The sequence below is a fragment of the Achroia grisella genome, unplaced genomic scaffold (genome assembly GCF_030625045.1).
Source record: "Achroia grisella isolate CSIRO2021 unplaced genomic scaffold, CSIRO_AGI_Agris_v1 utg971, whole genome shotgun sequence".
NCBI lineage: Eukaryota > Metazoa > Arthropoda > Insecta > Lepidoptera > Pyralidae > Achroia > Achroia grisella.
In genome coordinates, this window is record NW_026713077.1 from 1,390,968 (window position 1) to 1,463,056 (window position 72,089).

At 36.1% G+C, this 72,089-nt stretch overlaps 6 protein-coding genes across 6 annotated transcripts in view; 3 read left to right on the plus strand and 3 right to left on the minus strand.

Moving 5' to 3' along the window:
• Positions 1–6,523: 6,523 nt before the first annotated feature.
• LOC131854230 (ADP-ribosylation factor-like protein 6) lies at positions 6,524–12,167 on the minus strand. The gene is made up of 5 exons (XM_059205363.1): positions 11,815–12,167; positions 10,842–11,036; positions 9,870–9,998; positions 9,152–9,280; positions 6,524–7,253 (listed from the first exon to the last, which is right to left on the minus strand). Exons 2-5 carry the CDS (start codon positions 11,017–11,019, stop codon positions 7,123–7,125), a joined length of 567 nt encoding a protein of 188 aa, XP_059061346.1. The 5' UTR covers positions 11,020–11,036; positions 11,815–12,167; the 3' UTR covers positions 6,524–7,122.
• A 6,015-nt stretch (positions 12,168–18,182) lies between these two features.
• Positions 18,183–28,759, plus strand: LOC131854183 (chondroitin sulfate synthase 2). Its single transcript, XM_059205313.1, is given in 10 exon segments — positions 18,183–18,588; positions 20,939–21,304; positions 21,743–21,894; positions 22,436–22,576; positions 23,607–23,758; positions 24,729–25,191; positions 26,607–26,915; positions 27,649–27,828; positions 27,831–27,933; positions 28,468–28,759. Coding segments are annotated over 10 exon segments (2,403 nt in total). The 5' UTR covers positions 18,183–18,329; the 3' UTR covers positions 28,746–28,759.
• A 948-nt stretch (positions 28,760–29,707) lies between these two features.
• Positions 29,708–38,812, plus strand: LOC131854206 (influenza virus NS1A-binding protein homolog B-like). The gene is made up of 5 exons (XM_059205336.1): positions 29,708–30,159; positions 35,521–36,044; positions 36,123–36,281; positions 36,831–38,164; positions 38,701–38,812. The coding sequence occupies exons 1-5, from the start codon at positions 30,126–30,128 to the stop codon at positions 38,810–38,812; spliced, it is 2,163 nt and encodes a 720-aa protein (XP_059061319.1). The 5' UTR covers positions 29,708–30,125.
• An 8,528-nt stretch (positions 38,813–47,340) lies between these two features.
• On the plus strand, positions 47,341–54,944 carry LOC131854234 (cytochrome P450 6B5-like). The gene is made up of 3 exons (XM_059205365.1): positions 47,341–48,750; positions 51,107–52,109; positions 54,669–54,944. Exons 1-3 carry the CDS (start codon positions 47,392–47,394, stop codon positions 54,851–54,853), a joined length of 2,547 nt encoding a protein of 848 aa, XP_059061348.1. The 5' UTR covers positions 47,341–47,391; the 3' UTR covers positions 54,854–54,944.
• Positions 54,945–59,498: 4,554 nt separating this feature from the next.
• LOC131854178 (probable enoyl-CoA hydratase) lies at positions 59,499–67,141 on the minus strand. Its single transcript, XM_059205308.1, has 6 exons — positions 66,973–67,141; positions 65,085–65,317; positions 64,368–64,518; positions 63,578–63,727; positions 61,704–61,901; positions 59,499–60,289 (listed from the first exon to the last, which is right to left on the minus strand). The coding sequence occupies exons 1-6, from the start codon at positions 67,094–67,096 to the stop codon at positions 60,165–60,167; spliced, it is 981 nt and encodes a 326-aa protein (XP_059061291.1). The 5' UTR covers positions 67,097–67,141; the 3' UTR covers positions 59,499–60,164.
• Positions 67,142–67,298: 157 nt separating this feature from the next.
• LOC131854207 (uncharacterized) overlaps positions 67,299–72,089 on the minus strand; it is a 5,447-nt gene continuing 656 nt past the window's right edge. The window contains exons 2-5 of the mRNA XM_059205337.1: positions 71,520–71,651; positions 70,745–70,849; positions 69,764–69,920; positions 67,299–67,330 (exon numbers count right to left, since the gene is read on the minus strand). Coding sequence (XP_059061320.1) covers positions 67,299–67,330; positions 69,764–69,920; positions 70,745–70,849; positions 71,520–71,651 — 426 coding nt within the window. The remainder of the gene's footprint in view (positions 67,331–69,763; positions 69,921–70,744; positions 70,850–71,519; positions 71,652–72,089) is intronic.

Below are 72,089 nucleotides of genomic sequence, written 5' to 3' on the forward strand. Positions count from 1 at the left end.
CCGAAATTAAAGAAACCTTCTTAACAATTTTTTAACTAATTCAGATAAAAATTAGTTACTTCTAACTATGTTAGACAATTTTATTTTAGAAAATTTGTTTACTTAGTAAATATTATCGCCAATTTCGCGCCGGTTTTACTATTATGTGAGTTGATTACATAATGTTCAGTCATGTTAAAGTATACGAGTGTGTAGCCCAACGCTGTGAAATGCTAATCCGCTCAGTTACTGCGGAAGGTGGAACAAAATGGATCACATGGTAGAAACACGATGAATGGTAGCTAGACCATACGACCTGAGTATAGATTCAGCTAGATATTTTTTTATATCATACTTGTCCCGGCTTCGCTCGGGCTTACATGTATTATATATACATATAAATAAAATTGGAGTGTCTGTTTGTAATATTGAAAAAACCTATATAAATACGGTAAATAACCCAATATAACATTTTTTATAATTTTTGTCTGTCAGTCTGTTTGTTCCGGCTAATCTCTCAAATGGATGGACCGATTTTGACGGTACTTTTTTTGTCAGGTAGCTGATGTAATAAGGAGTAACTTAGGCTACTTTTATTTTAGAATAATAAAGTTAAATTCCACGCGGACGAAGTCGCGTGTACAGCTAGTTTATTTTATACTATGTAATGATGCTTATGGAATATCTGAAGATAAGTGATTACTGCTGCGTATGAGCACACGCAACACCAGCGGAATTGCAGGTAAGTTTTTTATATATAATAAAATGCAATGTACCTACCCGCCTTTGCTAACAGTATACGCTGGCGGGGCACCAGTGTGACGAGTGGACGATAAGATACGCATGAGGTCAGGTCAGTTACCACATAGTGATCACATCACTTGGTTTCCAGGGGGAACCGTGTGGAGTCCGACCTGATATAGTACATTGGAGCCTTAGTTCCCATTACTAACAATTGCCTTCTCCCCATTACAGGTGAGTTTCTCATATTTAGGAGGGTTAAACTGTTTTCTTGAAGGTTGGATAGTACAAAGCTGCGAGAACAAATTATTCTATAGAGGAATTGGAGGAATGAGGAGGACGAGGAAATGTTCTTATGTTTATACACATTTGTACACGATTTATTATATCTTTCTTATCTTACACTATACTAGCGATTCGATCCGGCTTCTCATTTGCACTTACACAGACTGTTAATCGCGGACAATATACATTTGTATAGGTAAAATAATTATTAAAAACCTTTTAGTATTTATTGTTCTAGCCTATAGGACTATTCAAAATATATTATTACTATTCAGTACCAATTTACATTGTGTTTGAAATTATAGAAAAGAACGCAACCTGCCTTTCAAAAGTTTCCGATTGAGTATTGTTTTTAATTTGATGGGCAAAGAGTTAAAAAGCCTCACTGTTTGTAAATCTTCACCGTGCTTCACCATATTAAGGGTTGGTTTTATAATGTCAGGGTAGTCCATTCTGCGAGTACTTTCCCGTATGTCTCGGTTTAAAAGTGCTTATGTTAAGGTTATTTGAATTTAAAATATTTCTTGATGATTCTAATGGTCTAAATAAACAGTATATTGTATAAAAACAGTTACAAACCTGTATACCGGACGGGCTCGTGTAATCCGAAATGTATCACAAACCAACACAACATTAGAATTCATCACTATGAGCACACAATCCTCGGAATTATGTGGACCCGTAACGCACTAGCATGTTAATTGTCGCGGATCGCGAGCTCCGTACGTAACTTGGAGTGAGGTGAGGGCGCAGCGTGACGCCACAAGTTCACCCCTCGAGGGTCGGATGCGGACTGGCGGCGTGAACCACTACGTCGTGGTTCCTGAAAATAAAGTGTCCATCGAAGTCCTTGAATATTCCGGGAATGCCGGAAATTTCCCAAATGAACTTGAAAATTACCAGATTTGTTATCTATTTCAGAAATTTATATAAACAAATTCATTTGATATCTCAAAACAATTCACACAACGTCATCTAGTCCCAAGTTAAGCAGAGCTTGTGTTTTCTTTGTAAATACTTACATATGCAAACATACAAACTTACGATAGTTTGTATCTTTCCATAGGTAAGTATATTGTACATTGTACTCATGAATACAAATGTTCCGTGCGGGGAATCGCACACGCGACCATCGGAAGTAAGGCGGTGTGCTAAACTACATTACCACCGTGGTCGTCGTTGATTATGTGTGATACAAAATAATTTTGTTATTTCTGACTATATATCATCTATATTAAGGACCTGTGTTGAAAAAGTCTTACATTTTCATGTATTTTTGCCGCCAAGTAGTTTGCCTTTTAAGGTGAGTATCACAGGCATGACATGATGACGTGATGTCCATGCTGTTGTACATGTATGTATATAGGCCACAGTTACCACTTACCATCAGATGTAACCACTAGCTTATTTGCTATTCTAGTGATACTAATATACAGGAAGCTAAAACTTTGTACCCCTTTCTACGAATATTGCACAACAGAGGAGTATGAAATATTGCCTACTTATAGTAAAAGTAGAAGAGTGAAGAATGCTAATCATCATCATCAACATCATCATCGCAGCCTGGAAGACGTCCACTGCTGGACATAGACCTCCCCCAAAGATCTCCACGACGATTGGTCCTGAAGAATGCTAATAGTTTTTCTTAATATTATGCATAAAACATACAATAAATCAAACATTACACTCTACCATTATATTACACAACTGACAATAAAACATCAATGTCAAATAATGTCAATATGTTAATTGTCAAATCAGCAAATCGAGGTTTATTTCTGTACTAGTGTACCACATTGTGGAATCACCTTCCAGCAATGGTATTTCCGAACCGATTCGATATTGAAACCTTCAAGAAAAGAGCTTATTCCTTTTTAAAATGCCGACAACGTACTTGCAATTCCCCTGCTGTTGCGGGTGCTCATAGGCGGCCAATATATTTATAAAAAAAAAAAAAAAAAAACTAGGTAAGTTAATTAATAATTTTTCAATCCCAATATATTTATATATTTAAAAAAATCTGTAAAACAAATAAAATCAATATAAAAAAAATACTCAATTCCGAATGAGTGATAAATAAAAAAATGTGACCATTCCAAAATTTTTATCTTTTATTTGAATAAATATTATTTCTATTTATAAATAAAAATACCGAAGCTTCCAATCTCCCTCAAGAGGTACCCGAGGTGAATACAATGTCCCGGCCGACCACCCCACCACAAATGTGACTTTATGTTTTAATAACTGGCCGTGGTTTCACCTGCGTGACTCTTATAGCCTGTGTGTTATTCTGGTATATAAGCTATATAATATTATGGTAAATTAAGTTTAATTATATGTACATTTTATTTGCTCTTTTTTTTCGTTTGTTGTTTATATTGTATTTTTTACATTGCACTGAATAAAATATTTTTCTTTCTTTCTTTCAGATTCATTACAATCCAGTAGTTTTTGTGTGAAAATGTAACAAACGCTCATCTATCTACACTAACAAACTTCTGCATTTACAATATTAGTAACATTTTCGGGCAACTTTATAATAAACTTGCTAACATATAAAATAACTAGCCACTCGCCCGGCTTCGCACGGGTATCTATTATATATATATATCTATTATATATATAAACCTTCCTCTAGAATCACTCTATATATTAAAAAAACCACTTCAAAATTGCATTACGTAGTTTTAAAGATTTAAGCATACATAAGGACAGATAGCGACAGCGAATTAATTTTATATAGCCGTTCCCGCGACTTCGTCCGCGTGGAATATTATTTCATTGATTTTAAATAAAATTAGCCTAAGTTACTCCTTATTACATCAGCTACCTGCCAAAAAAAGTCCGTCAATTCAGAGATTATCTTACAAACAGACTCTAATTTTATTTATATGTATAGATGTATAGACTATGTATATGGTCAGTATTACGACCGACCATGCGCTAATACCCGTTAAATAATTTAGGCTATACGCTATGCTAAATATCTGAAACATATTTGAATAATTTTTTACAATAAATCGGCTACAAATTTATATAAAATCGCTAAATCATATTTCAAAAACACAACAATACATATATATATATATATATAATGGTAATGCTGATGATGATAACAAAAATAATTATTTCTGTGGTTACGACAATATTACACTCCTGTCACTTTACAATAAGCTGGGCCGTATTTTTTTATTTTTTATTTATAATTCTTTATTGGACCTTAAAAAAATAAAAAAAAACGTACGTTTGATTGCAAGCATAAAAAAATACACTACTTCCTTGATCCAGTAGTCATCTTTCATGATGGTGGACAGCGATCTATGTCGACCATGACTGTTTCAAGGCACTCGACCTTTTTAATGAAGATTCCTATTTTTAACGAAATTGTGAAACGCTCGCAGTCCGGGCCGTGGTTGGCGACTCCATAGTTTTTGTCTGTTTTATGATCAGCCTGTGTAAGATAAAGATAAAACTTTATTCATTTCCTTCTTTGATAGCTAATTCGCGTTGAACTGTGAGCTGGCGGAACAAATAAAAAGAGGCCGTACAAAGTCAACTTACTTAACTGTTATTACTATAGTCACATTATCAATAAGTGTTTATCAGTACTTATTTTTGTTATTTCTTTACAAAAAATGTCAAATCTGTCAGTCCGTATGTTGCTGTTCGTTTATGAAAACATCTGGATAATTGCGTTAAAATTTTCACGAAATAATATATTTTAAAAGTTAATATAATGTAGATCAGCATATAGGTTCAATAAACTTGAATAAATACCGCCCAATAACCCATTTTGTAAAAATATTCTTAATAATGTGAAAATGCCAAAGAGTGGAACCCATTTCCAGATTCCGTGTTTCCGGAGAAATACCAACCGCGGATTCTAAGTCTGTGGTGAATAGATTTTTTCTGGGTAAGCTCGCTATATCCTAGGTCTCGCCATCATTTCCCACCAAATAAAGTAAGACAGGAAGACAATTTTTTTTAAATTACTTTTTATGCTCTATGTACCGCATATACATTCTTATGCTTTTGGTGAATCGCTGAATTTGAAATTACAAACAGACATTTCAATTTCATTTATTTGTATAAGTAATACTCAAAGTATAAATAAAATACAGCAATATAAATCAATTCTATACTTATATTTATATATGACATGTTGATTTTGTTTTAAACTATTTTCAACATCGTTTCCAACAATATTAATATACAATATTTACCGTGATTGTCATTTTTATGAGCTTCTGATATTATGTGGTTGTAAATCGGACAGAGTTACTTCCACATTTCTAATGTTAATAAAAATCAAATAAATACAGAAGGTTCAAATAATATACAGCAATATAAATCGACATTCCCAGGTTTCCTTTATCGTCCACTTATTTTGTTTTAAACTATTTTCAACATCATTTACAACAATATTAATATATTTACCATGATTGTCATTTTTATGAGCTCGGACATTACGTGGTTGTGAGAAACATTCTGGTCACGAGTCGCTACTGAAATATCAACTCGTATAATGTAATACAGTCACCTTATTATTATATGTACATATATAACAGTAAATATATTTTGAATCTGTAAGTATTGTTGTACAGTATATATCTCAATAGTATATTATGTATTTATTACAAATATATCTTATATATAAAATGCTCGCGTCACAGTGTTTGTAACAAAACTCCTCGGAAGCGACTTGACGGATTCTTATGAAATTTTGTATATATATTTAGCAGGTCTTAGAATAGCACGTGAATTATTTTTCATGCTCCTAATTGATAAGGGTGGTCCATGATTTGCCATAAAAATACAACTCTAAATTTTCCTTCTTCCGTCCCTATGTTTTAATTGCGATATTAGTACTTTAATAATTAGTAGAGAGTAGATCTCAGCGATCGTAAGTGGTAGCCGCTGCCTATATACGTAAACAGCACTACGTACATCACGTATCACGTAACGCGAGCGATATCACAATACATGAAATACATAAAAAAATAATATCCTTCATTTTAATAATACGTCTTTGATAGTATTTGTATTACGTATACTGGCAATATATGTATTATCATTAAAAATACACTATTTACTTAAGGGCTGGTCAATCGTGTTTAGCACTAGTGGTATTAGCGATATTACAGACTAGCTGTTCCCGTCTTAGTCCGCGTGGAATTTAACTTTATTTTTCTAAAATAAAAGTAGCCTAAGTTACTCCTTATTACATCAGCTACCTACCATAAAAAGTCCCGTCAAAATCGGTGCTGCCATTTCAGAGATTAACTGGAACAAACAGCCAGACAGACAAAAATTTTAAAAAATGTTTTTTGGTGTATGTGTGTTATTTATATTCATATATATGTAGTAAAAACGGTTATTTCAATATTACAAACAGACACTCCAATTTTATTTATTGTATAGATGAATATATAATAGTGTATTATATTCTGTCTACTTAATTATATTGCTCAATATCAAATTACACTTTGTTACTCAAATAACCATTTATTTACATACATATTTAAACTTATTAGTATGTATTCATACAAAATCTAAATTACCAACATTTATTTCAAACAGCAACATGCAAGTTTCTTAATCCTTCTTGTTATGAGTCTGCGTTTAGAATGAATGGTTGAATAAAAATATAACTATTCAAAAGTGCTCACATAAAGTTTATTTGAATAAAGATTATTTCTATTACTATTAGTCTACCGCCGAGTTCAGTCTCTAGACTCAATTGTGAAGAACTGAAGAAACTTGCTCAAGAAATTTGATAATAACAAACTCGTTCTTCTTGTTATGAGCCTGCATCTGGGTGATCGAGCAAATGAGTCAAACTTGTGTCGCGAATGGAATACAACACACAGTGGTGAATATATGATTCTTTTATATATAGTATTTTATTGTATAATATTAATCTAATGTCTAATGTCAATGTTCATAGTTGCAGTCCGGTCTGAAAAGTTAGATTTAGTAACCTAACATTTGAACTGCTTTACCGGGCGCTCGTGCTATTATCGTAAGTGTGTAGTTTACGGTAAGGCTATATAAAATAATCTTTTAAAATTGTTTTTGATCCATCGCAGTCAGCTTGTACTGGTGGTGACGTTGGTATCAGTGCGGGACATGCAGGTCCCGTATCTGTCTGGCGAGCCACGCCACGCCGTCCGGCAGACCGGCGCCGGACAGCGCGCTGGATGCACAGATGTGCCACGGCTTGTCGGTTATCCGCTCCAATCCCAATGCTGTAACATAAAACGAATAAAAAAATACTAACGCGCTCGGTGGTGTAGCAGTTTAGCAGGCCGGCCTAATTCCGACGGTCACGGATTCGTTTCCTGGCACCGCGCATTTTTTTATTTCAGAGGACGAATCATCTGAAGATTAGTGTCTGATTAGTCTGTTTTCCAATGACAAACTTGTTCACGGTACCCTGATAGAAAATGGCACACACGGTCTCAAACTAATAAAAAATATTTATTCATTCAGCCTCGTATGTACGTATATTTTATATAACTGCCCCACGTGAAAGAACGTGTCAATTTAAGACACCAAACCCACCCTTTACAAAACACGGAACTTTCTTTCACGATCAGGAGCGCTCGCGATTCAGCGCGGGAAAGCCAGCGCGCGCAAATGTGGGAGATTGCATTTACTATTTTTTTGTGTTCACTCTTTCGCGTGTAATTAGGCGTATGTAACATTTTGTTTTACTTTGTTTTAAAATGTTATTTTTTGTTTTATCTCCATAGTTGGATGTCCGCCATTTTGCAATGTTAATTATTTATTATAAAAATACGACAAAGCTCAAACGATTAAAGGACACGGAAATGTGATCTCTGGCGGCGAGGCACTTTCTCATTCTCTTTGTCTACGTTTTCATACACACTCTTTCTTGATAGAATGAAAGAATTTCATGAAAGAGCGTACGTAAATGCAGCTCTAAGGAACAGTGTTCGTTCTGAACATTCTATGGAGACTTAAAACAAATAAACATCAAGGGAGAGTCAGCGAATTACATCATATTTGCTAACCATTTATTTCAAAGTTAATGTGCACCGCGGATGTATCTAGTAATTACCGTATCACTCTCCAGAGGCGCCGTGAAACCATTTCTAACTAAGGTATAACTACTACAGCCTGTAAACTCAGGTGAACTTAATTTGCAGCGCCATCGGGCACTGACTTTATTAACGAAGTTATTATTAGTTTTTGCAATTAAGTAGTAAAACTTTGAATATAATATTTTAAAAAGTGCTAATGGAAACCATTTGCGTTTGAAATGCTTTTTCGTCTCGAATATTTTAATATAGAATTTCATATATAGTACACTGTTGCATAGGAGCCAACAGAATATAAGCGCTGCATTTTTAAGCTGAGTTGATTGCTTGTTACGGCGCATACCCTCGGTTCTTCGAATTATTTACTTTTTAGTTTCTCTGATTGGTTGTCTATAAAAACTATACTTTTTGAAATAATTAATTATCATTGCGGCGGTTTTTGCGCCGGCTATTGATTAAACTGACATCTAACTATGGAGCAAAGACATAATTATAGTGATATTTATAATATATAAATCTCAAAAGTAACTTTGGAAAATAAAACCCGTGCAATATAAATAAAAATTTTAAAAGAAAGTAAAATTACATGAAATACTTTCTTCTTCACGATTGCGCTGTCTTTCGCGAACTAAAAGCAGCTATTAGTATAAAACCACAATTCCACAGTCTTACTAATATTATAATCGTGAAAAATTACAAGTTTGGATGGAACGATGGATATTTGTTACTTTTTCACGACAAAACTACTGAATGGATTTTAAGGAAACTTTACAAGAGAATAACACAACCTATAAATGTCATTTTTTTTACTACTCTTATGCGTTGGTAGGTGCTAGCATTTATACCTTCACCGGACTATAAGGGGCGAGTGCAGATGGCACTCCAAACCTACGGAAGGACTTATGGAGCAGCTGAAGGCTAACCCCTACCTGACGGATGCGACTTCAGTCTGATGGCACCGCTAGGGTTTCGAACCTCGGCTCAGGCCGTCGTAATTTCGATCCCCGTTTGAATTGCACAAGGTATAGATAGGAGGGGAAATGTCAGCTAGTGTTAAATAAAACGTAATACAAAGCCTGTACCGGAGGCGACCTGCGTGGGCGCGAGTGCGTGTGTTGCATCGCACTTGTTGGCGAATACGAGCAAAGGGACCCGCCGTCCGAACACATCCGGGTGAGACAGCATCAGCTCCAACTCCTCGCGGGCCACCACTGCAATCATACACCACCACCACTGTTTTAGCTCATACTTACCGTCCACGGCTGGGAATTTCACGTCAGGCAGATAGCAAACAAGGTTATAATAAATACAAATCGTAGTCGCTTACATGTTTCCTTTTGAATATTATGCGACATCACGTTATCATACCAGATCCAAGTTTTTTTAATATTTTTCATGACCCTATGTGTTGGCCTCAAAAAAATCATATTTATATATACACTATTTATGTTGTCACAGTGATAGTTGACATACATCTCCAAAACGGCTTAGCCGATTTTGATAAAATTGTATATGTAAACGCAATAGGTCTGAAAAAAGGTTGTAATATAGGTATTTATATAAATATAAGTGACAAGGATAGCCCACCATATTTTTTTTTATTTTAGGAGAAAATTTAAACCCTAAATTTTAACCCTTCTATCATCAACCACTATTTTATTAACAGCGATATTAGTACTTTAATTTATAAAGCTAAATAACGTTTGCAGGTTCACCTAGTCTCTATATGCTATTGCTCTTATAAACTTTCTTGTAGGAATGCAGCGTGTTGGTGTGTCTGTAATGTGAAAGATCACTAACCGAGCCGTAGGTGGTCGGCGGCGTCGACGACGTATATGAAAGCGTGCGCGCGGCGGTAGTGGCGCTCCCAAAGCGCGCGGTGCCGCGCTGCTCCCGACACGTCCCACGCGCTGAACGACACCCCCCCGCCTGGACAACAACATGCCCCCCACACGTACTGTTAGTAGGACAAAGGCCCACTGCTGGACCAGCTGACGTGGTACATTATATCAAAAGTAATTGAAATGGCAAACAAGCTAATGACTCATCTAATGGTAAATAGTAACCCATTAGCTTATCATCAATCTGCAGATTTTACCAAGAAGAAGAGGAAACGCCACTACACATCATATACGGTTGCAGTCCACTTATGTATAAACGAAATATCTACTTTGAAAGTATACACTATATCCTAAGATATAGGAGATAAACATCATTTCTTGTCCCTCACGGGTCTAGGTAGCGAACTCTGAATAATGGCGAGACAATAAATCTATACAGGTCGCAGTGTTACAGGTAGCACCTGACAATAGCCCAAATCTCCCAGACAAGATGTAGTCCCAAGCTAAGCAGAACATATGTTATTGGTAAGAGACAAGTTATAGAAATACTTATTTTTTTGTAAATACATGCAAAATATATTTAAAATGGCGAGGATTGTTAGTAATGTAGACTAATAACCCCATGTTGACAATGTACCATGTCAGGTTGATCTCTAAGTGATTCCTCCTGGAAACATCGATAGAAATATATCTTATTTTATTTTCTTCACTTCACCTCATACTTATGTTATGATCCTCCACTGGTGCCCCGCCAGCGTAAACCATTAGCGCAGACGGATGCACCGTTCCATTATCATAATCATAAGAAATATATTAGGAATACACCCAGACCTACACAAACTATCATACTCATGAATACAAATGAAACATACGAGATCATTGGAGAGAAGGTAATACACAAAAATACCCGATTATTATCAATAGGTATTACTTTGGAAGTGGTCCTGTTGCTGGCCGACGGTGGGCGCGAGGTGCTGCGCTCGCTGCTCCGGTGGCCGCAGGGTGTTGAGGAGCGTGCTCTTGCCGCTGTTGTCCAGCCCCAGCACCAGAACAGTCACCTCCGTCTTACCGCGACCCAGCCATGTCGACAGCTTGTCTAATAAGCCCATACTGATGCTGAATGAACCTGAAACAAACACATTCTGAAATTAAAAGAAATGAAACAATTTTATCGCCTCTATGCTGGCGGGGCAATAGTAGAAGATGATATTGTCGATATTGTACGGTATTATTATAATAACTACTATAATAACTAACTACTATATATAACTTTATTTTTCTAAAATAAAAGTAGCCTAAGTTACTTTTTATTACATCTGTTACCTGCCAATAAAAAAACGATTATTTCAATATTACAAACAGATACTCCAATTTTATTTATATGTATAGATACAAGCACACCCGTGCGAAGCCGGGGTGGGTAGCTGGTTAATTATAATGTAGGTACAAATCTTTTAAAGTCGCCATCTGTAAATATTCTTACAATATTCCCTTTCCTTTCCCTCAGATTTCTCTTTATTTGTGCTGCTGCAAATGAATACACGTACCTACAGTGGCCGCTAGTTATTTTGTTATCATAAAGTTACCAACCGTCCTGTTTACCCAGGACATAAGTATCCTGGGAAGTCCTGAATAATTATTTGGCTTTGGGTTTTTAAAATATACGCGCCTCTTAATTACTGATTTTCAACCGTATATATTATCTAATACTTTTTATTAAAAACCTCATTAAATTAATTACTTGAATTTTGCTACATATTAATTGTAACACTATTACTGCGTTCTGTTTTTAAACTGGTTAGTCCTGGTTTTTTTAACTTTTAATCCTGGTTGTCATCACCACTGTTAATTTGAAATTACAAACATTATATTATAAAAGCAATACATTATTAAAATAAACTAACCTTATCTTCTGAGTATGTCTGAATACCCCAAGTGGGGGAAAACTCGGCACATCCCGACCTCGTGATCACAACAAACACGTTCAATTGAAGGAAACCTCAAGAATATATCAATTTGCGATACAAATATAATAAACGTCGATACGTGCCGCGATGTTGAAAATAAATCGTATTGATGTTGTCCCCGCGTTGTCATGGCAACGGCCACGTAACAATACGCGACCTACGTCGACTCGCGTCAGACAAAAATGTCGACTAATGCTGCAGGTGTTTTTTTTTTTGTCACTTAGGGGAATAAAAAATTAATCACAACCTATTCTCAGATCTACTGAGTATCCATATTAAATTTCATCAAAATTGACTAAGCGCTTCGGATAAGCACAATAACTAACACTGTGACAAGAGAATTTTATATATTAAATTTTTGCCCAGCGAAAAACCATAGAGCCCACAACATAGTGTAATTTTCAAAGTTTCATGAACTAACCCTATGTAAGAAAAAATTAAATGAAAAATTTGGCTTCTATTGATCGAAATTTCAGATCTACCAGATAATATTTTACCCACCATGCATTTTGGGTTATCTTTTTAATCATTTTGAATGTATGTAAATATATTGTGAATTCCATTAGGTAGTTTATAGTGTCGCGAGATTGTAGACTGTCGATTAATTGTGAACCATGCAATAATAAATTTTATTAGTACGTTATGTATTAATTTTCGATATTTGTTCTGGGTCTATAAATAAAGAACGATTACCAACAAGCTTTAAGTGCGCGACATTTTCGATTTCTCACACGATACAAACATTTGTATTCATTTGTATTATTGTCTGTATCGGTCGTTGTGATAAATGTATATCATATATGTATGTATTTACAAAAAAATCTTATTATTTATATGAATTGTCTAGTATAACCATAATACAAGCTCTGCTTGCATTAGGACTAGTGAGCACTAATAAGCTAATTTTACCTAAATGCCGTCTGCACAAAGTAAGTAATTCATTCTATGGTAATTGCGTAAGATTTTATAATAAACTGCCATAATCTGCACTAAATCTGACAGAGAGGCAATTCAAATCTTATATTAAACAATTTTTGTGTAAGAAAGCCTATTACAGGATAGACGAATTCATAGACGACAACATATCAAGTAAATAATTAGTTTAATAGCATACAACGTTATAATTTGTTTATCTCATTGCTTTCTTGATTCAATTATTTTATGTAGAAATATGAAAGCGTAACGGTTTTTGTATTGATTGCCGCATGCATTCTCATGTGAAATGTGAATACTATAACCATCAGATGGCAATTGTGTGTAGCTATGACGTGGTCTGGTGTTTTGAGTAGTCATGCTCACTAAAATGTCCAGACTTGTGGCGGCGTAGTGGGCCGGGTCATTGGGCTCCCTAAAATATGGTCGAGCGCAATGGCGGCTGGCTCATCCGTCATACTCGTGAACGGGTGCAGCTTGTGTGGACTGGTCTGCTCTAATCACTGACTTATTTTCTCTTATTAATTGTTTAACCAGTTGTTGTATATTGAATGTTTTTTCCATTGTATTATTTCATTGAATTAGTGCTAATCGATGGTTTGTATTCACACACTGAAACTTAAATTTGTAAATAAGAATAAATTATTTAAAAGAGCAACACACAAGTTTCTTGCTTGTTCTTCTTGTGATGAGACAGTATTCCGAATGAGCGGTAGATTTAAAAAAAAATGTTATGACTATTCAAAAGTGCTTCAATGTAAGTTTATTTGAATAAATGATTTTCTATTCTATTCTATTCTACTATGGCGCTGTGTAAATTTTTCAGAGATATTATTATTATTATTGTACGAATTAATCAAAATTTATCCACGCAGCTTTCTTTGCGCTATTTAGAAATATAATTATCAAAACTTGCTTCACCTGGTAACGTAATCATATTACTTAGGTGTAACTGGGAGTTTTCGTGCGTAGTGTATTAATACAATTAGATCTGTATCTGTACACACACAGAATAATACTAGGGACATTGTCTGGTCGATCTCCACGCGGCTCACCCTGGAAACCATCGTTGTTACTTCCTGGTGAATTTCCCACGAAGGGATAATTGACTTGACCTCATGTCACGTGACGTGATCATCATGCATTGGTGTTCCGCCAGTGTAAACTGTTAGCGCAGACGAAAGCAAAATTCCATTATTAGTCATAAAAAAAATTGCCACAATGGGCAGATGACCTAACCTTATGCATATCTTATCACCATCCACATGTGCCCCGCCAGCGCATACAGTTAGCGCAAACGAGTGCACAATGTCAAGTGTGGAATGAAATTTAGTTATATACCTTTTTGTTACTTAAACGCCATATAATAATATATAAAAAAAATCTCACAATTGAAATAATGTCAAAATTCAAAATTTAAATTATGGAGAGGCGCATGGATCTCTAGATTGATTTCTACTCATATACCTGTCCATCTAAAGTGACAGTGCAGACATGTGTTAACGTTTTTAGAGAGCACTCTAAAAACGTTAATGCATCGCCCTCGCATAAATAAAACGATCCTCAATTTATCAGAACCGTACAAGAAAGGATGAAGCGCGTGCGGTGTAATACTTTCCTTTCCGTATTCTTGAACAAATAGAGTCCCTTTCGGGTCGATATAGATACAACAGTGATCTACAAAAAATAGAAAATTCGTAATCGTACTACATCGTGGTCTGTGATGCTTCCATTGTGCTCTATTTGAACGACAGAGTTGGTCTTAGAAAACCCATGATAGTAGTGATGAACTATTTCACCCAAAAGTAAATCATTTTTACAATCAGACGATGTCCAGTATATAAGTTAAATAGCAGGAACAAACAGATAGACAAATAATGTTTTTTCTTTATTTGAATTTAAATATTACAAACATACATATACTTCAATTTTATGTAATTTTATATATATTATAGATTAAAGATAAATTTATAATTAGGCAGTGTAACATTTCATAAAAACAGTTGAAAGTCTCATAATTTTTATCTGGTGTAACCAAAATTTTAACTGATTGGTTAAAAATTTTGCAGGTGTCTTACATGTCGTTAGCTCGCGTCCCAGGGTCTTTTGTATCTTCAATTTTTTGTACAAATATCAGTAGTTACGTAGATATAAAAACATTGGTAAAGTTGATTTCTTTGTCGTTTCAGAACAGGAAAAGATATAAGGTAAGATTTTGTTGGTTACAATTCATGACTGCTTCCTTTATGTAAACATTAGAATATATTTACGTAATCGGTGGTGTGTAAACGTGACAAGCAAGTGTAACACTCGTGGCCCTCCGTGTAACGACTCGTTACACTCGTTACTAACGAGCAACTAATGTACCTATCAATATCAAAATATCTTTATTGATAGTCTATTTTATGTAGGTCTATTATAGACTCTCTTGGTATCTCAAATATACCGTCAGTTCGTAGTGCTTTCGAGCTTAGAAAAACTGAGAAGAAACTAAATTCTTATTTTCTCTTAGTCAAATGAGTTTTTACAAGTTTACAAAAATACTGATTCATTTTAAATTCAAATTTGAGAGAATTGTGTGACCACCAACATAAGTTATTGCAATTCTGTCAAAAGAAAGTGCAATCAGTGTTCGTAGCCCGAAAAGACATTTTTTTTATACTACGACCACTAGGTATATACGGCCCATCTGTTGGTGAACGGTTACCATAGCCAAAGGACGCCTAAATCACCAGGGTTTTTTTTTATGATAATGGAATTGTGCACCCGGCTGCACTAATGGTTTACGCTGGCGGGGCACCAGTGGAAGATGATAAGATGAACATGAGGTCAGGTCAGTTAGCCCATCGTGACAAGCTCACCAGGAATTTGTCATGATGGTTTCCAGGGGGAACCGCGTGGCGGTCAACCTGACGGATTGTTAGTAATGTGACACTAACAATCCCCTTTCCCACCCGAATCACCAGGGGTGTCACGTGCGAGTTATAGACTCTAAACCCTACTACTCTTTCTTCATGTGAAAGAAAGAGACAAACAATCCTTCATTGTTAGGTTTGTCACTAAATCCGCAGCCTAAGTTTTGTTCATGTTACCTACTTTTATAATTACTTACTTACTTATTTTAAAATTGAAATATGTGAGACTGCAAGTTAAATTCCCAAGAATATTTTTACAAACTTACAGAATGTATCTATGTAAGTATTAATGTTTGATATTTTGTTTTTATTTCATCTCATTTGTCTATACATCTTAGAGAGTAAGTAAATAATGATTTTGTAATAATCTAATAACAATACATACCCGTACCTAGCTACCGCAATGTTTAAAATTCAGCTAGCGTGTACGTACCTACATGAATGTTGAATTCACCGAATATGAAATATATGTGTTTGTTTTGTTTTTTACCATAACATTACGTAGAGTTTTATTTTGCCGCGCGGCATCATGTCGCAACGTGACGTCTGTACTCGACACAAAATATATTTAATTCTACTTCCTTAAACAAAATCAAAGTTTGTGAAGATATACGATATCTGTTACTGATCTGGATTAAATTAAATAGATTCCATTTACTACTCACGACTCGTACTGTGCTATAACTTGCTATGTATGCTTATTAATATCTTTGTGGGTTGCCGCAAGTTACATGTAATAAAATTTATATAGTACTAGCTGTACCCGCGACTTCGTCCGCGTGGAGTTTAAGAAAAAAGATAATTAGAGAATTTTTCAAAAAGAAAAGTAGCGTAAGTTACTTCTTATTATATCAGCTATCTGCCAATAAAAGTACCCGTTAAAATCGGTCCAGTTATTTCAGAGATTAGCTGGAACAAAAAGACAGACAGACAAAAATTATACATGTTATTTTGTTGTATGTACGATACATTTATATTCATATGCATGTAGTAAAAAAGCGGTTATTTCAATATTACAAACAGACACTCCAATTTTATTTATATGTTTAAATAACTAACTCTGCTTAGCTACCCTCTCGTATACTGATTCTGTAATATTTTGACAATAGTCCAGCTATAATCCGCTAAACTTATTATTTTATTATTATAATTAAAACTGGATGGATATTTGTTATTTTTTCACGCAAAAACTATTGAACGGATTTAAATGTAACTTTACAGTAATATCGATTACCTAGACATCAGAATAACACATAATCTAAAAATTTCATACGGGTGACACCGCAGGCACAGCTTGTATAAAAATATTCCAATAGCCTTCATATCAATTTTACATATTTACGATGTCCTGTTGGAAGCGTATCCCATGTTCATAAAAAGCCACACAATTATCAAAAGAAAAAGTCAATGAAATGAAAGTAAATGAAAATGTAACACATGTATTTTCCAGAATATGTTGGACCCAAATTTTTAAATCATACCATTTTCTAAATATTTCTATTGCACTAGAATAGTCGTAGAATACTTACTCGTGTCAAGAAGTGCTACTTTATCTTTGGTCCATTCTAAATTCATTACATAACCTTTTAATTAGGCTGGTGTTACCCAGTCGGAATAACGATGATGTTCTGTGTACTTTGTGTTAAGAAATTGACAACCGTGATTCCATACTACAACATTTTAAAATCGGATAATGTACTATGTAGCAAAAACAATTAGCCGATGGTAGGTTTGAATAGACTATGGCATTCTTCTCTTTTTTTTAACATAACGTGAGTTGTCCGGAGAAAATAACAATCAGTTGTACGATTCTTGCTGTTGCTACAAAACTACTTACTGCAAAACGACATTATTATTTTTTACCATTCATACAGTTTCTTAAATATATCATATAGCATAAGAATTTCAGAAGTGGACTTGTGAAATACTACGTTTATCATGGTGTTTAATGTTTTTGTTAAAATAGTCACATTAGGCTTTTTTATTGTAGGCGCTGCAGAATACCTTTACTTACTAAATACGAAGTCGCCACAAATGTAAATAAAATTGGCGGGAATAAAATTATATTCAATATATTTATATTCATTTTGCTTTAAATATACATTTGGTAATACTAAACATAACATTAAAATACATTTAATTAAAGACAATAATACTAACCGAGTCAGTTACTACATTGTAATAATGAAAGAAAAAATAGAATTAGATAGCAGACCTTAAAAATATATTTTTATTTTACCATAAGCAGTATAGTTACATAAGTAGAAATTAGTTAAAAACATTTCGAATACTTTCAGTGGTAGACCAATATAATTTATTGCTAAAATGATCATGCCAGGACTGAGCAAATAATCACTCCGCTCAATTCTAAAGGTGTAAAGATTGACTGCAACTGTCAATCAAGTTGTCAGATATCAATGTCAAGTGTTAAAGTTTGATTCATAAGTTTCATTTATAGTTCATTTATCTATCTGAACTTTGAAATTATTATTACTATATAAAAACTAACAGAAATAAATTCAATCTAAATTAAATAACAATGGATATTTATTAGAGTTTCATATCCACAATCTTTTCCGTCGCCTGTCCAATTATTTTGTAACAATGTTTTCTCGCTACGTGGTCACGCAAGTGAAGCACAATTCGTTCTTCCTGGTGGGCTTGGTGCTTGGATTGTTGGTGGCGTTGGTGGCCGTGCCGTTTGAGGACGATGTGTCCGCTTGCGTGGACGTGCCTGCGAGCGTTGGCGCTGCCGATGAATTCGAACCACATCGCGAGGAGAAGCCCTTGGGCTCCGCGGGACAGACGGCCGGCCGTAGCGTGCAGCGACCCAGATATTACAGCACCGAGCTTGGCATGAAAGGTAGTATGCCTTATTATCTTTGCAATTGACAGACACTATTAAACCTTCACAATTGCCATCTTATCTATGCTAGTTAGTAAGTAGATTTAGATAATAGAATTTTAATATTAAATAACTTAATTATAGAAATCGTAATAATTATAATTAACAAGTAAAGAGTAGATAATTAATTGATGGCTATTATGATGTTTAATTTAATATTATAAAATAATTAACAGAATCACACTACAAATAATTATAACTGACATGAGAACCCATCCCACCTCATACCCATCCCAAAGTTTGCATTACCATTATGCTTATAGGGTTTCCATATAGAATTACCAGTGAAATTCTTTGAAATTTAGATATTATCCAATAAATATACTATATTGCCATCTGTGAAATTAATTTCTCTGACATTAAAAGCTCTGTACATATAACATCAAATAATATAAAAAAAGTTTATGTGACATAACAGCATGCCACTTTTATCCTCAGAAATGACAATGCACAACAGGGTGTGATGCAATGTCTAGAGCTACATTCTCTGCCCTCCAGTAATTTTTTCTATATAGGTCTGGGCGGCTGTATTATATTAACTTTATTTTTCTATAATAAAAGTAGCCAAAGTTACTTCTTATTACATCAGCTACCTGTCAGGCTATTGGTCCAGCCATTTCAGAGATTAGCCGGAACAAACAGACAGACCAAAATTGTAAAAAATGACTTTTTGGTGTATGTACTATATTTATATTGATATGATTGTAGTAAAAAATGGTTATTTCAATATTACAAACAGACACTCCAATATTATTTATATGTATAGATGTATTCAAGTATCTATATCACTAACCCATAGTAGAAACTCTAAAAAACTAAGTAAATGGTACTATATAAGTCTGTTTGAATATTTCTGATTTATTATTATGTAACTATGTTTTAGTGATTATGATATATATCTCTAACCTACATTATACCAATTTTTATAAAAATTTTACATGTATACTTTGTTAGTTTGATATTAGGTTTTTTATGCTATGGCATTTGAATACATACAATCATAATTATCACTGTTCAATGTTCAACCCCTATATTTTAATAGGGGTGTTACGGAAGGACTGTATTAAGGCTGGTTAAAAATGAGACACATTCCTAGGTGAGGTAAAATAAGTGTAATCAGCTCGCTAGCAAAAATATAAAGACAGAATATGGCATAAGAAAATAAATTGAATATAAAAACAGAATGTCAAAATGTAAAATTCAAATATATATAAAAAACATAAAAACTATCAAAAAGGTTGCCATCGGCAACAAGGAGTATTAATTTATATGGCAAAACAATGCGGGGTCAGCTAGAATAAGTAATATATATAGTATATTTATATGTATGATTCATAACTATTATCACAAGAATGCCTGTGTATTGCTGTGACCTAAATATGCATTCAGTTCACAATTGAAGAAACAATGAACTACTAATTATATATTTATTCTTATTAACATTCAATGTACTATTAATTTATTTTATTTAAACTTTAGTTTGAGTTTTTGTGTAATATAGAAATAGAAATAATCTTTATTCAAATAAACTTAATATAAGCACTTTTGAATTGTCAAATTTTTGTTTCTACCACTCATTCTGAATGCAGACTTAATCACAAGAAGGATGAGCAAGAAACTTGTGTGTTGCTCTTTTAAATATATGAATGTCATAATATAAATGGGTATATGAAATCTTGTGGAATGGGTTTGTTGTGGTTAGACTATTATTGTTATCCTTTTGACAAAATTGCAATAGTATAGGCTGGTGGTCACTCTATTCTCCCTAATTTTGAATTAAAAATCAATTTTTGTGAAAAGAATAAGAGAAGCGTTTTATGTCAGTTCTTCTCAGCTCAAAAGCACTACATACTGATGTTAGATTTGACATATCATAAGTCTGTAATAAACCTACAGGAATGAAGATATATTGATTATTAGATTTGATATAATAATATTAAATTATGTTTTTAACTATGCCTGTGGTTCCACCTGCATTTCAGTAAAAAATATAGCTTATATGTTATTCTGATGCGCAAGCTATATTACTGTAAAGTTTAAAAATTTTTGTTATGTATGCTTGCCATATAGATCTAAATGTATCAATTATAAATATCTTTCACTGTGAACATTATGGAAGTCAATAAATATATTGAGAATAGAAAATTATCCATATCTGATAGCCCTTTTTGTAATTCAAATCTGTGTTGTAATCAGTAGAATGCAAGGGAAATTCATAGGGAGAAAAACCTAAGTAGTGTTGAAGACCTGTGTATATAAATAGTGTTGAAAACTTGTGTGTCATTACAATGTAGTTCCCAATAAGCAGGCTCCCTGCTGGCGGGTGTGCTGAGCTCGGAGGCCGCGCTGGGCAGCCGCGTGGCCGCCCTCAACCGCACCGCGGCGCGCCTGCAGCCCGCACTCAGGTTCTTCATCACCGCCAGCACCCTGCAGGCCGCGCCCGGCCTCCCCAACGTAGTCGGCTTCACCGATACGCGTGAAATGCTAAAACCATTTCATGCACTCAAATATCTCGCTGACAATTACCTTGAAGAGTACGACTTCTTCTTCCTGGTGTCGGACGCGTCGTTCGTGAATGCGCGGCGCCTTACGGAGCTCGTTTCAAAACTGAGTGTCAGTCAAGATATTTATATGGGTACCATTGCAGAAGATGACAGCAACTACTGCTCACTAGGTATGTCACCATTTGATTAAACAAATATGTCTATTGTTCTCTCATACTTCTTTAAAAAGAATTTTACTTAAAACATACTATACTAAATTCTCTGAACTAAGATCCTTTTAATCATCAAAATCATCATGTTCCACTATAATATATCAATGGAGTAATTCTTTATGTTACTACAAATTTTTTATCTTTAATATCTCTTGTTATTTAATAATTAGCCTATATAAACAGACAGAGAAACAATAAATTAAAATAAAATCAAAAATATTCTATTTGACTTCTAACATCCCTTTGACTCAGTTTTTGGCTATGTACAGAAATTCGACCTGTACATTTTTATTACATGCATATTAAGTTTTTTTAATGAGTGTATGTGTCAGAATAATTGGAAAGAAAAAAAGAATTTGGTAGCTTAAATCATATGTCCCGTGTTGTGTCCGTCAGAGGGTGGCATCCTGCTTTCTAACTCTGTGCTGCGCTCGGTGCACGCTGAGCTGGACTGGTGTGTGCGGAACTCGTACTCACCGCGCCACCACGAGAATATCGGACGCTGCGTGCTGCACGCCGCGCACAAAAACTGCGTCGCCGCGCTGCAGGTACCGCCCACACTCATAGAAACTGCGGCTCCACGCCGCAAGTACCGCCCACACTCATAGAAACTGCGGCTCCACGCCGCAAGTACCGCCCACACTCATAGAAACTGCGGCTCCATGCCGCAAATACCGCACACACTCATAGAAACTCCGGCTCCACGCCGCAAGTACCGCCCGCAAACAGACATTGCGTTGCCGCAGACCACCTCATTTTCGCCCCACATAACGAGAACCTCGCTATGTCTTCAATTTTGTTCCCCAATTCCTCAATGATTCAACATTTTAGTTCTTTGACCGGGTTGAAAGGTATATTGTTATTAAAGGATGATAATAAAATTATGGACTCTTAACGGTATATGTATGGCGATACACCAATATAGGATGATAGGATGAACTCGAGTTCATGTCCATTAATTTATCATAGGAGAAGCATTTGACATCGACCTCCATTGTCAACCTGATTGATACAATGGACTCAGCAGTCCACATTACTGACAAGCCCCTTCCCCGCGCATATATCGAGTGTTCGTTTGTCACGTTTCAGGGCGAGAGTTACGAGTCGATGCGGTTGTCGGAGGACGGTGCCGGGGGCGGAGGCCTGACGCCGGCGCTGGCGGACGCCGTGACCGCGCACCCGGTCACTGACCCCGACCACCTCTACCGGCTGCACGCGTACACCGCGCGGGTACGTACCCCCTTCAGCACTCATTATTGTTTTGCCTTTATTCCCTTATTTTGACGCAGTATATTTATCCTCTCCCATTGCGGCCGTCATATCTGAGCATCCTCTTCTTTTATCCTTATAATCTTTCACACAGTTCTCCTCTCTCTTTCCATCCATCTCTGTTCATATTATACACTTTCTTTAAGGCATAACTTGTAGGGAGCAAGTAGTAGTACTCGTTATGTTCAATACTACATCATTTCATAAAATAAAATAGAGATCAGGACTGTTTATTACTGATTGAATGAAAACACAATTAGGAGGTTGTAGCTGTATATTTTATCCAAGCAATTTCTCTATGATATAATAATAATAATTTCAAGAGAATTCACACAGCGCCATCTAGACCCGAGTTTTTTTTTTGTTATGGGTTCTAGATAACTGATACAAATACATAGATTTTTTTTTCGTAATACATACATATTATGCGTTGTAAACAACCAGACTGATACAAATAATCATACTCGTGTATACAAATGTTTGTGCTATACGAGGAATCGAACTCGCGACCATCGGAATTGACGTATGTCACTTCTAGACCACCGAGGCCGTCAAGAGCCCAAGATGCATTAGAAACATGTTAATAACTAGTAATAAAACATGTCCAGACATGTGGCGGCGTGGTGGGCCGGGTCAATGGGCTCCCTAAAATATGGTCGAGCGCAGTGATGGCTGGCTCATCCGTCATACTCGTGAACGAGTGCTGCTTGTAGGGCTGCTTTGTCACTACGACTGATTTAATCTTATTGCATGATTATAAAAAAAATTAGTTTTTTGGTTTGTATTCACACGTTTCGACTTGTAAATGTAAACTTACAAGGATTATTTAAATAATCAACACACGTGTATACGTTCTTCTTGTGATGAGACATCGAACGAGTGGTAGATAAAAAACAAATTGTTATGACTATTCAAAAGTGCTTAAATTAAGTTTATTTGAATAAATGATTTTCTATTCTATTCATCTTTGACTGTGTATCTGTGCGGTCAGGTGTTCCTGGAGCGCGCGAAGGAGGCGGAGTGGCGACTGCGGGCGGAGATCTGGCGGCGCTCGGGGCGGCTGCCGCGCCACTACCGCAACGCCACGTGGCCCGGCGGGCTGCGGGCCGACCTCGGCATGGCCGACCCCGCGCCGCCCACCAGGTGCGGGACACACGCCGGGACACCACGGGACACCACGGGACACTCTAACTCTAGGCAGTCCAATATAGCAATGAGATCTCTTGTGGATTGAGTTAGCTAGACGTTTATTACTTTTTAAATATTATGAAAAAAAAAACATGTTTAAATGAGGATTGAGTACAGATTGACTTGAAGTCAGTTGAACTTAAAAATTTAAAAGTTTTTAAATGCGCTGACAATATTATTGGATTCCATTAAGAATAAGTGTGCAGCGGTTTCTATGTTGATTACCGCATGTTATTGTGTAATTATTTATTTTAAATAATATCTTTTCAAAACAGTAACACACAAGTTTCTTGTGATGAATCTGCGTTCCAAATTATACCATTCATTTGGATTTAATAGTAATAATAATAGTAATAATCAATCAGGACAATTCACACAGCGCCATCTAGACCCAAGTTAAGCTAGCTAAAGCTTGTGTTATGGGTACTAGATAACTGATACGTATACATACATTTTTTTTGTAAATATATACATATTATACATAGAAAACAACCAGACCGATACAAACAATCATAGTCAATGAATACAAATGTTTGTGCCGTGCGAGGAATCGAACCCGCGACCATCGGTCGTAAAGCGGTGTGCTAGACCACTAGACCACCGAGTCGTCATAAATTTATTTTATTTTATTTGAAATACATATTTTAGCAGTGCAACGCAAGTGATATGAAAAATCAAAGAGGTAATACAGTGTCGCGTGTGCTGATTTATTCCCAAAGCGATAATAGATGGCGCTACGTGTTCCCTTTACATAAATTAAGATTATGAAATTTAATTACAACAATTTATAATGATAGTCTTGTCTTGAGTTTCGTTAGCGGACTTCATAAGTAATATAGTCGTGCGCATGTCGCCTAAAACTGTTGACGAGAAAACGTAAAGTTGCACTGTACACCTCATCACTACCAATGTCCTACTTATATAGGTTCGACCACCAGCGCTGGACATCATTCAACGGCACACACTCGTTCCTGGGCGACGACTTCAGCACAGCGGCGCCGCTCGCCGGCGACTGGCTGCGAGCCGCGCAGCTCGCCGTGCGGGCGGCCGCCGCGCACGTGGGCGCGGGCCCGGCGCCGGAGGGGGGGCAGCGGGGCGGCGGGGACGAGGCGGGCCCGCCCGCGCTGGTGGAGGGCGCGTGGCGCTGGGACCCGGCGCGGGGTCTGCGCTGGCGTGTGCTGCTGCGCGCACGTGGCCGGCTGCGACGACTAGAACTGCTGCGTCCACTCGGCGCTGCGAGGCTGGCGCGCGTGCCGTACGTGACGGAGAGTGCGCGCGTCGCACTGCTGCTGCCCGTGACGGCGGCTGCGATCTCGGACGCGCACACCTTCCTCGCACGGTACGCCGCCGTGTGCCTCGCGCGGGACGACAACACCGCGCTACTTGTGGTGAGTACTGTTTCTTTAAGGGTGGTAATACAACGGCGGTCCCGTCCGCGTTAACGGTTTACGCTGGTGTGGAAAATGATAGGATGTATGAGATCAGGGCTGTTTGCCCGTCATGAAATTCACCAGGAATTTAACTTGATGGTTTCCAAGCGAAATCGCGTAAAGGTAAACCTGACACGGTGTGTTGTTAGCAATGGGATTATTAATCTATATTACTAATTAAAATCCCCTTCCCCCTATGAGTACTATTCGATTTAATCAGCTATACATACATTGCACACATGCTTCAGTTATTTCTAATTTGCTAATTGGAAAGGTACAATTTGAGATTTAGATGTTAATGTTTTAAGTTTGTAGGATTTTGTGGGTACACACATGAGTAGCTGCAAATATTTGTTAGTAAATTCAAAAGTATATTTTACCACTACACTAAAATCTGAAATATTTCACAGATCCTTCTTTGTTATTAGGAGACTAGCTGTTCTCGCGACTTCTTCTGTGTGGAATTTAACTTTATTTTTCTAAAATAAAAGAAGCCTAAGTTACTCTTTATTATATCAGCTACCTGCCAAAAAAAGTCCCGTCAAAATCGGTCCAGCCATTTCAGAGATTAGCCGGAACAAACAGTCCGACAGACAGACAGACAAAAATTATTAACAATATGACATACTTTACATTTTACTAGTATATAAACGTTTAGTTTATAAACTACATTACATTTTAAATTAATTACTTTACATTTTAAAAGATTGTGATATCTATTTGTTTTTGTTTTAACATTTTTTAACAGTTAACAATTTTTTCTTTCTTTCTTTCTATTCTAATTAAGTTGTTTAGCATCTGAAATATGTGATAAATAAGTTTTTGTAAAGTGTGTGTTAATTGAACATTGTATCGAATCATATTTAAATTTATATTATGAGAGTATAAATGTAATTAAATTTTTAAACTAGCTGTACCTACCCTCCTTAAATTTCAATATAAAATATAACCATGAGTTATTCTGATGCATAAATAGCATATTACTGTAAAGTTTCATGAAATCCGTTCAGTACTTTTTGCGAGAAAGAGTAACAAACATCCATATTTACAAACTTTCGCGCTTATAATATTACTAGCTACTCGCCCCGGCTTCGCACGGGTGTACATGTATTATGTATATAAACCTTCCTCTTGAATCACTCTTATCTATTAAAAAAAACCGCTTCAAAATCCGTTGCGTAGTTTAAGTATACATAGGGACGGACAGACAGCGACAGCGACTTTGTTTTATACTATATATAGTCATAATTATAATTGATAAAAATGTGGAATAATTTGGAAAAGAAATATAATTATAATTTACTTATTTTATAGTAAATTTACTTCAAACATAAAGTTGTGTATGAGATATGTGACCGCATCTATACGTTCAGGTGTACGTGTCCGAGGAGGGCGAGCCGGAGACGCGAGCGGAGGAGAACGCGGCCTCACTGCGAGCGGAGCTAGCGGCGATGTCGGCGCGGCAGCCCGCCGCCGCGCTGGAGCTGGCCACCGCGCGCGCGGCGGGGCCCGCGGGGCCCGCGGAGCCCCCGGGGTCCCCGGGGCCCCCGGGGCGCGACGCGGAGCGAGCCGCGCGCGCCGCCACCGCCGCGCTGGCCGCCGCCGGACCTAGACTGCCACGCCGCGCGCTGCTGCTGCTGGCCGCGCCGCACATGGACTTCAACGAGGACTTCCTCAATAGGGTACATGAGAAACACCTACGTAGCTTGCAAATGCTCTAAAATAGTGTTACAAAAAATAAAATTGACGGCTTTTTGTAAAAGTTGAAATTTTTGTTCTGATTACATGCCGTATTATAAGAATTTTTCTTGTTATCACAGTCATCATCCGCATGCATTTTTAAATCCATCCACTCAGACATCCGCGCTTGGTTATGTCCCGCGTGTTTGAAGATAGTACCTCCATAAAAAGGAAGATATATGATATATATAAATAATAATAATACTTCATAGTACATAAAAAACTACTTCTCTTATGTAAAGATTTGCTTTAAAAAAGAAAATGTTTCTTAACACCCAGTTAACCATTTTCTTTCTTTCTTCTTTCTTTCTTTCTTTCAACATTAATCTAAAAGAGTACTCAATACGTTTTACCGCTCCTAGACTTCTCGGATTCCATTTGAATACTCAATATGTTTAACCGAATAGTTACGAATATGATTAATGGCTGACTGCTTAAATGAAGCAGTTTAATTTTTAAAAAAATCTAATGAGTTTCTTGCGAAATCTTCTCAACCAAATCTATATACTGAACTGGATGGTGAAGAACAAAATATTAATACAGAAAACTTAATATTCATTCATTCGGCTAAAATGTCCTGTAAATATTTTAATAAATAAATAATTAATAGAGTAGTAGTAGTTGTATTGAGGTGATCAACTTCTGATATGATGATGATGTGATACTCTGCGGCAGGTGCGCATGAACACGATCGCGGGCGTGCAGTGGTACGCGCCGGTGCCGTTCTCGCGGCACGCGCAGCTGCGACACCCGCGGTTCCTGGACGAGCACGGCGCCCGCCCGCAGCGGGACACCGGCCGCTTCAACGTGCACCACGCGCTCGCCGCGCCCGTGCTCTCCGTCTACCACGACGACTACCAGCACGGTACGTACGCCCGCAGCGGGACACCGGCCGCTTCAACGTGCACCACGCGCTCGCCGCGCCCGTGCTCTCCGTCTACCACGACGACTACCAGCACGGTACGTACGTTTATGTCCGTGTAGTACGTTTGAGAATCGAATCCGGGATCCATCAAAGTTCAGCACGGTACGTTTTAACCATTTACCATCAGATGGGCCGTATGCTTGTTTGCCAACATAGTAGTATATAAAAAGAAAACCTACTCCCGCCAGTACAATTCACTTGGGAATGGAATTCACGACCTGTTATTGAAGAAACGATGTTCTTTGACAGGAAGTATTCAACACACACAAGTGAATATCATATTAAGTATTAGTTTGTAATAAAAAACATTTTCAAATTGTCCTTTTGAAAGGATAATTTTAAATGAAAATATTTTATGAAAAACACTTCTTGCGATTAGTAAAATGCATTTGTACTGCATAACAAATAAAAAGTAAATGTTTCATTATCAACTAGACCACATTTATGTGTGTATTATACAATATTGTTCCACACAATAAACAAATTGTCCCAATTCAAATACATACCTGTGCGGGGTACCCGAGGCCCAGGGCTAGTGATTCACTGTGTGTGTGTGTGTGTGTGTACAGCGGCGGCGCTGCACGCGGCGTCCCACGCTGGCTGGGAGCCCCCGGCGCGGATGCTGGCGGCGGCCGCGCTGCGCTGCGTGCGAGCGCCCGAGCCCGCGCTGCTGATGTCGCCGCGGCCCGCGCCCTGCCCGGCCCGCGCCGCCCCCGCCCCCGCCCCGCCCGCCGCCTGCCTGCGCGCGCTGCGGGGCTCCGCCGACGGCCTGCGCTCCCTCAACCTGGGCGCGCCGCACGCGCTCGCACGCCTCCTGCTCGAACTACAGGCCGAGGCCGCGGCCTGACGGGCCCGACATGATGTACCAAATAAATAGTTTTATATCGTTCTACTCGTTTCATTGTATCACCCCAACGATCGTAGTATTTTTATGACATCGAAGCTACCTATCCTGTTACAATTGAAAAATCGTTAACGTCTAGTGATGATACTGGTATTCACTTGTAGTACAGGTACTTAACAAAATATTTTCATTACCATATTATATCGTCCATACTAGTCTGTCATAGTTGCACTTATATATGTATTGTTTTTATTTTAGTACTTTTCTATGACACCGTTAAATCTTATATGAATAAGTAGTCACTTGCCTTCTTCCTTCTCTACATACATCCGTAGAAACGATTAAATTGCTCGTTGACTTTGTGTATAAAATTTGTATACTTATAAACACTGATATTTTTATATATTTTAATATTTATTTATATACCTCGATATACATACAATCAAGATACTTAAAATTAATATAATAAATTGTGTATATCATACACAACTTATTATATTAATTTTATTACTATTCTACCGTTCAAGAAATCGATTGGAAATAGCATTATTTGAAGTACCTAGTAGTTTTCAATATTTATTAGCATCTATATAAAATCTGTATCAATGATATTATCCGATATTGTATATCAAATCTAAATATATACAAGCAAGTAATAAAACAATTCAACTTCAACGTTTTCGACTGGAAAAACAAACAAAGAATCTCAGTTACAACGCATTACAATTCCTGTTTTTGTGTGCGTCATAGCTGTATGCGATGTTAATATGTGTTGGTATGAGTATGAAAATAAGCTTTAAATAAATTCAGTAAAAGAAAATTAAGTGAGCAAATAATCACTACGTCTATTGAAATCATAGTTTGTCAAAACAACCCAAACTTAAGTCTCGTATTAAAGATATTCATGAATGACAGCCTAATGTCAATGTCAAATAGATAACGTCAATTTGTCAGAATGACTGCCTCCCAAAGTTCATTCGATTCGATTCAAAACAAGTTATTTTTTGTATGGCCGACTTGTCTCATGGCTGCGCAAAGGTATTCGCATCGAGATCGCGTAATGACTTTAATTTAATTACCGCACCGAGCGTCCGTGGCGAGCGTGCCCGCGTTCCTCGCAGTGCAGCGTCAGAGGCTGCGGACTCACAACTAGCATCGGCGCATCAGGTGGGTTTGTTTACGTCGGCCATGTGACTGTTGCTAACTGCGTCGCGGCCTCGCTCGCCGTCGCCGCGCCACCACGTGCGCGTCCAGTATAATCCAGTTAGTGGAGGCACCAGTAGGTGCGGCGGCGGCGGCCCCGAGCGCGCTACTCACGGCTCGTGTGTGCACAGGTACGGGACGCAGTCTCCGGGGGCCCGGCCCGCGGCACCGCTCGCAGACATGAAGCCTCTAGACGACTACCGTAATGGAGATGGTGAGTTACCTTTGCACTGTTAAAGTCCTTACAATTCATACTCATGTTTTACAATGTTGTTTTGATTACACATAAAATATAACCTGACCATATGGCTATACAGTGAATAAACAATATGATATTCTTGATTTATTCCATGAATTATCACATCAATTTAGTGTATTTTGAGCCTGTTATGTTTAATACTACTATAAATTATCCTATAAAGTATGTAGTCTTTTCCTTACATAGAAACACAATATTATATGAACAGTTTATTAGTTACACAATGTTCTGTGAACAGGCCGGTTTCCTATTAAGCGTACTTGTAGCAATTGAAGTAATTGGCTGTCTCCATGTCACTCCCTGTATGTACCAACTACCTACTGCCTACAATTTATGTAGACATGCTCATGAAATGTAGCCACTTTATTACTTTGCTAAATGATATTGCCATTTTCATAACATAAAAATATTGCAGTATTTTGTGTACACGAGCAGACCAATTATAAAAAAGTAAATAAATACTTTAGTGAACTAATTGTTATTAATTGAGATGGCAAATTAGTTAATTATGAATTGTCATTATCTGTTCTGTTAACTGGCAGTGAACAACTGTGATAGTGTGGCACAGCATTGTGTGTTATAGGAAATTATTTGTTATCTAAAGTGCTTGGAGGAAAGTTTAAGAATATTATCTGAACTTGATATTATATTACATAATAATGACAGATTACGGTTTATGGTTGGTATTACTTTGAAAGATATTCTTAGAAGCCATTAAATTAAAAAGTAACTTTACACTCTTTAAACATTAAACTTGTTTTATTCAGTAATTAACACTGATACAAATAAATAAAATAGAAGTGTCTGTTTGTATTTTCAAATTTACAGCTTTTCACTAAATGCATATGGAAGTATATACAATACTTACACCACAATATTAATTTAAAAATTTTTTGTCTCTGTCTATCCTTTGATGGGACTCTTCACTCACAGATAAGAATTTGTAATAAGGAGTAACTTAAGGTAAACTTATTTATGAAATATTATATATTTTATTAAAAAAAAAATGTTAAATTCCATTATGTCATAAATAATAGTCACTGGTTAGTCAACAGTTAGCCATAAATTATAATTTAGAAGGCAGACCTGGATATTACTAGCAATGGTGTCACTAGTCCAAATTACTGACTATCCCCTTCCCCGATGAGGGAGTATATGATTCTCAATAATTCTACATGTGTAGGATTACAGAGAATATCCTTCACCCCTATGTGTAGTATATCATAGAGGAAAGAAAAAAAACCTACTTTTTATATTATTGTGTTGGTAGATTACCCCACTCACACTGGTGAAGTCACATGTAAAATAAAGCTTAGTAGTTTATTAGTAAAGTTTTAAATTACTAATGAATATATAAATACACAAGTAATTCTATAAGGCACCATGCATACATCAAATCACACACATTTCGTCATTTTCTGAACTCTCTCATTCTTGTCACAGTAAGTCATTTTCTATTGAGATATCATAAAATTTTGAAATTAATATAATTTTTGTTAATTGTTAAAGTTTTGTATATAATCTTACTAATATTATAAAGGCATAAGTTTGTGAGTATTGGTGGATGAAAACTACTGAACAGATTTTGATGAAATTTACAGTAACATAGCTTATATATCAGAATAATACATAGGCTATCATTTAAAAAGATATGCAAATTGGGTGATATATAATGATAAGTATGATGCAGACGAAGTCGTGTAGCTATTACTTAGGTCAGCTAGTACTTAGATATATTTAATTTTAAAATGTGTCGTGACAAAATTTAATACTCCTCATGGTTTCTTGTAATAAAAATGTCACTCGTCGTGTAAATCCAGGGGTATACCTGCGCTTGATCCGTGAAGTAATTAATGGATTTTGGATGGATTGTAATAAAGTGGCACCGGTGTCAGAGAGGTTGAAGAGTAATCGTCTATCATGGTATGGACATGTAATGCGTAGGAACGAGGATAATATTTTAAGAAAGGTGTTACATATGAATGTGGATGGTTATAAGAGCAGAGGAAGGCCGAAAAAGAGATGGATGGACTGTGTGAAAGATGATATGGTAAGAAAGGAAGTAAATAACGCGATGACTGCGAACAGGGATGAATGGAAGCGAAAAACATATTACGCCGACCACAAATAAATGGGATAAGGAAGAAGCAGATGATGATTTTGTATGGACTTATTATAATGGATTTTTTAGGATATAACACTCGTGGGTTTAATTCTTTTTAAATTAGGCGGTATAATTTAAAAAGAATTAAACCTATGAATATTAAATCCTAAAAGAAATAACCTAGTAATGCTGAATCATGAAAAGAATTAAACATAATAATGCTATATCTTGAAAAAAAGTATAAACTAATAATATAATGGTGAATGAATCATGAGTTTTCCTTCAGTTGTCGCGATTATGTCGCCACAAATACACAACATATTCTATTAATTAATCCTTCATTATTTTAGCAACCGACTATAAATGAAATAGCAAACGCTTTATTCTAATTTTAATAAAATATCATTCAATATAAGAAATGTAGACATTTCAAAGATGCAATAATTGTTGGCGTGCAACCTCGGCCTTAGAGTCGTTACAGCGTGCCACCACCCGCCACCACCTACCACCACCCGCCGTCGCCACCCGGCGAGGTGACGTGGTGCGACTGAAGCCTCGTATTATCGAGCGGAGCGCTACCTTCCACCGTCGCCACTCGTCGTACAAGGCTACTCGCGGCCGTGAATCAGCGGTTTCCATCTCTCCGCTTGACAGTACCTGGAACGATTTCAACGTAGCGACAAACACCGCAAAAAATAAGAATTAGCGTCCGTTGTTAGCATTATATTGTTGATATCCACGATACAGACAATGCTATTATTTGAATACACAAATGAAGCAGAATCAACGTTTATGAAAAAGGAATATCAGATACTAGCTGACACGCGTAACTTCGTCTGCGTTTCATTCCCCCACCTTTCGCAATATTGTTCATTGCAGCTCCGCTCCTATTGGTCGCAGCGTAATGTTATATACCTTAAAGTCTTCTTCGACAAATGGACTATCCAACACAATAATGTTTTTTCAATTCGAACCAGTAGTTCTGAGATTAGCGCGTTGAAACAAACAAACTCTTCAGTTTAATATATGAGTATAAATTAAACATTGGAATAAATATTCTCTGTTTCTTCTCTGATCTGAATCTATACATATAAATAAAATTGGAGTGTCTGTTTGTAATATTGAAATAACCGTTTTTTACTACGTATATACGGCACATACACCAAAATAACGCGGCGCAATAAAAAAACGCGGCTAATAAGCGGCTACAGTGTTCTACGTGAATAAATGATTTTTTATTTGATTTGTTTTTGAATAATCGCTATTTTTTTTATTCTACCACTCATTCGGAACACAGACAAATCACAAGAAGAACTAGCAATAAATTTGCGTGTTGCTCTAATAAATAAATGTTGTTCTAAGTTCCAAACAATAGCGGTCTTTCTAGACTAGAGTACAAGACATTCTATGAACTCGCGAGTTCAATTAAACCGCATCATTACTACGATCAAAGATGTGTTTAAACTCTCCCAAACACAGGCGAATTTAGTTAGTCTCTTTACTGGATTACTACATTTTGGATCTTTCTTTCACGTTGCAAATTTGAACCCAGCAAACGTTTATTTTACCATATAAATTAAAATTGCTGTTAAAAAATAAGGCGATAAAAGGGTGAAAACTTAGAGTCCTATGTATTTAAATCCGACATTATAAAAAACTAAATTTGTTCAAAATATAAAAAATAAATGTTAGGGGTGGACAACCCTTATCACTTAGGGCTATGAAAAATAGATAGTAGCAGATTCTCACACCTATACGCATATGCATATTACATATAAAATTGCATAAAATCGATCAAGCCGTTTTGGAAGAGTATAATATTATGACATGAGACTTTTTATATGGGATAACATTATATAAGTAATTTGTCGCGAACTGTACGCAGTAACTTCGCTACCAATCGCAATATTATCTCGTCCTTCAAACTGTAATACAGCACGCGACAAAGTCGTTCGACGCTAGAAATACGTGAGACAGACATTTCGGCGATTCTACAGAATCTCTCAATATCCCATTTAAACGCGTATTACTCGATAATTGGGCTCCGGTAGTCCAGCGGTTTAGCGCACCGCTTCACTTCCGATAGTCGCGGTTTCAATTCCTCGCAATTTCGATGCAAACATTTGTATTCATGTACATGATTGTTTGTATCGGTTTGGTTGTTTTCTATGTATACTGAACGGATTTTGATAAAACATTACAGTAATATAGCTTATGCATCAGAATAAGACGTAGGCTATATTTTATATTGAAATTTAACGCAGATGAAACTGGGAGCTAAGCTAGTTTATTCATATTTAAAGGCTATTTAATTCAGTACTTCTATATATGGTGCTTGTTGACGACATAATCTACTAGGATGTATTTTGTCAGCCGCAATATATAAAGGTATGACTAGTAAATGTCCACAAACTCCATCCAATAGTTCCTGCCTTGATCATAATCGTAAATTGTAGTAAAATATCCTCGAAGCTTAACTGGAGGTTGTACTGATTCCATGACGTCTTTGTCTGTATTAGATACAATTGGTAATCATTGCCAGATACTGTATCCAATTATAACAGCGCTGTCTTGGAATCGAGCGCAATCTCCTATCACTATCCGATTTGAAACTATTTTAATTTTGTCTTCACATTTCATTAGAGCGACGTCTCCCTAATCCCACAGGATTGCATTGTTTATTTAACGCGTTCTATTCTTAATTTCTATTATCACGAGGCACACATCGTACGCGGCCATCACGTTCGTACCCACTCGTTGATTTTGATATATGACTGAAATTTAATTACAATGTCACGATAGTGTACTGTTACAGCAGGACAGTGTGAGCTACGCGGCATTTTGTACGGCCCGTTCAATTTATGACTAGATAGCTATTATAAGTGAGTAATGGAAAATTACGTAACATTTTGCATAAATTAGCGAGTTCAAGTTATTGTCGCACGAAATGGGTATGTAGAATGAGATGTTTGTAGAATTGTTTGTTGTCATAACGTGTGGTCAGGTGCGTCAATCGAATGTTTACTGATGTCATCGCTACACTATACTGTGCGCACTGCAGGCGAGCGTATATATTGGAATCAGTAAAAGTGTAGTCTTAGAAATGTTAAGAAATAGTCTTAGACTTATAGTGTCAAGCTTGGGATAGAACTATAAAATCTATGTATGTGTAGAGTATGCGGCCGACGATGGTAACGTATGGTGTGTCGCAGGCGAAGAGGACAGCGAGGGGGAGGAGGGCGCGGCGCTGCAGGATGAGCTGTCGCTGCACGACACGGACGCGCCGGCGCGCGCGCTGGCGGCCCTCAACGCGCTGCGCAAATCGCGGCAGCACTACGACGTGCTGCTGGTGGCGGGCGGCGCCGAGCTGGCCGCGCACCGCGCCGTGCTGGCGGCCGCCTCGCCCTACTTGCTGGAGGCGCTGGCGGCCCCGCCCCCGCCCGCCGCCGCCGGCCCCTCCCCCGCGGTTCCCGCCTACCGCGTGGATGATGTACAGCCGGACGCGCTGCGCGAGCTGCTCGAGTACGCGTACACGGGCCGGCTGCGCGTGCCGGACGCGGTCGCCGCGCGCCGTTTGTACCGCGCCGCTTGGCGCCTGCGGCTGGAGGCGGCGCGCGCGCAGCTCGCCGACCGGCTGCTGCGCCGGCTGACTCCCGCAGACTGCCTCGAACTGCGCTCGCTGCCCGACCTCGCGCCGCACCACCTCGCGCAGCTCGACGCCTACATCGCTCAGAACGTACGTGTCCCTGCGAAGCACTCCCCGGCGAGCCCGCGCACGAACCGACTCGCGTCTTGATACGATCTCTTCTTTTAGTTCGACGAGGTGTGCGAGAGTGGCGCCCTGGCCGCGCTGCCGCTGATTCGGATCGAGATGCTGCGCGAGAGCAGCTCCGAGGGCGGAGAGGAGACGCCGGTGGCCGTCGCCGATGCAGTCCTCACGTGGCTCCGTGACAGACACGCCGCTGACGTTGACGTGAGTATAATTTTAACGCGCGAGAAGTACTTCTCGATAGTTTCAATTTAGTCATAATAGACGACCTCAGTGGTCTAGTAGTTTAGCACACCGCCTTACATCTGATGGTCACAGGTTGGATTTCCCGCACTATGCAAACTTTTGTAGGAATAGAAATTTTTGCATAGTGCGAGAGTATGATTTTATTACTTTGGATGTTTTTTATTACATTTTGTACATATTTCTATTATCATCATCACCATCATCGAAATTATCATTATTATCAATATCATAAGCATCACTGTCACAACACATATACCCTCATCTAACTGTTTTTTGCACATGTGTACATATATACCTATATTATTTTCAATTTCGTTTATTGTGATTGAGATCAGTGAAATTATTTAATTGATTAAAAAAAGTAATCGATTTCTGTTAAACTGGTATTCACAATTACCGCTTCGCTTGGGACTAGAAGACCCTTTATGTATTATTATATTATCCAGAGATACTATGAACGTTAATAATTTAGTATAGAATAAAAGTAACCTCACACTCGGTCCGCAGCTCGACGAGTTGTGCTCCCGCACGCATCTACTATACGTGGACGCGCGGGGTGAGCTGCGCGACTGCGGCGAGCTGCCCGAGATGTGCGGCGACGCGCCCGAGCTGCAGGAGTACCGGCGCGAGGCGGCCGAGCGCGAGCGCAGCGCGCGCAGGAGGGAGCCCGGGGCCGCCGGGCCCCGCACGCCGCCCGCGCTGCCCGCGCTGCAGCTGGGCGCGCGCTCCGCTCGGCCGGCCGCCTGCGCCGTGCTGGCCGTGCGCGGCCGCGGGGCCAGCACGCGCGCGCTGCTGGCGCTGCGCGGCGGGCCGGCGGCGGCGCGCGTGGCGTGGCGGGACGTGCCCGGGGAGACGGTGGCGCGCGGCGGCGCGCTGGGCGGCGCGCGCGAGCCCGCGGACGGCGAGCGGCGCGCGCCCCTGGCGGAGCCGCGCTGCGCGCACGGCGCGGCCGCGCTCGGCGGCCGGCTGCTGGTGTGCGGCGGCTACGACCGCGCGCGCGTGCTGCGCACCGCGGAGGCCTACGACCCGGCCACCAACACGTGGGCGCCGCTGCCGGCGATGCGCAGCGCGCGCGCGCGCTTCCCGGCCGCGCGGCTGGGCCGCGCCGTGTACGCGCTGGGCGGCAGCGACGGCCACGCGGAGCTGGACTCGGTGGACGCGTACGAGGAGGACGAGCGCGGCGCGGGCGCGTGGCGCGCGTGTGCGCGGCTGCCGCTGGCGCGGTCGCACGCCGCCGCCGCCGCGGACGAGGAGCGCGGCGAGCTGTACGTGATCGGCGGCTGGGCGGGCGGCCGCAGCCTGCGGCTGGTGCACCGGTACTCGGCGAGCGCGGGCGCGTGGGAGGAGGCGCCGCCGCTGGCCGCGGGCCGGTCGCAGTGCGCGGGCGTGGCGTGGGCGGGCGCGCTGTGGGCGCTGGGCGGGTGCGACGCGTGGCGCTGCCTGGCGAGCACGGAGTCGCTGCGGGCGGCGGCGGGCGCGTGGCGCGCGGGCCCCGCGCTGCCGACGGCGCGGCGCTCGGTGGGCGGCGCGGTGTGGCGCGGGCGGCTGGTGTCGGCGGGCGGCTCGGACGGCGCGGCGTCGCTGCGGCGCACGGACTGGCTGGCGGCGGCCGACGAGGCCTGGCGGCCCGGGCCCGAGCTGCGGCGCGCGCGGGCCGGCCTGGGCCTGGCCGTGCTGGCCGACGCGCTGTTCGCGGCGGGCGGCTTCGACGGCAAGGAGTTCCTGTCGTGCGTGGAGTGCCTGTACGCGCCCGACGGCGAGTGGACCACGCTCTGCGCGCCGCCCCCGCCCCTCGCGCCGCCCTCCCTCGCGGTCAGTATACGGTATATTTTCGAGATGAGGTACGACTTAAAAATGAGTCTGCAGCTCTCGATATCAGTTCTGAAGTCCTTTTCGTATGCTGATTTCTATATTGGAGACATTTTGCATTGAATTAGTGAGCATTTGAATAAAAGAGCGATAGAGATAGATATATTTTTGCAATAAAAAAAAGTGGGTTGATATGTCATCTGGTCTTGGCGATTTGGTGATATCTAATTTAGATAAAAGTCTTTCAACTTCGTTATTATCAATCTAGATGAACACAATGAATGATGATCATGATAATCATCAACTATTTGATCGACCGTCGACCTCATCATCACCATCAAAGCATACATATCATTATCCTCATCCAAATCGATAAAAACTACTACTATTATTAATTGGAATGGTATACAAGCTGACAACTCATCTGACAACGACGAGACCATATCGGTCTAACTAATCTTGAAGTTTTAATCTTCAATCAAATTAACTTTCGATCAACAGCTTCATTAATCAACTTTGTGAATTAAAACAGTATATAAATTATAAAAAAAGTCTGTCGACTTTTCAGTTGTCGGAATCCCAGCATAACGGAGACGGAGAGTGCGTGCAGTGACCGCCCCCGCCCCCGGCCCCAGCCCGCGCTCTCCCCACACGTGTCTCCTACGTCAAACATAACGTGATTGTGGTGTACCGCAACAAGACTTACACGCAGCAGGCGGCTAACAGCTCGCGGTCTACATCATCCGCTATCTGATGTCGACGGACATTCATTATGCTATTGTGGTGAACAGCTCGGAGAGTGCCGGAGATTGCAATAAGTGGCGTGTTGTAATGTTCGTGTGAGATGTGATGGCCCGCGCGGCGGTTGTACGCGATCGGTTCCCGCGGGTGAGGTCCGGTCGTCGTCGCCGCCGCGCGGGATATATTTTTATAAGAGCCTACAGCCTAAAGCGCGACCGACTCCGGTTACCTGCAGTGTATTGAAGCAATCGAGTATTAATATTATATAGTGATCGTTGTGGTTGCACTATTAGTAGAATTTAACGTTGCCTACGCCAGTGTAATCAAAATACCTACCTCAAAATTACTGGCGGTCGCGCCGCGCCTCGCCGCGACTCGCGGCGGCGCGGCGCGCTCGTGTGTCGATGCCTTTAATCGCATTTTTATTATACTATTTGTGTGTTTGTATATATCGGCCTTTTATATACTTTTATTATTATAAATTATTATACACTGAAAATTATTTAGCGGGACAGCCGTGTAGTACGTTTTATATATAGTATTAGATTATCATGAAATGTATAACAGACGTACGAGATAACGTTAGGCAATATACTATAGTGATAATTGTGACAGCATGCCGTACTGTGACCGGTCTCCGGTTGCGGCAGGTCGAGTGCAGCGCCACGTCCGGTCGGCGGGGGGGCGCGGGGGGCGCGGCCGCGCACGCATATATTACTCACCGCCGGTGGTTAGCTCTCAACTTTATATTTAATTTAATATCTATAGGGGTAACGTAAAATCTGTCCGATAATCAGAAAATTACTCGGTTTTAAGCGTAAAATCGTCAGAAACAATGATTTTTATCTATATAAATTAAATAACTGTTTATGAACAGTTAAATAACATTTTTCTATACTCCGAATGAGGTACTCACTAACACTATCTAGCGCTTTAATCGAATAAATTTAATATGAGCACTTTTGGGTAGTCACTTTTTTTTTATTCTACCACTAATAGTATCAAGAAGAATGGGCAAGAAACTTGCATGTTGCTCTGTTTAATAAATGTTTAAAGTAAATTCGACTAAATACGCATTAATAAGGAAGAGGCAAGCGACAATCAACATAGAAACCGCTACACACTCATCTATGTGAAAACATGAATTTTGAGTTTACAAAAACGTTATTATCGTTTATAAAATATTACAATAACATATTTATTTTCATTAATATTATACATAGTTGGATCGGAATGGGGTTTTTTTTATACCTGTTTATATGACAATATCTGTATCGAACCTACTGAACTCTTGGATATGTATTATTTTTTTCTATGTCTGATTGCAAAGTAAACAGTGTGAAATTGTCTTTAAGTACACACTATGTCTGTATATGTCACAAATCTGCTGTTATTCCATCAAATAAAAGTATATTACATATGTACTTATATAGATATTAATGCATCCGTGATTTTATTGTTTTATAATCTCGTTTTTATTATAATAATTTTAAGTCAGGCATTCCATTATTAGGTTTTATAATGTAAAACATACTCGGGACCATTTGGGAGCCATACATACATATACATTACGTCACACGATTTTGGAAAATATTGTTTGGCTTTTATTGATATGTTTATGTAACGTCACCTTTATTTTATGTTACATGTAATGCGTAGGTTGAATGTTGTTGCAGTAAGCGACAGTAGGGCGAAAGCGCGCGGCCGCAGCCGACCACCACTCGACGCCACACACGCGTAGTGGCAACAATAAAAGACAGTAGATGTAAGTGCCGCGGCCGCCGCCGTCCGCAGTCTGCCGCAGTCTGTCGCAGTCTTACGCATTCTTACGCAGTCTGCTGGCGGCGGCGGCGCGCGCCCGCTGGTTGTACGCCAGCTACTAATTGTATTGTTTACGTTTAACAGAATAAATTCCGTTTATTATCTTACATGTTCCAGTTTTGTTTTCAATCCCCGCTCATCCTATATACAATAGGTGCTCGAACGATATTTTACCATATGAATTAATATTCTTTATTACCTATTGTACGCATACATCTACATATAAATATAAATAAAATAGGAGTGTCTGTTTGTAATATTGTAAACATCGTTTTTTACTACATGCATATGAATATAAATTAACATTGTTTACAATTTTTGTGTCTGTCTGTTTGTTCCGGCTAATCTCTGAAATGGCTGGACCCATTTTGACGAGACTTTTTTCAGGTAACTGATGTAATAAGGAGTAACTTAGGCTACTTTTATTTTAGGAAAAATCCCTAATTAACTTTTTTTTGTTAAATCCACGCGGACGAAGTCGCGTGTACAGCTAGTCCTATACACAAATAATTGCCCAAACGGTATTTTATCATATGAATTAATTTTCTTTATTATTTATTGTACACATACATAGGAAATGAAAACAGTGATACAATAAATGTAATGTACAAGGGCGTGCTTATCTCTAAAAAGAGATTTCTTCCAGCAAACGTAGAAAGTATTAATATTATTAGGGATATTAAAAATTAGAGGTCGATGATAGAAGGGTGAAAATTTGGGGTGTATGTATTTATTAATGACACATCATAATAAACATGTCTAACATTAAAAAAAAATATTATTGTGAGGGACCCTTATCAGTTAGGAGTATAAAAATAGATAACAACCTATTCTTAGACCTACCGATTATGCATAAAAAAATCATAAAAATTGCTTCAATCGTTCAAGGATTCCCTCGCGAACAAAGTGACATGAAATATTTGTATATTAAGATTTGTCTTTACCATTAATGTCCTATTAAGTTTACAGCTCCATAAGTTTGTAGTGCCATCTACACTCGCCGCTATCGTCCGGTGAAGCTGTAAAGGCCAGCAGCGGCCAACAGCATTAGAGTAGTAGGGAAAAAAACCTATTAAATTTCTTACTGCAAGGAAATATTGAACAACTGGTTATTGTGAGTTTATAAACCTAATATTGCAGGTATGAAATTAAATTACTACTTGAATAGGAATGATAAATTTATATTTGAACATTCAATCTTTTAAAAGGTCTTTAAAAGCATTAGTCATAAGAATAACCAGTAAATTTGTTACAACGCCATCTAGTGAACACTAATTAAACTAAAGTTGCGTACTTTTACCAGTGGCACTCAATGAGGAAATAGCCATTATTATTGCTAAAAGTTGCATATAGATGGCGTGATTGGTATCGATGGAATTCTTCATAGTTTTGCAAACGTTTTAAAAAACAAAACTGTGTTTTCAAAATAGTTTAATCCATTTTTAAAAAAATATATATACATGTTAAAATGAAATAATGCGTTTAGAAAAGTAATTTTCATATATTTACTCATTTTGTTATTTTCCAGTACTTAATTACACTTTAATCAGTGCTAATAGGGCTCAATGTTTTCAAAATGCTTTCATAGATGGCATTGTTGTCATTTTATCGGCCTAATTAAATGTCTTTTTTATATTTTCCACTAATAAGCCCTTAATAAATTATTATTGTAAATTAAACATATAAAAAAAGTTTAAGTAAATTAAAAATAGCCGAACAAGCAAATAATACTATTTCCAATAATACTTATGTATGAAGTGTTATCAATTATTAAAAAAAATACATGTATTATCGATTTTTTTTAATAATCGATAACAGGATTTTATTACAGCGCATTATTCGATGATGCTTTTAATGAGTCGTTGTAAACAGTAAATTTTCATTATTTTGTATTAATTATAGCAGTATTCCGTTTCAAAGAACGGAATATAGTAGTACATTATTAGTGTCGTTGGTTATTTACTGAAAAACACTATTTATTATACAATTATAGATAAACATACATTTTATAAACATAAATAAATAAACTGCATACACAAAATACATACAATATACATACATATACTACATAATAATGGACGAGAGGACGTGTTATTATTCTATTACAGGGATAGATAATATCGATTTTAATAATTTTTTCAAAAATGGCATATGATTGTACTGATCGAATGGGAAGTGGTAAGGAGTTCAGAGACGAATACATTTCAAACAGTAAAAGAATCAGCGTAATATTTAGAAGAATGAGGTGGGAACTTTTTAAGACAGAGGCTTCTTCATGCATCTCGTAATTCAGAAACATTATATTTTAATGTAGGTCCTTACATTTTTAGAATGGAACTATATTTTAAGTTCATACATTTTTTAAGTATTGAGGATCTTTTGAGGGTAGGGAGAGGATTGTATAAAGGATGGGATAGAATATCTTTTAATGTAGTTCATTTCTTTCGAAGACGAATGGGAAGCCACTTGAGTTGTTTGCGAAATTGAGATATGTGGTCATACTTACGAAGACCAAATATAAATCGTATACAAATATAAGTATTTTACAATACATGCTATCATCAACCTTGTTTGCTATTCCAGTATAATAAGCGAGCGAGCGATATAATACAATATATGTAGGTATCAATAAATCAATCGCTTCATTTTGGTGAAAAGTCGTATACTATGTACATATGTGTGGAACATGGTCCATTCAACAGTTTCTCTATACTCATCCCAAGAGTAGGTGTACAAAAAATATTTAACAATAATTTGTATTATATTACATGTCATTTTCATAAGTATCAATTTTATAATAATTTTTAGCAAAAATTATCTTAGTAGAATAGAATAGAAAATCATTTATTCAAATAAACTTACATTGAAGCACTTTTGAATAGTCATTACATTTTTTTTTAATCTACCGCTCGTTCGGAACTCGTCTGTCTCATCACAAGAAGAACGAGCAAGAAACTTGCGTGTTGCTCAGAAAGTTTTAAATAATTTTATTATTACATTTATTTTTTTAAGTTTAAGTGTGTAAATACAAACCACCAATTAGCACTAATTCAATTAAATACTGTTCAAAAAGAAAAAATATTGAATACATAACCAACTGGTTCGCATTAAACAATTAATACATTAGGAAATCATTAAATCAGTTCAGATTAGAGCAGACCAGTCCCTAGTTACTTTAGTCCATTTATACATAGCAGAATACCCGTTCACGAGTGACAATTTAGACGGATGAGCAAGCATTATAAATAAATAAAAAACTGTCCATAATACGACCATATTTTTAGGGAGCCCAATGACTTAGGGGGCCCACCACGCCGCCACAAGTCTGGACATTGTAGTGAGCATGACTACTCAAATTTATATATAAGACCACGTCAAAGCTACTCATCAATTAGAATCTGATATTATAGTATGTAAAATATTATACATATAACGATTGAAATAAAAATGGTATAGCCCGATTTTGATCACGAGTATAAACGTATCAAAATCAGGCTATAAGAACGCGTTGCATGCGGCAATTAATATAACAAAACGTAGCGGTTTTTGTATTAATTGCCGCATTTACATGAATCTTGAATATGTAAAATCTATTATATACATATCTTTGCAAAACACAGAAAACCGCCTCGTTTTCATATTTCTAAAATCAATCAATTAAATCAAGAAAGCAATGAGAAAATAAAATTATAACGTTGTATGCTAATAAACTAATTATTTACTTGATATGTTGTCATCTATGAATTCGTCTATCCTGTAATAGGCTTTCTTACATAAAAATTGTTTAATATAAGATTTGAATTACCTCTCTGTCAGATTTAATGCAGATTCTGGCAGTTTATTATAAAATCTTATGCAATTGCTATCATCAACTGATTTTGTGCAGACGATATAATACAATATATTAGGTAAAATAAGCTTATTTATATTGCGTAAGTTTCTACTTGTACAGTCTTTGAGTTTTTTAAAACTCTCTAAGTTCTTTCGTGTATACATAATATTTTCATAAATGTATTGTTAGTTTACCTACCTTTATATTTGAACAAATTAATGTTACTCAATTTTATATATTATATCTTGGTAACTTCTTAACATAATATAAAATGAAATCGCTTCCGCATGAAATAGATAAATAGATACATGCGTGTTATAGTATAGAACAAGCCGAGAAAGTCAACGACTTGTAATGCATCATTGTGTAGCCAGGACGGGTCGCTAGTATTACATAATTTTATAGTAATTTATTAAAATAGTTTTATTGAATTGCAAAACTGAAGTGGCAATGGGCAGCGCACATAGCTCGTAGAACAGATGGCCGTTGGGGCAGTAAAGTCCTCGAGTGGCGACCACGGACCGGAAGATGCAGCGTGGGAAGGCCTCCAGCAAGTAGAACCGACGATCTGGTCAAGATCGCTGGACCGATCGTCGTAGAGATCTTTGGGGGACGCCTTTGTTCAGCAGTGGACGTCTTCCGGTCTGAGATGATGATGATGAAAATGGTTTTATTTAGATTTCGATCGTTACATTTTGTAGTTTACCCTTTTTCTTGTAATTTTCGTGTACGAAGTCATATTGGTTCTTACAAATGTTATATGTTGTATGTATCTACCTACAGGTTCCAAAATATACAGACATGGAAAAGTCAGAATTGTTAATTGCTGGAATGTAGGCACAAATCAATATGAGAGTAAACGATAGTCTCTCGGTTTAACTTGTATAATGTCTCCAGCATTATAAGAACACCAAAGTTTCTCTAAAAAATAGACATATAAGAGAGGAATCTTACAAACTTTATATCTTTATAGTTGTTTGCAAATATTAATTTCTGTAATTAGTAAGTATTACATACATACCTATTTATAGTTGTATAGATAAGACATCGTTCCATTATCAGTAAATATTTTTTACTTATCTGTCGCGATATGTTTATTAGGTGTTATGACTATTCACACAGGTCCCTATGACATTATATTAGGGTCCCGCAACAATGTTTGATTCTCATTGAGTTGGCAGCATTATTTTAATTTGTTACTAGCTGTTCCCGCGACTTCTTCCGAGTGGAATTTAACTTTATTATTCAATTTTATTTATATATATATAAATATATATAGATGAAACCTGTCTCTCTCTGTCATAGTGTTTTTTTCTTTTTAGAATAAATAGCTATGTTTTTTAATAGAATAGAATAGAATAGAATAGAAAATCATTTATTCAAATAAACTTAATTTAAGCACTTTTGAATAGTCAACATTTTTTAATCTACCGCTCGTTTGGAAAGCTGTCTCATCACAAGAAGAACGAGCAAGAAACTCCTTATTAATAGAAAAAATATTGAATATATCTGCTACAGACAGACAGACAAAAATTATAAAAAATGTTACTTTGGTGTATGTACCGTATTTATATTCATATGCATGTAGTAAAAAACGGTTATTTCAATATTACAAACAGACATCCTGTAATAGGCTTTTTTACATAAAAATTGTTTAATATAAGATGAAACATCTCTCTCTCTCTGTCATAGTGCTTTTTATTTTTAGAATTAATAGCTATATTTTTTAATGAATGATGGAATAATGGAATGGAGTACCCGCCTGCGGTGACGGTGTACGCTGCGTGCGGCGTCAGTGGAGAGTAGTAAGATGAAACCAGGAATATATCATGATGGTTTCCTGGGGGAACCGAGCAGAGGCCAACCGGACATAGTACATTGCTAGCAATAAAGCCGTCAATCCACATTATTAACATTTCACTTCCCCCAATAAGTATTTGGCATAGGTACATGACAATGTCAGCCGTACCTATCTATTGTAGATTATTTTTCATTTACCTGTAATAATGTAATAACGAGAGACAAATTCTTTGAAGTATCTGAAAGTACACATTACATCAAAGCGATAAAAGAAAAATATATCGAATTATTTTTTCAATCTGAGTACCTACCCATTTAATTTTAAATATGAATTACTTTTAAAAGTATAAGTTTGAATTCGTTATACCTATTATTATATTCCACATGCAATTCAACTACCACACCAATTTAACAATAGCATTCAAGCAAGTTTCTTGTTCGTTCTTCTTGACTGAATCTGTATTCTGAATAGAATAGAATAGAAAATCGTTTATTCAAATAAACTTAATATAGCACTTTTGTTATAACAATTTTTTTATGTACCGCTCGATCCGAAAGATGTCTCATCACAAGAAGAACGAGTAAGAAACTTGTGTGTTGCTCTTTTAAATAATCCTTAAGATAGATATTATACAAGTTTGGTATATATAATACAGAATATATAATATACGCAATATTATACAATTATATTATACAAATCCCTTAAGTTGTAGTAGTAACACTAATCTTAATTTCAAGGAAAAACAATAACTAAAGGTTTGGTGATACAGATGTAAACGGACATCAGTAATCAGTTACAAAATATTAACAGACAAGATGAGATAATAGATCTACAATTACTATATCATATTCATAATTTATAGATTATTTAAGTTTATATGCTATTCCTAAATACTGAATTTCTGTATACTGATCCCTCGTTATTGATTGATAGTTACGTATTATATTGTAATGAATTATCTACTAGATAGTCGCTGTATCGCTATTTGTCACAAACACTTTATACGTATTGTTTATATACTAAGTAGTTCTGTGTGTAGCGTGTCCGGGCGTTGTTTGGGCACCATGTTTACGTTAGTGATCGTTTTCTGCGCCTTTCTCCTCCTCTACCTTTACAGTGGCAGGCACTACAAGTACTGGGAAAAGAGAGGAATTAAACATGACAAGCCTTTACCCTTCTTTGGTAATAATATCAATTTTTATCTAATGCAGAAAAGTCCTACTCAAATAGCAGCCGACGCTTATTACAAATACCCCAACGAGAAGGTAGTGGGCTTTTATAGAGCGTCCATGCCGGAATTAGTAATCAGGGATCCAGACATCATAAAGCGCATTCTAATCACCGATTTTGGATACTTTTATCCACGCGGAATCAACCACAAGACCGTCGTGGAGCCTCTGTTACGCAATTTGTTCTTCGCGGACGGCGACATGTGGCGGCTGTTGCGGCAGCGCATGACGCCGGCGTTCACGAGCGGCAAGCTGAAGGCTATGTTCCCGTTGGTGGTGGAGCGCGCCGAGAAGCTGCGGGCGCGCCTCACCACGGCGGCGGCCTCGGGAAAGTCGCTAGACGCAAGGGATCTCATGGCGCGGTACACCACCGACTTCATCGGCGCCTGCGGGTTTGGACTCGACGCGGACTCACTCAATGAAGAGGACTCGGCGTTCAGAAAATTAGGAGCCAAGATTTTCCAGGTTACTTTACGAGACATATTTGTTGCAGTATTGAAAGATTTATTTCCGGATACTTTTAAACACTTGAAATATTTGTCACGACTAGAAGACGAATTCATTCAGTTTGTGAGAGAAATTTTAAAACACAGAAACGCAAACCCGTCAAACAGAAATGATTTTATTGATTTGATGTTGGAATGCCAAAGAAAAGGAACTATGACAGGTGAATCAATAGAGAATGTAAGGGCGGACGGTACTCCAGAACTCACATCCCTGGAATTGGATGACATACTGATAGCTGCTCAAGTATTTGTATTTTTTGCTGCTGGCTTCGAGACCTCGTCCTCTGCGACGAGCTACACACTGCACCAACTCGCTTATAATCCTGAAATACAGAAGAAAGTTCAAGAGGAAATTGATTGCGTTTTAGCAAAACACAATAATAAATTAAGCTACGACGCTATCAGAGAGATGCACTACTTGGAATGGACTTTCAAAGAAGGGATGCGAATGTTTCCATCATTAGGTTTCCTAGTGAGGAAGAGTGCACGCAAATATACTTTTCCGGAAATAAATTTATCTATAGACGAGGATATCATTGTTATGATTCCTGTGCAAGCGCTCCACAACGATCCTCAGTACTTCGAGAATCCTGACGAGTTCCGCCCGGAACGGTTCCATCCCGATAACTTTAAAAATATTAACAAATTTGTTTACTTACCATTCGGCGACGGACCTCGAGCATGCATAGGTAAGGATTCCTTCAGTAACGTAAAAAAGTCTGATTATTAAAGTAATGTTAAAAAACTGATTATTCTGATTAAAACTCGTCATATTTCGATAGGTAAGCCTATACCTAAAACCTAATTTAAGTTTCTTTCATTTCTTATGCATATTTTTTGTAAGCGATGACAATATAATGACAATGTTTTACGGACAAGAGTTAGTAACTATACTGATTACGTTCTTCTTCTTTCTGTTACCCTTAGTCATTTTAATAGATAAGTAGTATATTTCGCTCTATGTTTGCATATTCTTACTTGAATGTTGTGCAGGTGAGCGATTGGGCCTGATGCAGTCTCTGGCGGGTCTGGCGGCGGTGCTGTCGCAGTTCTCGGTGGAACCCGCCGCCAACACCAAGCGACACCCCACCGTTGACCCAACGTCGGACATCGTACAAAGTATTAGCAACGGATTACCGCTACACTTCCGGGAAAGAAAAAAATAATCACAAATATAAATTATACGTATATCGTTTCTCAAACATAAATTAGAAATCTACTCAATAAATGACAATAATAATGGATTTTTTTATTTTCTATAGTCCTACCAATTATTCTGTACAACAAGATAAATCCACGGCTATATACTCATGGCGTAGACAAAACAATGTGTCACCCACCAGAGATTTTGAAAATAACACTAAATATACATTGGACAGCCTCGGTCAACTAGCGGTTTAGCACCGCTTTACTACCAATAGTTGCAGGTTCGATTCCTCGCACAATGCTGGTATTTGTATTAATGAGTATAACTTTTTGTATCGGTCTGAGTAATTACTAGGAATATTGTGTATTTATGAAAAAATGTATATATATCAGTTGTTTAGTACCTACCCATAACACAAGCTCTGCTTAGCACGGGGCCACGGTTATTATTCTAATAATTTGACGCGGCTATTTTAAATGAAATTACCTAAAGGGAATTTAAGAATCATCACAAGAAGTTAAAATGATGCCCTTGTATGATATACATATATTAAACAACTATCTCATGATAGCTGCTCATACAAACAATAAAAAGATGTTGTATTTATATCGCCACCCGAATTTTTTACTTCATTTAATAATAGCTACTATTCTTTTCAGATATAGGGTTAAATGAGACCCGGAGGAATATTAGTATTATAATAGCTCCCAGCATTTCATCCAAGTTAGTTCGCAATATCTACTCGTACATAAGATTCGTTACTGGTGCTAGACATAATATACATTACATAATTACTTACCACTTATCTATTATAGGTAATATTTGCGTGTTTAATCTTTAGTTAGGGTCCAGTAAAAATTTATAATATACTCGTACCGAATACCCAAAGATATAGTAGTATAAGTAATAAGTATTATATGATGATATAATTATCTAAATAAGTGCTTAAAAATTGGAATTATTTTTATATATTTTCCTAGCTCTGTATACGGTACAATAAATACACATCTAATAGTTAGTTTATGAGATAGGTTACCGAAATCACCCGACAATGTACCAACTCGATGTTCAACTAGCAACTGATTATGTCTCTTTATGCCTATGAAAGTGAGATACTCATTGTCCCACAGTTACTACACGGGCCAACTGCTTTAGGAAGTATGAAGTTTCATTTTACGTTTATTCCTTTTTTATTTTTATCTTACACAGATATCTAATTTAGATTCTGTTTTTCTTGAAAGTGAGCAGCTTACTAAGTTATTTATTTGCTGCGTAGGTTATAAAAACAATATTTACATGTATTCGTATAATCGATTATACATTATAATTGAGAACTTTATACGCATTTTTTTTAAATAAACAGGTTTACTATATCAAGACTGTAATAACTTGCGTTGACTTCTCGTTCTTGACTGCCTTTTACGTAGATTTGGTACTCGTACCCAATTATCTTGTTGATAGCCTTTGTCTCTCAGTTGCGGTCGCTGCGCGTTGCCACCGCTCGTCTGTATGTTCGAGTATTGAACGTGTCGCACAAAATATGTTTACGTTAGTGATCGTTTTGGTAGCTGTCTTCATCCTGTACCTTTACAGTGCCAGAAACTATAAATATTGGGAAAAAAAAGGAGTCAAGCATGACAAACCTTTACCCTTTGTTGGTAATAATATCAATTTTTATCTTATGAAGAAAAGTACTACTCAAATAGCAGCGGATCTTTATTGCAAGTATCCCAATGAGAAGGTAGTGGGCTTTTTTAGAGCGACCATGCCGGAGTTAGTAATCAGGGATCCAGATATTATAAAGCGCATACTTATCACCGATTTTGGATACTTTTATCCGCGCGGAATCAATCACAAAAGCGTCGTGGAACCTCTGATGCGCAATTTGTTCTTCGCGGACGGTGATCTGTGGCGGCTGTTGCGGCAGCGCATGACGCCGGCGTTCACGAGCGGCAAGCTGAAGGCGATGTTCCCGTTGGTGGTGGAGCGCGCCGAGAAGCTGCGGGCGCGCCTCACCACGGCGGCGGCCTCGGGGAGGTCGCTCGACGCAAGGGACCTCATGGCGCGGTACACCACCGACTTCATCGGCGCCTGCGGGTTTGGACTCGACGCGGACTCACTCAATGAAGAGGACTCGGCGTTCAGAAAATTAGGAGCCAAGATTTTCAAAATTAGTCTTCGAGATATTCTAGTTGCTATGCTGAAAGAAATGTTTCCAGATACTTTCAAACACTTGAAATATTTGTCACGACTAGAAGACGAATTCATTCAGTTTGTGAGAGAAATTTTAAAACACAGAAACGCAAATCCGTCAAACAGAAATGATTTTATTGATTTGATGTTGGAATGCCAAAGAAAAGGAACTATGACAGGCGAATCAATAGAGAATGTAAGGGCGGACGGTACTCCAGAACTCACATCCCTGGAATTGGATGACATACTGATAGCTGCTCAAGTATTTGTGTTTTTTGCTGCCGGCTTTGAGACCTCGTCCTCCGCAACGAGCTACACGCTACATCAACTCGCTTACAATCCTGAAGTTCAGAAGAAAGTTCAAGAGGAAATTGACTACGTTTTAGCAAAACACGATAACAAACTGAGCTACGACGCTATCAAGGAAATGCATTACTTAGAATGGGCCTTCAAAGAAGGAATGCGAATGTTTCCGTCGTTGGGGTTTCTAATCAGACAGTGTGCGCGTAAATATACGTTCCCCGAATTGGACCTTTCTATAGACGAGGACGTCTTGGTCGTGATTCCTGTGCAAGCGCTCCACAACGATCCTCAGTACTTCGAGAATCCTGACGAGTTCCGCCCGGAACGGTTCCATCCCGATAATTTCAAAAATATTAATAAGTTCGTGTATTTACCATTCGGTGACGGACCACGAGCATGTATAGGTGAGAGTGTTATTTTATATTTTGTTTTACATTTTTGAATGGGCTCAGTATCATACATATAAATAAAATTGGAGTGTCTGTTTGTAATATTGAAATAACCATTTTTTACTACATGCCTATGAATATAAATACGGTACATACACCAAAATAACATTTTTTTACAATTTTTGTCTGTCTGTTAGTTCCGGCTGTTTAATTTCTGTTAAGTTAATTAGTTAATCTCTGAAATCGCTGGACCGATTTTGACGGGACTTTTTTTAAAAGGTAGCAGATATAATAAGGAGTAACTTAGGCTACTTTTATTTTAATAAAGTAAAAATCCACGCGAACGAAGTCGCGGGAACAGCTAGTAACATATATAATTCCTCGGAATCCACAAATGTGGCGAAAAATTATTTTTCTAAATGTTATAGTATTAAGAAGTTATTAGTTCTATAGTAACAAAAAAATACTTATCTAAATTATCAGATTATAGTTAGATATGGCAACATTAGTGCAAGCGCGTGTTAATGTTTAAGACGTCTACGTAATTACGTACGTTTGACAAAAGCGTAGGTATATAAAATTATATTATATCACTTTGTTCGTACGCGAATAAGGTTTGTTTTTTCATACTTTGAGTATATTATCGAAGTCGAGTAGTAGAATCGAGTCCATATAGTATATGCACTTTCACATATGTACAACAGAATAATAATACATACGAATCTCTAATATTTTTAATATTATATTCTATACTAGCTGTAATCGCGACTTCAGCTTTATTAGCGAATTTAGCTTTATTTTTCTAAAAAAAATTAATCTTCTAAAAGAAAAGTAGCCTAAGTTACTCCTTATTATATCAGCCTACCTACCAAAAAAAGTCCTGACAAAATTGGTCCAGCCATTTCAGAGATTAGAACAAATAGACAGACAGACAAAAGTTGTAAATAATGTTATTTTGGTGTATTTATATTCATATGCATGTAGTAAAAAACGGTTATTTCAATATTACATACTCTCCAATTTTATTTATAAGTAGCTGTTCCCGGGACTTCGTCCGCGTGGAATTTCACTTTATTATTCTAAAATTAAATAATTGTTCTAAAATGAAAGTAGCTTAAGTTGCTCCTTATTACATCAACTACCTGCCAAAAAAAGTCCCGTTAAAATCGGTCTAGACATTTCAGAGATTAGTCGGAATAAATAGACCAACAGACAGACAGACACATGATTAAAAATGTTATTTTGTTGTATGTACCGCATATATATTCATATGCATGTCGGAAAAACGGTTATTTCAATATTACAAACAGACACTCCAATTTTATTTATATGTATTTTCTAAAAATTAAAGAATTGTTCTAAAATAAAAGTAGCTTAAGTTACTCCTTATTATATCAGCTACCTGCCAAAAAAAGTCACATCAAAATCGATCCAGCCATTTCAGAGATTAGCCGGAACAAACAATAGAATAGAATAGAATAGAAAATCATTTATTCAAATAAACTTACACTGAAGCACTTTTGAATAGTCATTACATTTTTTTTTAATTTTTTTCGTTCGGAAAGCTGTCTCATCACAAGAAGAACGAGCAAGAAACTTGCGTGTTGCTCTTTTAAATAATTTTATTATTACTTTACATTTTTAAGTTTAAGTGTGTGAATACAAACCACCAATTAGCACTAATTCAATTAAATACTCAAAAAGAAAAAATATTGAATACATAACCAACTGGTTAAACAATTAATAAGAGGAAATCAGTCATATATATACAAGCAGCACCCGTTCACGAGTATGACGGATGAGCCAGCCATCACTGCGCTCGACCATATTTTAGGGAGCCCAATGACCCGGCCCACCACGCCGCCACAAGTCTGGACATTTTAGTGAGCATGACTACTCAAAAAACAGACCGACAGACAGACAGACACATGATAAAAAATGTTATTTTGTTGTATGTACCGTATATATATTCATATGCATGTAGGAAGAAACGGTTATTTCAATATTACAAACACACACTCCAATTTTATTTATATGTATAGATTATATGAATATACTGTCTTATGATCATCACATACATAGGTATATAATGTTCAATTCGAATGGTGAAAGATGTTTTCAAATCGATCCAGTAGTTTTAGAGGTTATTTAATGCAATGAAATAAATAAACAATCAAATCTTTCCTCTATAGTCATAATTGACTATTAATGATTTCTCAAAAAAACTGTACATTTATTATTATCATATATTAGACGACCTCGGTGGTCTAGCAGTTAAGCACACCGCTTTACTTCCGATGGTCGCGGGTTCGATTCTTCGCACGGCACAAACAATTTGTATTCATGAATGTGGTTGTTTGTATATGTATTTACAAAAAAAAATTATGTATTTGTACCAATTACCTAGTACCAATAAAACAGGCTTTAGCTAGCTTAACTTAGGACTAGATGGCGCTATGTGATTTGTGCTGACAATGAGATTGTGTATTATTGAGAGCAGATTGTCTTTTGAGAAAATATGAATGTTCGTTCGCAGACAATGTATGTTGTTGTGTATCCAGTGTCATGTTATAGGTGAGCGGTTGGGCCTGATGCAGTCTCTGGCGGGTCTGGCGGCGGTGCTGTCGCAGTTCTCGGTGGAGCCCGCCGCCGACACCAAGCGACACCCCACCGTTGACCCAACGTCGGACATCGTGCAAACCATCAGCAACGGATTACCGCTACTCTTCCGGGAAAGAAAAGATATATCCAAGATGTAATATATGATATTACTGCTTATTGTAGTAATGTTTTTGTTGTAAAGTTCATATAATATTTATTGGTATTATTATCTGTTTAATATTATCCAAACCTAATCCTAAAAATGTTAAATTTTGCTAGTTATACTACTAAATTGCAATGGCGAATACATTTTGTCAAATCAGTACTGTACAAAATGAACAATAGTGGACCCAAAATTGACCCTTGTGGTACTCCTCTTGTGACAGGCAAGCAGCTAGAAGATATTTGTTGACCATCTTCGCTTTTCAACTCAACATATTGGTATCTCATGTGAAGATAGCTTTCAAACCAGCGAACAGTGTCACAGTGGAAACCGTAATAAGACAACTTTGATAAGAGTAGTGCAGAATTTAAAGTTTCGAACGCCCTGGAGAAGTCCAGAAGCACTAGCAAGGTTCCCTGTCCAGAATCCTGAGCTGAGAGTATGTTGTCCATGACATTCAGTAAAGCTGTAGCTGTACTATGCCCTTTCCGGAATCCAGACTGAAGCTTAGGTAGAATATGCATTAGATTCCAAGTATTTTGTCATCTGGTCACTCACTACCCTTTCCAAGATCTTTGATAGAAAAGGCAATATATTTATGGGTCTTAAGTCCTGTTCTTGTGTGGGGTTAGCTGTTTTAGGTATTGGTTTAATCATGGCTATCTTCCACATATCTGGGAAGATACCTGTAGTAATGGAACTGTTTACAATAGCAGTAATTGCATCTAGTGAATGTGGCAGTGTGAGATTAATCATACACCTTGAGATTTGATCTATTCCGTAGGCATCAGAGGTAAATGACTTTAAAATAGTTGCTATGGTGTTCGCCTACTGGTTGCAAATGGAATGTACTCGTGCCAAATCTATGAAACTCAAAATAGGTCAAATCGGATATAGTAACTGAATCATTTCCAGGTAAATTTAAAAAGTGATAATTAAGAACGTCTGGATCGCTACATGACTTTGGAAGATCAAGATTATTGTTTATTTTTGGTAGAACTGTAGATCTAAGATTTTGCCATAACTTTTTAGGTTTGTTTAATTGAGAATTAATATTGTTATTAAAATATGCAATTTTTTCATTATGTAAACTTGTTTAACAGTAGATTTTAGTTCCTTGTATATTTTTTTATCCCTTTCTAATTTAGTTTTTTTATATTTTTTGTGACTGTTGTTCCGTATCCTAAACATATCTTTAATTGTATCTGTATACCAAGGTGGTAACCGTTCCCTAAATACTCCAGATTTGACAGGGGCGTGCAGATCGAATAAGGCAATTACAAAATAATTGAAGCATTCCACCATACTGTTAACATTGTCCATCTCTGATATACACTTCCAATTGATTGCCTCTAAATCAGAGTTAAACAGTTCTGGTTGAATGTCAGTAAAAGGACGATAACTTACTCTCTGTGGCTTAGGTCTAGAGACTTTAAAGAGAAACTCCGCTGTAATTACTGCGTGACTACCCAACTCCGGTATTGGGATACTGAAATTTTCTTGCAGCCACATCTGAACAAATAAGGTCTATAAGAGTTTCACTGTGCTTGTAAAATGCGTAGGTTCTGACACTAGCTGTTCAAGAGAAGTATGATGGAAAAAGTATCCTAATTTAATAGCCTTTGATTCATTGGATAAATTCAGATTGATATTAAAATCTCCTAACAGTATTATGTGATCAAATTAAAAAAAAAGGTTATAGAATCAGTCAGAGAGTCCAGAAAAATATTAACATCTTGCCAGGGTGGTCTATATGCAGTGCCAATTATGACTTTACAAGTGCCTATTTTTAACCGCAGCCACATTTGTTCCACTGGTGCTTCACTTGGATGAGGACAAGGCTGTACACTGACACCGCGTCTTATATAGAATCCTACACCCCCTCCGCGCCCGCTGCGCACCGACAATGATCTAGGCGTATGTCGTATTCGGTACCCTGGTAGGACAGGTGCTCTAATGTCCTCTCCCTCTTTGAGCCAGGTTTCGTTAATAGCCAACAAATCCAGCTTCTGCTCACTAAAAGCATTAATGAACTCATCATGTCGTGTACCCAGAGAGCCAGCATTAAATAAACCCACTGTAAAATAATGCTTCTTACCCATCAGTATTTATACATAATAAGTAACACCACACCGATGCATCACTCCGAACTATTATATTATATAGATGTAGGTTAAAAATATTGCTTTTTGTACATATTACATATAAATATATATTTTTAAATAAAATTAATACTGTACTGTTACTCCAAACGAAAAGTCTATTATAAAGAAACGAATTTGGTACTAATTTTCTACTAACGACATACACAAAATTTACATCAATAAATAATATAGAGCCTTGACAATAATGGCAGGACACACAATATAAATTTATAAGAAAATTAAACAAAAATGAATTGTGCTGGTAGTGTGCTACATATTCAAAATTCCAAATTATTGTACAATTTTTCAGCAGCATCTTCGTATTAAGACTTATCCAGTTAGTGATTATATTTATACCTATCCGACACATATCCAATGTATATGTATAGATTTCAACGAACACTAAACAATAGATAACATTTACTAATGTGATCAGAAGTTTATATATTATAGATCCAGGTATAACTCTCGTGTACATATATGTTTCTCTGAATATCTGTGTAAATATACATATATTTATATCGGTCGGTATCTGCGTATGCCATACTCTGTCATTAATGTATATATTGAAAAAAAATATTACTGAACTTCTACTTCCCATTAAAACTAATTTAGTATATAATACAAAAAACATGAAATGACGATTGCCTCTTAATTCAACATTGTTGTTACTCCGCTGTAAATGTCTCTGTGCTGGGAGTATGATCTCCAAGAACGCGGTCGAGATCCGCCGCCGTCCTGACACGAAAAATTTGACCACCCGAGTCACGTCGAACGAAAATACGCCCGCCCTTCGCCCAAACGTACCTCCACCCTGCCGCTCCTGCCAGTTCCCGCGCTTTATAGTGAAGTCTTTTGTTGAATTTTGTAAGGCGTTCATTGACATAGAACGATATAGTTCATTGAAATATAACTGTTTTGCCTGTAGTTTGTTGAGACAGAGGGTATAGAGATAGGAACAGTAAATCTGGTAAGTTTAGCTGGTACATCAAAATAAAGTTTTGAAAGTAACTCAGTTGATATTAATGACCTGCTATACGTAATGTGTTAATTTTTCTCTCGCTGAAGTTTATAATCTATACATACAAATTAACATTATTTACAATTTTTGTCTGTCTATCTGTTTGTCCTAATCTCTGAAATGGTTGGACCAATTTTGACAGGACTTTTATTGGCAGGTAGCTGATGTAATAAGGAGTAACTTAGGCTACCTTTATTTTAGAAAAATTAAATTAAATTCCACCCAGTCGAAGTCACGAGTACAGCCAACTTGCAATAAATTTCAATTAAAAAAAAATCGTTCCATTTTTATTAAAACCTGACCACAACCTGAAATAAATAAAAAAAATAGGCAGAGCAAGACTCCTAGCATAGGAAAGACAAGCACATGTCATGGAGCAAATAATTGAATAGAATAGCAGATGTGAGTGGCAGGTATATTATGATATGAATAAATTAAAATATGTACAAAAACAATACGAATCTTAATTTATATTATGTAATAGATATCTCAGTAAATGGTTACATGACATGTATCTATAAAAAAAACTTAAGTGTCTGTTGTGATTTGTAAATGAATAGCTTTTCACTATTCCGTGGCAATAAATTATTATAAATTACCTAATATTATAACAAATGAGAATAAATATAATAAATATATTATCCAATTAAAACAAATATTGACAAATAAAGCTTATTACAAAATTGAAGAGTACTTGCAAGATATTGATTAGTATAATATTTAAAACGTCCGCCTCTCTTCCACGTTGCAGTGCCTAAAAGGTGCATGTTATGTGTATGAATTATTTAATTGTATACCATAATTGTGTAAAGCAACATGAATAAATAAATGAATGTGCCTGATTGAATAGATATGTCAGGCACGCTCATAAAGGCGAGGCGGCCTTTTATTAATTCGAAGTTCCATGACAGCATTGGACAGGCCCGATGTGTATCTGTTTGTAACTAGAAGAGACAAGAGTAAAAGTTTTACACAAAAATTAAAAGTAAAACTTTGTCAAAATAATACAGAACAAATAAAGTTGGATATTTTAGGTGCAGAGTTATGCTCTAAGGGTAAGAATTTTAAGAGGTTCTGGAAGCTAACTTAAAAACGTTCCATTCGTGTGAGATTATGGATCTGTTCAAGAATAATATTAAAGTTGAACTACAAATCTGTACCATATCCCTTTTTAAGCCCTTACAATTGAATTTGAATTTTCCACGACGGGCGAACTGACCTGACCTCGTGCTCACCTTGTTATCCTCCACTGTAGCCCAATGGTGGTGGTGCCCCGCCAGCGTAAACCGTTAGTGATGCACCATTCCATTATCATCTAAGAGAAACGGGATGTTCCTGGTGACATTCGCGTATATAGGTGAAAGTCCCAACCCTCACCCCTCTAAGAGGGTGTGGGTGTCATCTCATGAGAGTTCAGACTGCAGCGGACAGTGAATCAGGCGAAGAAAAGACTGAAAATTAGATAATAATTACTAATTAAAACTTATTTTTTATACTTGCTTTTTATTTATACACTAATATTTTTTAAGTAACATTTTAGCAACAATGTATAGTGAGAGAGCATCATGAGTTAAACATGGTTTTGAACCTAATATGAAATCACAGAGTGCAAATTTCCTCCAAAGGTTCAGATATTTTGTTCTATATGTCACAGATTATATTTACAGTTATAGGATATAAATTATAACCCATTTCAAATTCGAACCATTCAAACCATTAACAGATTTGATATTCAGATCTAAAAATTCAAATTTGCTGCCCAGTTTAAATTGTTTTAAGTTTAAATGTAATCAATAATACTTATTGTCCATATAAATATTGTAATAATATAACACACTCATTGCTAAACATAAACGGTTACTTCAACAATTCAGCTCTTTTGTTCCTTTTTTTGTGTATGAATTACTTAATTTTTAGTTTAACAGAATTGTACAAAATCTATTCTGTATGTTTTAACGTCACAAGTGTTTCCAGCGTTTCTAATATTTTTTCACTTGCATAAGTAACATATTTAGCAAGGAACACACACAGTTCAATTAATAAATTAAATAGCAAATGATATGCAGACTAGTAATTTGTATTAATTAATTAATAATTACAACAATTAGACAACTTAGCTCTAACACCATAAAGTATACAATTTATGACTTCTCATTCTTCTTTTTTTCTTCTATAGTGACTTTGACTTCCTCTAATGTCTCCTCCATCTCCCAGTCTTTAAGTGGGACTTCTGTTAATTTATAGAATTTGCCATGCTTTCCTATACCTGTAAATATAAATGGTAAAATAATAAACGAAGAAGAAAGATAAGTTTATATGAGACCATGCATGAGCCACCTAATTGTAAATAGTTTCTTAAAAACCAATATTAATTGAACAATTTACATTAACACGTTAATCGCCGTGTCAGTTATATGTGTCTGACGCTAAGAAGTTCAACATGAGCCATGTCAGACATATATGTCTGATGTACGCGATTTGGTAGAAGGCGCTGTGTTTAAAACAACTGGTTAATACTTGTTGTATCTTGTTTGGATGCGTCAGACATATAACACTGACACGGCTTGTCGAGAAAAAGTTTTAATATACGGTCATTTTAGTCATATATGTGTGACATATAAAAATAGTGTTTTCCGGAATTTTGGCAAAAAAAATTCTATCATACTTCAAGTTTCCTTGATACATTTTGAACTAAATTAGCTAATAAAGTTACCATGGCCCATGAGAATTTTTTTCTGATATAATCGTGGTAATCGCCACGATTATATCAGAAATATTTTCACGTGTTAAAAAAGATCTCTTATTTGCGAAGCTTTATTAACCAGCTGCTTGTCCAACTAAGTCTGTAAGCATTGTCAGTTCTCACGGAGCGTTTGACCGTATCAATATTTTTTTTTTATTGAGGGTTTTGGGCTATTATGATTTGTAGTACTGCGACCTACATAGATCTATTGTAATCGCTCTTTTTTTTTATCTGCTACCTAGGTCCGTCAGGGAATTGAAGAATATTCTTAGGGGCGATGGTTTTTATCTCCACAGGGTATAATGTATACTTTCCAAAAGGAGATATTTCGTTTATGCATAAGTGGACTACAACCACACTTCTGCTTGACAGAATATGCAGTATTATATGTACAATACTTATTATTTATGTAGTATAAATAGTTTAACAACATATAACATATTACATCACATTATTTGTTGTAATATTGGATGGTGAGATAGTATGTAGTAAAAAATGATTATTTTAATACAAATACATAACACAATATACAAACAGACACTCCAATTTTATTTACATGTATAGATTCAAGCAAATATTGTATCTAAATACTATTCTCAATTCTTCATAATTTTTCTTTTACAAATTATAATTCCAATTACATTTGAATGGAAATAACTAAAGTCAATGAATAAATGCTTTAATGGTGTCTTACTACTCTTACTTCATTATAAACGCGAAAGTTTGTGAGTATAGATGGATGTTTGTTACTCTTTCACGCAAAAACTGTTGGACGGATTTTGATAAAATTTTACAGTAACATAACTTGTACATCAGAACAACACATACGATATAATTTAAAAAATGCATTATGTAAATTGGGCGAAATATAATGATATCAACTAAGTGTTATGCAGACGAATTTGTGCCGGACTTAGCTAGTAAAAAATATACAAACCTCCTTGGAATTTCTTAACACCTTGTTTGATGTCCTCAATTGCGTTCCCTAACAAGCTCGTAAAAACTGCCTCATCTCTCATACTCTCCTCGCTGTTCGGATTCAGTTGTGAATTCACCGCCGCCAGTTTGTCCATTATTAATGCATTTTGTGGAAATTTAACTAAAGACTTCGCTAACTTCACCGATTCGCCGAGAGCTGAAAATTATTATTACAAATTTTTTAACAAACGCAGAAAACATATATTCAGATTATTATTGTATCCATAGTTTATCCAAGTGAATTCGGATAAGAAGTAAAATGTAGGCTGTATTATCTACCTGTGTGAAATATAGTGAAAATTGTCAATCAAATCCATCCAGAGATTTAATTGTGCTTGAGTAACAAACTAGTAAATGGATACTAAAATAATATAACTCCATTTAGTAATGAAGTGGACTTCATGGACGCTGATGGTTAAAATATAAACGTACACACTTTTACATGAACTAGTGGTCGATTATGGGGCGAAAATATATAATTTAATTAAATTTTGTTATGTTTCACTTTCAGTAAGACTATAGACAAATAATATTAAAGACATACATATATATGCGTATATCAAAAACGTGGTAGTGTATTTGAAAGTTTTTTTATTGATTTAATGTATTTTTATGCATAATTAAAAATAAATATTAACATTCTGTAGTCCATATCTATATAAACTATAAGTGTGTAAATATTCATAATTTGCATAATCCATTCATGTAAATAAAGAGAGGTACAAAGCTTCTGATAGATAATATTTGTAAGGTACTTAACAACTCGATGATGAGCAGTATAGCTTGTTCTAATTTATAACTAATATTTTGATATGTGATTTTTATGCCTCTTAAGTTAGAGATGACTACAAACATTTTATACATATATTAAAAATAGAATAAAAATTCTGCCATGTTTTTATCTTCGCAATTAATGCAGAGAATTAACTATAATCTAATAGGTACACATATACAGCTTATGTTCAAACATACATACTCAACTAATAGGCCATAATTAAGATAATGATCATGATAATTCAAATTAGCATACCAGTAAATGTGAGTTCATGAATCTGTAATTACATCATGCCAGACTACAGCAGATCTAATGATTTAAACGTACAAACTACGACTACATAGGACTATGTATTTATATATTTGTGGGAATTGTCAAATCAAATCAAAAATTATTTATTCATGTAGGACTTAGCCGTTTATGAACATCAAGTTGTATGTATTAATATTTTTTCCCTACCGTCCAGTTCAATATACAGATTCAATTGAGAAGAACTGATAAGAAACTCAAGTGAATTGGATTTTGCTATAAAGTCAATTCAATATTAATCGATTGTCATAAGTCTTAGTAATTTTACTTACACCTATTTCCATATTAACCCCATATTATTTTATCATTACCACATCATCATCATCATTACATAGTATAAAACAAAGTCGCTGTCGCTGTCTGTCCCTATATATGCTTAAATCTTTAAAACTACGCAGCGGATTTTGAAGCGGTTCTTAATAGAAAGAATGATTCAAGAGGAAGGTTTATATATATATAATATGGTTTATATTATATATATATATACAAACCTTCCTCTTGTACATCCGTGCGAAGCCGGGTGCGAGTAGCTAGTATTTCATATTTACATTTGAAATCTACAAGCTTTCTTTTAAAAGTCAGTACTTACATTGTTTACTTATATATGTGTCTATGAACTACTACTGCAATGCACATTTATCATTCAAGTAATCGTCGTGAGAGGCTTTGCTCGAAAAATATGATGTCCTTAGATATTATTATATCTGGTTTTTTCTTTATAGAAGGAATCAATTATTATGAGAACCCACCTGTGCCTGTCGCGGTGAGTTTTGAAGCCAGCCCTGCCTGGTGAGCCTCTGTTCCTGATATGAGGCGGCCCGTCATAAGTAGATCTAGTGAACGGGAGAGGCCGATGAGAGAAGTCAGTCGGCGAGCTCCGAACAGTCCTTGTGGCACCCCTGTAACATAACGTTAAAGTATAGACATTAAACAAATATACTGGATAACTCCTCTGTGCTTTTTGATTTTAATAAAGCGTACACATTTCATTCTTTGTATAGTTTATTCTGAATAGATTACTACGCTTACTAAGCTTACTATAAAATTGAAGAATTCGTTAACGATAATAATGTTTTTATAGAAAAACTTTAAATATATAGCACTGACAATATTATCTGATTACAATAATAATGAGTGCGTAGCGATTTCTATATTGATTATCGCATGCCTCTTACTTGTTATACTGTAATTATTTATATAAAAAAAAACATCTATTAAAAAGAGCAACACACAAGTTTCTTGCTCATTCTTCTTGTGATGAATCTGCATTCCGAATGAGTGGTAGAATCAAAATATGACTATTCAAAAGTGCTTGTAATGAGTTTATTTGAATAAAGATTATTTCTATTTCTATTTAAACTCCCTTTAGTCAGAAAAACTAAATGTGAATAATTTATACATAACGCGTTATACGGGATCGTAAAACGCGTTCCACGGAAATACTCCTACCACGCGTTTTCCCATAACTCGGAACCCATCTACCGTATTATAGGAGAGATCCGTACATTCAATCTATCTATTTTATTTATCTGATTTTACCAAACCTCCTGCCGAGACATCCAAGTATGGCGGTGTCTTCAATTATCCGCAGATCGCAAGCCAGTGCCAGTTCAAACCCTTCAGCGACGGCGTACCCCGATACTGCCGCTATTGTTGGCTTGTCACACAGCGGTCGCCGTAACAGACGCGACTGGGTAACAAAGAACTGAGTTTAAAATTTTAAAATAGGAAGTAAAAAAAAGGGAAGAGTTTCATTATAAAAAACTAGTTGTGCACGCGATTTCACTCGCGTGAGTGAGTAATGAACATCCAACCCTACTCACAAACTTTAGCATTTATATTACTAGCTGTGCCCACGGTAGTCACTCACGTGAAATTTCAATAAAAAATGTGTTATTCTGATGCATAAGCTGGAAAGTTTCATTGAAATCCGTTCAGTAGTTTTTGCGTGAAAGAGCAACAAACATCCGTTCTCACAAATCTTCGCGTTTGTAATATTAAGATGATATTCTAACAATGATGTATGTCACATATGACATAGATTTCTTGATAAAAGTGTAAGTAAAAACGTATCATAACCAGTCCATACCATTAGGAGCTATGATGCCACAGACAATCTTGAAAGAACACTTTTTTTTTAAAGTTACAGAAATAGAAGCTATCGAAAGAGTAATCAAATATGTGTAACATGTTTGTCATCAAAACTATGTATTCACTGACAATAGCAAGAGCTAACAAGTTACCAATAATCATTACCGCAGCATCCTTCAGTGCATTGTATCCCTTCTCTCCAATCTCATCAATGTCAAATCCCGAACAGAAGGTGCCACCTTCTCCATTCACCACTAGGACCTTTGAATCAGTGTCCTTGTCGAAGGCCTCCAGAGCAATGGCCAACTCTTGAAGTGTATTTACATCAAGACTATTGCGATGTTTCTGATGATCAATATTTACAGTTGTTATGGCTCCATATTTTTCTACAACTATGTCTGCAAAAATAGCAGGTAAAGACAAGATTAAACTCACTAACATAAGAGAAAAACCAAATTTACAGATGCAGTCAGAACAATTAAGAAACTGAAGTGGACACTACATGCAATAGAAGTAAAAAAGAACCAAGGATGTATAAGATTGGTATTCAAGAGAACAAAAACGAAAATGATGGCAACAGAATAAGAGGTGGGAGGTTAACCTAAGGGCAGTGGCTGGATCAACATGGAAAAGGAAAGTGTTGAACAGAGGAATATGGAGTCTTTTGGAGGAGGCCTATGTCTTAGGACAAGCTGATGAACTCAACTCTAAGTTTACCATCAGTACAAAGACTATAAATAAAATAAATGTCTGCAATAAAAAATAATTTATTAGGATTTTTGGCAACGGCAGGTTATACAAGCAGTTCTTATATAATTATAATTGAACTTCACTAAGTTTGTTTTTTCTTATACTTAGCGCACAATACAAAATACTCAATACAATACATAGATGTGGGTTTTTAATTTAGATACATTAAACATTTACAGTGTAGATGTTACAAGTGTTTAGGATGAGAGTACTTTACCTCTAAATATTAACTTACAATTTGTGACAATATGAATAATTATAATAATAATGAGATGTTTATTTTGGCATCAATGGCCTATTTCTTATTATAAAAATTTTGTATAATTTCACAACATTAAAATACAATATTTAGAACCAAAAGTATATTTAGTGCCTGCATTTTCACAGGCATGAAATTTATAGCCTATGTATTGTGTTGTTATAAAGTATAAGCTATATTACTGTAGTTTCATCAAAATCCATTCAGTAAGAAGTTTTTGCATGAGAGAGTAACAAACATCCATCTATCCATCTAATCTCACAAACTTAAGCATATACAATATTAGTAAGATTTATGATAACATTTTTATTATTATTGTATATGTATGTATGTATGTTAAAAAGGGCTCGCCTTGCCAACATCTAAAGAAAGTAAATGAGATGGCACCTTACTGGAGGTGCCTCATCTCAAAATGCCAATAACATCAAAAAATCTGATTATAGCCAGAAAGGCTGATCACAGATAGAAAAAAAAAAAATATTATTGTATATATATTGTTAGTCTGCATTTTTTTTATGTATATTACTTAAACCATACCAATTATAAAAAATATATATTCAAGCACAAGTTCCTCATAGTTTGTGACTAGAGATAGTGCTGTGAGAATGAGCTCGGATATAATTATTATTTAATTGAATAATCATACTAGTGCTTCTTTGTATAATATATAAAACTATACAAGAATTATAAATTTCTTGCAACATTCAGGTGAGTCCCTTGCATAAAAACCAGGAAGCCTATCAACAATAATACATTGCTTGGAATGATTATATTATTTATCAACCAAGTCTCAATAACTCATTTTAAAAGCTGGAATAGCATAAAAATATAATGAAAATGGGTACTGACTACTATAAATTTGGAGGGTACACAATATGTATACTGATTACAATGTTATACTCACTCAATAATTAAACTCATTTTTAAGGACTACACAACAAAAACACATATTTTGAGAAGATTTATCCTTGGAACACTCAGAATACTATTTTATCTACAAGTCATCAAGAAACTCCATTATGAATATTTAAAAAAATAACCTACTTTTTCTATATTCCTTTGCCTCTTCTTCCTTATTTTTAGCATCACTAGACAATTTTCTGATAATATTTGTTCTTATTACTGAAATACTAGTTAAAGTATTTAATTTAGATACTACAAATCTCATTTTCGTTGATTTGTATAGAAAACAAAGGTATATTTGAACGATAAAATAAAATATAACCTATATGTTTATTTTGGTTAATGGGTAAAATTAAATTTAAAATAAAGTCACTTCAATACAATAACCATAAACGAACGCTCAACTGACCAGGGTTGCCAATCTTAACACACACTCGTATGAAGAAATAAAAATCTCGTACAATAGCTCAATGTGGCTGTCTAACTTCACAGTAATTATCTGTCCAACCAAAAACCAAATTATATAATGCAATCTGCTAAAGACAAAGAAATATTGTTAATATGTATTAAAATATCGTTGTCTATGTCCGCGATAAATATATAGAATTTATATGTCTTAGCGCCACCTATCAAACTAACAAGGAACTTCTTCAGTGTGTAGTGGAACACGAATGTTTTCCTATATAGCTCATACAGCACAAGTAATAACTTCGTTTGTGGATCTGTTGTTCTACTTTTCTATTTTTTTTTAATTTGAATTTGAACTTTTCTATTTTTTGTTTCCAAACCATATATCTATTTAGTTCATTATTTACCTACTTTCACACTTTCAATGAAGTAATAACAAATGTCGTTAATGATTCTTAATAACCATACCAAAAAGAAAAAAAAAGCAAAGGCACATCAATAATATGTATTTAGATTGATATAGCTAGTTTGTTATATGATTGCAATAAAACACAAAATCCTGTAATGGATTGACTCATACGTATGTGTTATAGGGTACTGTTCATCAGTCGTGACTACTCGTGATATATGTTCACATTTGCCTCCTGTTATATATATATATACATAACTATAGATCTATACATATAAATATAATTGGAGTGTCTGTTTGTAATAACCGTTTTTTACTACATGCATACGAATATAAATACGGTACATACACCAAAATAACATTTTTTTACAATTTTTGTCTGTCTATCTGTTTGTCCGATTGTTCCGGCTAATCTCAGAAATGGCTGGACCGATTTTGACGGGACATTTTTTGGCAGGTACCTAGCTAACGTAATAAAGACTAACTTAGTCTACTTTTATTTTAGAAAAATAAAGTTAAATTCCACGCTGACGAAGTCCCGGGTACAGCTATACGTGAATCAAAAACTTTGTACCCCTTTTTACGTAAATTGCGTAAATATGAAATTTCGCATTCTTATAGTTTATATAAAGAAGCACTACTTCTCAGAATGCTCATATTTTATTAAAGTTACAAATACCTAAAAATACATTAAATCAAAATAAACATTACACACACACGTATAGAAATATAGTTTGCTTGTTTGTAACACTTTAGTATATTATTATAGAAAATACATTTAAAATAACAGAATACAACGATCTTAAGAACAAAAATAAAATATTTACATGTATGAGTATTATACCTACTTATAAATCATACTCTTGAAGCACTTTATGTATTGCTAAAAACTGAATAAAAATTGTGACAGCGGACAATTTTATACCTATACTAGCTGTCCCGGAAAACGTTGTTTTGACTTAAAATAAAAAAATATTAGGGGTGAACTACCCCTAACATTTAAGGGGATGAAAAATAGATGTTGGCTGATTCTCAGACCTACTCAATACGCTCACAAAATTTCATGAGAATCGGTCAAGCCGTTTCGGAGGAGTATGGGAACGAAAACTGTGACACGAGAATTTTATATATAAGATATTATGTAAAGATTGTGTATATAACTGTATTTTCTTTTAATTTTAATTTTTCTTATTTAATGACATACTATAATTTATTATGTATTTTCTACGTGAGAACAATAAAAATGTTATTCATTTATTTATACCTTTATTTACTACAAAATTATTCGCATTAGGACCCGGTTAACAAAATAAATAATGTTTAAAATCAATCCTATGCCCCGTTGAAATAAGACCAGATTACTATATTAGACCTTGTTAGTTTCTATCCCTCCTTTTTCCCTTACCTACGACAGTAACGACCGCCTCGTGACGCACGTTCCCTAATTGTAATTATAAATAATTACAAAATTAGTGATTAATTCGATGAAAGTAAGTGAAAACATGGCGACACGGTAACAATGCTACTCACTAGTGGATATACATTTCTTTTTACTTTATTATTATTGTTTTTGAATCTGTATTTTTTTTTTCTTTACATATGTTTATTTTTTAATTTCTATTGTTCGATTTTCTTGTTCTTTTGTTTATGTAATGATTTTTATTGTGTTATTTATATTTATATGTTATAATAAATTATATGCTGTTGTGAAAATCATCATTATTGTGTTGCGATATGGGATTGACTAAATATTATTCTATTCTATTCTAAAACATCACCTGAACGGTGGTACGTGTTAAAGTAAAATTAGCTTATATAGCGTAAGTTTTAACTTGTACAATCTTTCAATTTTTTAAAACTCTCTAAATTCATTCGTGTATACATGATATTTTCATAAATGTATTGTGAAGTAACGGTGAGAATATTTGATTGTTTAAAGCAATAACGTGATGAGATATAGAACAATAGAGTCATAGAACGTATAACTTTTTTTGTAGAATAAATGTTTGTATCGTGCCTAGAAACAAACTCGCGACCTTCAAGAGTGAGTGTATAAGACCACTAGACTGCCCGGGCCTTCAACTATGATAATAACATTTTTAATAGTATTCTTACCTGAACAGATCTGTTTCTTCAACAGTAGCAAACAAATTAGTTGAGCATCATTAACGTTTCTGTAAAACTTTTCATGTTCATAACAAAGTACGCTGAGGAGTATGAAATTCTTCAGCATCCAAGTTGCAATAACAATATCCGACACTATTAATATGTACTGGAAACAAAAAGATTTGTCATATATTACATTTTGTACATTTGAGCTTATTACTCATGTGAAACTCGAAAGAGAGGGGAAAGTTTTCGACAAACATCACGAAATATTACGACATCACCTGTTGTAAAAATACACATGATTTTTGGCGCATTAGCTTTAAACATCAAAATATTTTTTTCTACTCTAATACTGTTTGAATTGAACTCTAATTAATGAATTTTCATGCAATTTTGAATGTCATACAAGTATATTTATATTTAATCAATAGCATATAAAAGAAGTTTCGGACTTCTTCTTTGAAAATGATAACACTTCCATCAAACCTTTAATCTCCCCTTTCAACCCTTTACAACCCTTTATTCGCATGTCATTTCGTAGGGCCTTTCCTTTCTAGACTATTTGTGTACCAAAAATCATTTATATCGGTTCAATAGTCATGGGGTAAAAGCGCGACAGAGTAACTTCGCATTTATTTTATTTTATTTTATTTATTTATTAAAGGAAAACCAAGGCTATTCAAGTACATCTTAAATAAAATCAATATGTATGTCATAATAAGCCACTGACAGGCTTTCACTAATAACAATAGACTAATTCTTAAAAAAATTACATCACTACGTATAAAGGCATTATAAAGTTAACAGAAAATATGAAATTAATTAACAAGAGTACAGTAACAAATAGTAAATTTATAGAAATATATACATATACATGATTTTCAATAATAATTAATTGTTATTTAAAGAAGGGCTCACTTAGTTGGTGTCTCGTTGATTTAATATTATTACATTTATAATATCAGTAAGGATAGTATAGGAACTTACTTGTTGTTTGTGATCGCTGTAGTTGTTTAGTGCTTTGCTTAGATATATAATTTTGTAGACATATAAAAGAGCATGCATAAATATCACCCAAGCACTGTACACAATCTGAAAGGATTTAAAAAGTTGGGAGCTATGAAATTACAAACATACACTTCAATTTTATTTACATGGTATTAAAAATATTGAACCAAACATGTATAATGCATACCCAACTTTGAAACCCATTTCTGAACATATCATACACATCCATAATATCATTGTAAATATAACAGATTGTATCCCAAAATTCATTTCCAAATGTTATTTTAGACATGTTGCTGACAATCTGATTATTATCGAGGCGGTTGATCCACAAACGGAATTCATGATTAATTAGTGTCAATATTCTCGTGGCGTAATTAATATTTAAGTCAAACGACATCAATGTTAGCAATGCAATATATATTCTAACTGAAAATATATTATACTTGAACATAACACACATTGTGAACCCATAATACGACATCAGTATTAATAAATTGATCCAATTCCACTTAGTTATACAGAATATGCCACTATTTTTATCCAAAATCGTATTTATATCTTGTATTTTTAATATCATTTTGACATTATTCTCAGTTTGAGATAAATTTACTATTAAATTGACAATGAACCCTATCGTATAAGACACAACGTCTAATATAACTACGATGTTTAAAATGTAAAGTGTTTCTTTCATTTCTTGTAGCCTCATTGCATACAGCAGTATAAATAAAATAGTACCAAATATCGAAACGACATTTGAAATTTTTCCATTTGGAGTTATACGATTTTGACGAATGTGGTATTTCTGTTGGAAAAATATGTTTGATAAAATGTCTAATGGTAGAAGCATTTCTTGGAAATCTTTTTTTATTATATTATTTTTTAAATAGGAATTCGAATTTGAATAATATTCTATTATCATTTTGTTATTAATATTGAACCAATTTTTTTTGTTTTTATTCTTTTGGCTCCGGCGAATTATTTTATTTTAGTAACACATTATTTGCAATTCTAAATTTGAATAAATTGTTTTTATAATTTATAATTTTCTTTTTCAAATATACAGTACGTTATCTTTGTAATAACTTCGTGTGAGACTAACTATTGGTATAATGTTATTATTAAATGAATTTATAAATTTAATAGACGTTGGTATAAGTAATTACAAAAGCCAGTAATCAATTAATTTGCTTGACAATATATTACATGTGTAGACTCTAATTAAATAAATATCGTTGTATGTAGGCGATATGTTTGTTCATATAAAACACATGACAAATACAAAAGTTAATGAAGTGACCTATTAAAAATAGACACAATA

What these genes read in the sequence shown, in the direction of transcription:
- LOC131854230 (XM_059205363.1), bottom strand. Translation starts at nt 11,019, where the DNA reads ATGGGCTTATTAGACAAGCTGTCGACATGGCTGGGTCGCGGTAAGACG. An exon ending in GCAACAGGACCACTTCCAAA is followed by an intron (nt 9,999 to 10,841) that starts GTAATACCTATT and finishes GTTGTTGTCCAG; the next exon opens with GCGGGGGGGTGTCGTTCAGC. An exon ending in GCCCACGCAGGTCGCCTCCG is followed by an intron (nt 7,254 to 9,151) that starts GTACAGGCTTTG and finishes TTTATGTTACAG; the next exon opens with CATTGGGATTGGAGCGGATA.
- LOC131854206 (XM_059205336.1), top strand. Translation starts at nt 30,126, where the DNA reads ATGAAGCCTCTAGACGACTACCGTAATGGAGATG. An exon ending in ACGCCTACATCGCTCAGAAC is followed by an intron (nt 36,045 to 36,122) that starts GTACGTGTCCCT and finishes CTCTTCTTTTAG; the next exon opens with TTCGACGAGGTGTGCGAGAG. An exon ending in GACACGCCGCTGACGTTGAC is followed by an intron (nt 36,282 to 36,830) that starts GTGAGTATAATT and finishes CTCGGTCCGCAG; the next exon opens with CTCGACGAGTTGTGCTCCCG.
- LOC131854234 (XM_059205365.1), top strand. Translation starts at nt 47,392, where the DNA reads ATGTTTACGTTAGTGATCGTTTTCTGCGCCTTTCTCCTCCTCTACCTT. An exon ending in ACGGACCTCGAGCATGCATA is followed by an intron (nt 48,751 to 51,106) that starts GGTAAGGATTCC and finishes TTGTTCTTCGCG; the next exon opens with GACGGTGATCTGTGGCGGCT. An exon ending in CGGACCACGAGCATGTATAG is followed by an intron (nt 52,110 to 54,668) that starts GTGAGAGTGTTA and finishes GTCATGTTATAG; the next exon opens with GTGAGCGGTTGGGCCTGATG.
- LOC131854178 (XM_059205308.1), bottom strand. Translation starts at nt 67,096, where the DNA reads ATGAGATTTGTAGTATCTAAATTAAATACTTTAACTAGTATTTCAGTA. An exon ending in ATGCACTGAAGGATGCTGCG is followed by an intron (nt 64,519 to 65,084) that starts GTAATGATTATT and finishes TTTGTTACCCAG; the next exon opens with TCGCGTCTGTTACGGCGACC. An exon ending in ATGTCTCGGCAGGAGGTTTG is followed by an intron (nt 63,728 to 64,367) that starts GTAAAATCAGAT and finishes GTTATGTTACAG; the next exon opens with GGGTGCCACAAGGACTGTTC.